This window comes from Anopheles gambiae, chromosome 2 (genome assembly GCF_943734735.2).
Source record: "Anopheles gambiae chromosome 2, idAnoGambNW_F1_1, whole genome shotgun sequence".
Lineage (NCBI taxonomy): Eukaryota > Metazoa > Arthropoda > Insecta > Diptera > Culicidae > Anopheles > Anopheles gambiae.
In genome coordinates, this window is record NC_064601.1 from 87678657 (window position 1) to 87750745 (window position 72089).

General features: G+C 42.3%; 2 protein-coding genes across 2 annotated transcripts; one reads left to right on the forward strand and one right to left on the reverse strand.

The window, feature by feature from the left end:
• Window positions 1-28429: 28429 nt before the first annotated feature.
• On the forward strand, window positions 28430-29350 carry LOC133391909 (uncharacterized). Its single transcript, XM_061648629.1, has 2 exons — window positions 28430-28963; window positions 29036-29350. The coding sequence occupies exons 1-2, from the start codon at window positions 28760-28762 to the stop codon at window positions 29210-29212; spliced, it is 381 nt and encodes a 126-aa protein (XP_061504613.1). The 5' UTR covers window positions 28430-28759; the 3' UTR covers window positions 29213-29350.
• Window positions 29351-35346: 5996 nt separating this feature from the next.
• On the reverse strand, window positions 35347-36912 carry LOC133391438 (uncharacterized). Its single transcript, XM_061645877.1, has 3 exons — window positions 36236-36912; window positions 35999-36172; window positions 35347-35930 (listed from the first exon to the last, which is right to left on the reverse strand). Exons 1-3 carry the CDS (start codon window positions 36239-36241, stop codon window positions 35418-35420), a joined length of 693 nt encoding a protein of 230 aa, XP_061501861.1. The 5' UTR covers window positions 36242-36912; the 3' UTR covers window positions 35347-35417.
• Between the last annotated feature and the right edge of the window lie 35177 nt (window positions 36913-72089).

The window sequence follows — 72089 nt, forward strand, 5'->3', positions numbered from 1 at the left end:
GCTGTTTTTTCTGATAGCTGATTTTTATGCTGAACTTTTGATAGGAATTCGATCTAGTTCGTTTTTCAAGTTCACATTAAATCCCTATCAGCTCTGACTGTGTTAACTGTTTGACTGGTGTAAACTTTGTTACAGCATTTACTGTGCTAATATATCATTAGTAATTAAAAACCTGTTACTGGACCTATCAGTCAACGTACAATAATTTGCCACTATTTTAATTAATTTTTATTAATTACTACTTTATTGGCGAATCTTCAATGGGCCTAATAAAAATGAATTGCAGTACGAAGTTCCATAGAAAAATCAAACCTTTTTTCACAATTTGCTTTGGACACTGTGGAGTCGTGTTTTGAAGCCATTGGTTGAAATATTAAAGTCAATATAATCAAAAATAGTGTTAAAATAGTGTTGACATGCCATAGGGTCGGACCGAGCAGCGCTAGAGCGGAGTTGAACAATCCGTAAAATCTCTAGGCCTAAGTGGTTGGGATGGTGCATAAAGTTGAATGATACTTACTTGTTTTTTTTTCTATAAATGTTTCTAAAGACTGGAGTAATAGAAACGTTTATTACTTTGTAAAGCTTAACTGTATGATGTGAAATTGCAACACTCTTCAATTTCGTATGTTTTTATAAGAATATTTCCACAATCGAGTTTTTTGTACTGTTGCACACAGTAGTAGATTCCTGAGTGTTTTATGTTCCACGCTTAAAACATTCTTCTACAGCTTGTGTGTGGTGCATAGACTTAAAACCCTAAATAAAAAGTGTCTATGGCATTTGAAAAAGTCGTCTATTCTGTGAGCAATGAGCAGTAACTGCGAGGATTAAAAAAGGCCAACACACATATACAGACACCTCCACGCCCGTAGCGTACCTGAGCAGCAGCAGCATGCATTAACCATAAGTGTAAATTACAAATTCTTCGCCAGAGCTCGAATGAATCGGTAAAAAACCCCTCGGAGCAGAGCTGTTTGAGCTGAGCAAGGGCAACTAAAATGCAAATAAAAAGAAATATTCCTTAGAAAATATTCTGGCTGGAAAAATTGCGCTGCCAGCGAAGCAAACCGGTGAGCATCCACTCGCAATCACTCACGGTCTTGGCTGGCTAGCTGGTTGGCCGTGCTACAGTACAGCGGAGAGAGGGGTGCGCTTCATTTTCCTTCCTAGGTTGGCCGTTTTGCAGAGTGCTAGAAGTAGTTATGCTGCAGCGTCGCCATTTTTTTTTTTGCATTTTACCACTGTACTTCTCTTTCTCCCTGTTTCGCACTTGCCAATTTGTGAAACGTTGTGAGGGTAAAACCCTCCTCTCCGAACAGGGAAACATATCCTTTGTGCTGGGCCTTCCCAGTTGGGAGGTTAAACTGCACTGCACGAATGCATCGACCATGTGAGTGAATGTGTGTGTGCGCGCTCGTGTGTGTGTGTGTGCACGTTTGCAGAAAACAGCCTCAAGAGTCACTCTTGCGTGAAGTGCAAGGAAACCCCGTTCGTCAAAAATCCGTTGGACGTGGCCCTGTACCTTTGCTGCTCAAGATCCCTCCCGACCGTTCCCTGCACGTTGCGGATTGCAGCAGACGCACGCAGAAAAGCAGCAAACGTGTGGTTTTTCGGGGTGAGGAAAGAAATGTTTGCTACTGGCCCGATCGGTGATCGGTGGACGCGCCAGCACCCGGGACAGATAAGCAGGGGTGGCCAAGGGGGTGTTGTGCCTTGACGTGGCTAGAGCTCGGGTAAACGATGGGAGGGCGCAATGCATGTTTGTTCACGCGCTACCACTTGAGTGTTGAGGCGACGAATGGATGAACCGATTTTTTTACAGTTCTCTCCTCTCTACCCTTTCTTTCTACCGCCTGCCTGGCACGATTGAACAGCGGGAGCGGGGCAAAAAAATAAAATGGCAGCAAAGATGCACTGACGTGTGACCTAGCGTACGTGCGCGGAGGGTTACGGTGCGTTTTTGCGGCCCCGGTTTATCTTTACAATCGATGGTATTGCTTTGTCGAACGGCGTAAACAAACGGTGCGATAAAAAGTGGAAAAAGTGTATATATCGAGCAATATAATAAAACAAAAATATTACACCAATTACTTCGTCGCTCTAGCAATATCATAAACGAATTCTTGGAGGTTTTTTTTTATGTTGAGGTGGTTTTTCTGTGGTAAATTGCATTCAGCTGCAAACAGATCATTAAGCCTGTGAGCGTTTAATTAGCCGCAGTAAGGGTAAAGGGTGTACAACAAATCGTCAATTTTAGCTACAGCTGTAAAATGAGTATTATTGATAATTTAATGGTAAAAAACAATTTTTGAAAAACGGCTGTTGATATTTATTAGCTTGAAATATTTTTCACCTTTCGTAACATATTTGGGAATGTGATTATTATTTGCAAATTGATGCGAGACGATAACAAACAAAAAAAACAATTATATTATATATTTAATTTGTGTGTGATACGCAGCTAACGTAGTGCTTTAGAATGTGTTGAGTACGACAACCCACACATACAAACGTATGGCACTCTATGGAGGTGCCTAAATCAAACTTGTCAATTATAGTGTAACATGTATCGGAAAATAAATCAATATACCATCTATACACCTCATAAATCATGTTGTTGGCATACCTTCCACAAATGCCTCTTGCTTTAAAACATGCCATATATGCTGCAACCCATGACACACGATATTATGAAAACTAGCCAAAATGTGATCGCATTACCATTTTCGAGCGCCAAGCAATTTCTATTTGTGCTTATAATAAATGTATTTTAGGTTTTATTCAAGATTTGGGGTTTGTTGGTGCGTCTCGAAAGCTACGTAAGAATATAAACTAAAAATGTTGGACGACATATTCTAGAGCACTCCCTTACTGAGAGTATAAATGAAATCTAACACCAGTAAGACCAGTTTTACCGAACTCCAAAATATGATGACAAAAAAGATAAATTATATTTAATCAAACTTTTATTTATCAAAATCAAAATTATTTAAAGCTTCAAGAAAAGATTGTACTAAAAGTACTTTAAACAGCCAAAGGTTCTAAATTAGTTAAACCCTTAGTTAGGGCTTAAACTATCAAATACATTTTTGATATAAGGTATTATTTTAGTTAAAATAATTAGTTTATTAGATTTTAGTTAGTTTTAATAAATATAAACAAAATGTTCTTGATTATGATGCCAGAGATATAAAGCGGATTTTATATTGTTACCATCGAACAATAGTAAAAGTAATTGCAAAAAATAGTCTCACACCTGGCTAGCTGTCTCAACCCACAAAAAAATCTTCACCACTTTACAAAAAACTGTGCATTAGTGAAGAAAACATTCTGTTCTTTAGAAATAATGACTTTCTAGAATAGAATCGTTCCCCACGCAAACCAGCCGAGGTTCAAGTGACTACTTCCTGCGTGGTTACTTCGGTTCCTTCTCCATGCTGGTATGTAAAAATTTTTCGTTCTTAAAATTTGTAAAGTTTTTCGCAAGAAGAACAAAAAAAATCAAATTCACGGCAAAAAAAGAACATGTCAAAGTCCATTAAGTTCGGGTCTGGGCAAACGGCACAGCCAAACCACTCGAGAGGAAACGAAGAGGTGCGCGTTGCGGTGTGTACGCGTTGATTTCCATTTGTGACTCTTCCCGCCCTCCAACGCCCTCCGATTCAATTCCGGCCGGTACGTCCTTCGGTCCCGTGCTAAACGCGAACGAACTTGCCGCGAGATGAGAGGACGGTTAGCAACGACCACCGTTTTCTCCTCCTGCTGCTGCTGCTGCTGCTTGCTGGGCGGGTGGGTTTGAGTCGCAAACAACCATATTGACCACCCCCGTTGGTCGTTAACGAGCCGCGCCAGGGGGTAAAAGTAAAAAAATAAAATGGATCTCGCTGAGTCGTTCATTATCGTGCTGGTTGGATGTGTGTGTGTGTGAGTGAGGGTGATTTTTTTTCTCCATGCTCTTGCTTTCATTTTCCACCGACCGAGCCATTGGAAATGGCTCCTTGTGCAGAGGAAACCATTTCCGGGCGCATTTTCCCGATGGCTTGTGGATGGGCGAACGTGAAGTGGTGACGCGAGGCAGGATTACCATTTTCCTTTTATTTCTCCTCCCCTCCCTCGTTCGAGGGGTTCTTCTTTTTTCCTGAAGGAAAACAAAATGAAGTTTAGAAGCATTTCGGGTGACTTGTGCGGATGTTTTGTTTGGTTTGGCTATAAGCACATGAAGGTAGGCGTCTTGAAGGTTTTCTTTGGCATAGGGTGTTTCTTTCCGCTTTTCCAAGAACCATTTTGATGCTTCAAACACAAGGCGAAATAATATTGGACGGTTTCTCGTTTCTCAACGGTCATTGATGTGCTGCTAATAATTGAAGATTGTGAAACGGGCATCATTTGCCATTTGGGAATGGTTTGATTAGTTTTCGTTTTCGCCTGAAAACAGGGGAAAAAGGAAATAGCTTTCAAGTGAATGTATGAACCTGATGTTTGAATAAGATGTCCTTGTAGATCATCGAATATAAACATTGTTTTTTGTTGCTACTATTTGAACAAAATATTTGAAAATCCTAAGGTCTGCTAGAAATGAACTTTTTTTAAATGGGTACGTTGAGATATAAAGTACTAAAAATACCTTTTCAAACTAAAAGTGTCTTGCATCAAGTACTATTCCTCTAAACACTGGGATATTCTAGTGAAAGAAAGAACAAGAACTTCTCTTTAACCCCCAGGTCCAGCGGCTACGTACAACCGAGCGCACAAATAAAATCCCAAATTTCAAACACTGCCCTCACCCTCTAGCCGGGAACGAAAATTAGATTTCAAATCACTAATTGAATGAAAATTTATTACGTTCCATCCACAAACCACCACTCGCCCTGCTTCTCTTTTTTTATCCACCTTACCCTGGTAATTTCTCGGGCCAAGGGGTAGGAAAACAAGCAGCAGCAGCAGCAGCACGAATCTCCGGTTTGCTTTGCGAGAAGTTTTTTGCCCACCCACTTCCGGGGCCGGGCGTTGATCGAAAAATTGTCTTCCCGCTTTTGCTGCGAGAGAGTTTCCTCGCACTCGGCCGTATTCCCGGTGACGAGACGAGAAAGTGTGGGGCACGGTGAGGTGACCCTCTGGCATGAGGTGGAAATTGATTTTCTATCCACGGGATCTTGCACAAATAATCCTCGCCAACGTAGAAAGAAAAAAACGGTTTCGTGGCGAGCAAAATGGCGCTGCAGTCGCTTCATCGCGCGGCGTAATTGGGTAGAAATGAGATTATGATTTTTATGACCAATTGCATAAAATGGCTTACCGACAAACCGCCCTCGGTGATGATAAAGCGAAGGTATAAGACAGGAAAAAAAAACACAGAAACATGCTCTGATCGATAGTGGGTTGACTTTCCTGTTGGAACCTGTTCCTTTCAAACCGAAAGCAACCGTTGGGCTTGGGCGGTTTTATCTACCACGGACCACACAGGGCTTTCCTTCGCCGTTCCGTTCTTGTTAAGGGAATTGATGGTACACATAAACATAAATGAACCCACGACATTCCATGCAAATTGGTCTCGGTGCAACCTTCCTCCCGGTTCGATTAATCACCGCATCGCCCGCATCAGTTAGTTCAATAACTTAATCAGTGTTTCAATATTGGAACAATTAAATACGCTCTTCGATCGCGGTACCAGGCCGGATCGAACGCGTTTGCAATCGATCCGCGGTTGTCGATACAACCTTTGCCATGGAATCTGTAACGCTCGCCCTGCAGATGCAACCGACCGCGGCCAAGAAGTAGCGAGCCAATTATGGGATCGATTCGGTAAAGGCTTCCGAATCGGAAACTCCTTCACCTTGCGGTCCTGTCCTTGAAGACGTCGTGGCGACACACACACACGCGCGCGGCAAACGATTGCTTGTTAGCTACCGGTGTGCTGAGCTGAGATTTTCTTACACCGAACCGGGCGTGGAGCGTAGCGCGCATTAATCAATCCATTAAACGGTGCCATTTATCAGCCGGAGCAGAGGTAATTTCATGTGCAATTTAACTAAATTGATTTATGATGCCTCCGCCTTTTCTGCGCCGAGCAGCTGCAGGCCTACAGGTACACTCACACACGGCACACGATGGCCAGCTATTTTTCCTCAATTTTCCACCGCGTGAGTCGGTGTTTTTTTTGGGTTAATCGTGTGGGTCTTGTGTGGTTGTGAAGGTGTAAGCTAATCGGTGAAATCTAATACACTTGCACGATGTGGAGAGATGAGTGTGGGTAAATGGCGTAAACAAATTGCTCGATATTATTGCTAGCGTCTCGTAGTGGAAATTGGCTTGGCAATTGGTTTTTGTGGCAGAACCAGGAGTACATTTTCGCTCGTGGGAAGCTTGTTAGGTAACTAGACAGTGGGAGGTAATTAATTTCAATCTTGTAATTAGCTTTTCATGGTGGAAAGTTTATGTGATCATTATCGAAGGTTTTTATTGAAATTCCCTGTTTGCTTTCAAAACCAAATAATATAATCAAATTTTGAAATACCTAAGCAGATGTTTATGGCAATACAACAAGTTATTTTACCAACATTTTAAGAGAGAAAACAAATAGCCTAAGTTATAGGATTTTGTATTACCTTTGGATGATTTTCACAATGTTTAACTGTTTTTGATTGTTTGTTTAAGCTAAAGCCGGAATCATAAATCTTTCAGAGCTGTGGGTCACATCTGAATAAAAAAAATATATTTATTGAAAGATCGCATGATAATTATTCTCAACACGATATACACGTGAACTTTCACCATAGGTATTATTTGTATATTCGGACACTATGTTCACTATGACACTATGTATGTTTATACGAACGCAAAAGCTTTTACTGTTTGAAACCATCAATAGTGAAAATCTTGTGCGAATGTTGAGTAATGACGTTCACATTAGAAACTGACCCGGAAAACATTGTAAATGACTTTAGCCTTTATGCCAAATAATAATTATGGGAATAATATTTCTTTTCTACGTTTTTTTGTTAGTCTTAATTCTACAACAAACTTGTTCCAAGTAGTTTGGAAGTACATATTTCACCACTACTTTAGTTGCGTTGAATAAGAAAGGAAATATCTTATCCAAAACCATAATTTAACAACAACTTACGTCAAATTAACGTGAATTAACGTTTTGTCACAGTTTTAAGCAGAGTGATATGGCAGAGTGATTTATGAGTGCACTTGCTCTAGAGAATATTTTCTCCAAACAGCAAAATTATGATTTTTTCACTAGTTTGCTCAATTTGTTTCACATATTCACAATTTGTATTGCACTTCATCAAGGAGAATATGAGCCTGTTCTTGTACTCTTGACTGTGTTTGTGTCGAATTTAATCGCATTAAGTTGTTGTTGTGTAGAATTATAGAAGATGTGGACCTCATAGGTCTCTATCGCCTCTTTAAAGGGCATTGAGGAAAGGGAAGCTCGGAAAAAGGGTAGGACATTGTGAAAGAGATTTTAAGGTATCCCACACCTTTTTACCTCCGATGTAACATTCTATTTGACATAGTTAATCTACAGCTCAGTGGATATCATTGAGGGATTATCTAGGAAACTTAAGTAACTTTTTACTTAATACACTCTTTGTAATCACATTTTCAATTCTCCTATTTAAAATGTATTTACAGCACTTTCTATATCAGTTGTGTGTTTTTGAATTCCATTATTTCCCGATGGGCTCAGGATACTCATGTCTGTGTTAAAGCACGACATCATTAGTTACAAAATCTTCTTAAACTACACTCTAAAACACTTCGAAATTATTTTTATTTCAATGATCGTTTTAATTTTTCATCAGGAAGATTATTGAAATTATCATGCAAAAAATAAAGCTCCTTTTCAAAGTAGAGGCATTTTTCATACAACAATGTTTTTTTTCAGGTGTACATGAGAGACAGGTCGTTGTTTGGACTCAACGAGACATTTGAAAAGGCTTGAAATTACAACTCTTCACCATCCCCAGCCTCGACGCAACGGTTTCACATTTTCATAAAACACCTCAAATCGACAAATCGAAACGGGAACAAGACGTACACAATCCCACTTCCCTCCACTTTCGCCCCTTTATGCTGCGGATAATAATTATGGTGCAAATTACACCACTTTTGAATACCAGCTCGCTCAACTCAAACCCCAACCGGCCAGCCAAAGAGCCGCCAAAACGTTGACGTCCTGTAGATGCAACCACATACACACTTGCACACATGTTAGCTAGCACAACCGAATGCAGCCGTTTTGATCGAAACCACTAGAGAGCGCTAGAGTGTGTTGTGTTCTCTGTTTCAGTTGTTTTTTTTTTGCTGCTGGGAGTTTTTGTTTTTGTGGGCGTGAAATGGTTGGAAAATTACTTACTCTCCCCCCCCCCCCACCCCCTTTCACTCTCCCATTGCTAGTACAAATGTGTTCTGACAAAACAATGGGTTTTCCGGTGACAACATGTTAACAATGAAGGTAACACGAGTGGGTGCACCGGCTGTCGAATGCTAGAAAATATGGCTAGAGCTTTGTGCGCTTTGTTTTATGTGAGCAAGTGTGTAAAATGCAGCGATGCATTATTTTTCAAGAGAGAAAGAGAGAGATAGAGAGAGAGAGAGAGAGAGAGAGAGAGAGAGAGAGAGAGAGAGAGAGAGAGAGAGAGAGAGAGAGAGAGAGAGAGAGAACAAAATAGAATGAGGAAAAATCCCGTTCGCCGGAAAATCGTGCTTTCTGATGGGTCTTAAGCCAGCGTTATCGCAATTAGCATTTGTATGCAATTTTTGCACTACACTTCAGCACTCGGGCCAAACCCTTTCCAACCCCGTTTTTTCCCTAGGTGAATTACATAGCATTTCAAACACACATACACACATATGACATGCGAATTCACGAGAATAAAGCAACCGTTACGACGCGAAAGCAGCACCATCCGGCAGCACTCCAGCCGGAAGTGTTTCCAGCCGAGTGACGAACCCGGCTGGAGCCTCCAGCAAAGCGCAATTGAAAAATCTTTTGAATTTATGCCACCCGCACCCGGCCACCCTTCCGCTGGCACCGTCTTCCTGTCCCCCGATGATGATGGTCCTTCCCTTCATTAGGGCGTCTTGGTTGCCGCGCGGTTTGATGAAAGTGTGCACTGGTCCACCCTATTGATGGTGCTGCTGCTGCTGCTGCTCGTCAAAAAACCGTCAACCGGCATCTTCAGGAGCCTCATTAGCAGACGAGATCCACTCCACACTCTTTGCCGCTGGGACCGAACACACACACACACACACACGTTGAGCTTGCCGGTGCAGACATCAAGCCTACAGCAGGATGGGCATCCTCTTGGACAACCTTGGCTGTGTGGGGCCCTGTCCTTGGGGAGGATAATGCTGGCAAAGGATTTACGGCAGCACCGACTGGGATTTCCTTTTTTTTTTGGTTTCATCCTTCTTTAGCAGTTTTTCTTTTCTTTTTCTTTTGCTTCTCGACGACTTGTGCATAGACTGACTGGAGGGGGGGGGGGGGGGGGCTTTCCATTGAAGAGCATTCGTTTAGACAAAAGCAAATGCTTTGACTTACGTCACAGTTGCATGCTTGGACTTTGGAGACAAGTACATACAAATATTGTTTAAAATATATAAAATGCATTGTGCTAAATTAAAGTTTCGATTTTTTAGTTATCTCATGTAATTTTCATTATTTAGTTTAGTAAGCCTAATACATCTTTATTTTCATGCCATTTCATTGCATTAGCAGATGTAGATTACTGGATTTAAGAATCTTTGTTATTTACTTGACACTTTAATGTTTTATTTTAGAAAAAGATCACTTCAACTTCATACTTCATACTCATTATATGGTTGAGTTTTTTTTATTCTTTTTGTAACAAGTTGGAGCTCAATGTCGATTTTTCTCGATACATTAAAGTTTTTACGTAAGTTCAACTTATTTTAAATGGTTTTGTAATTCTTTCGAAAGCATGAAATAATAAGCAGACGCTTCGAAATACATTTGCCAGTACCATTTCCAAGAAAGCCATTTCCGTCGCCCTTAATCCAATTTAGCTATTTTGCGCTAGCACTTTTAGCGAAAAACTGTTTCTACGACTTTACGGACACGATTTTTCCTTTCGCATACGCACATTCCATCTTTGGCTGCAGATTATTGCGTGCGTACTAATAAATAACAGGAAAAGACACTCCATACCGAAGCCATGCTCGATAGGGCAGGAGCGTAACGAAGCGAAGAAGCGGGAGAAACAAACACGCCACACAGAAACGCCTCAATTTTGAAGAAACCTCACAGGAAACCTTAGCACTGGACGGGAGAATCGTGCTTTATTACTTTTTTTTTCTTTGCACTCTCCCACCTATCCCAGCACAATTTTCCCTCATTTTAGCAGGACGGCTGGTGCTGCATGCCCACATCGGCCAACTCGCATGTCGTCGTAAACAGATACAGACCTGAGCATTCCAGCCTTGTTCTAGGTGCTGGTTTTTTTCTCTATATTGTGTGTTTGCTATTATTTGCTGTTAGTTCCTTAGACATTTACGATCATGATGATAGCGATGATAATGATGATGCATCCGATGATGATGATGATGCTGGTGGTGATGGGCAGAGGGAGGGTGGAGTTTTCCCCTCGCTTTTTTTCGTACTCTTGTTTCTGCTAATTAATGTACATGTTTCGAGTGCGAAACATTGCTCGACGCAAGCGCGAAACTGATGGGCAAAGACTTTCATTTCAGAAAAAAAAAACTCCATGGCAAAAGGTAAGTGGTTGGACGCAAGTGATGGAGCAAAGCTAAAAAAAGGGAAAAAACAGAATACTGCATCCAGCTCTAGTATCATTCCATCTGGAGCCTGAATGTCATTATGTATGCATAGAAACGCTGGAACGAGCTTCAGATGGAAATAAAGTATCACCCGAAAAAAAGATGCCGAAGCAAACCAACCCCGACAGGGCGTGCAACTCATTATCAGTAATTATGCCGTCGGGAAACGAGACCGGGGCGGAGGTGAGGCTCATCGAGCGCATAATTCAACGTGGTGTAATGATAAAAGAAATATGTGAACTGCATACACGAACACTTGGGAAAAGGGAAAAGACAGAACCGTTCTCGATCTTGAGTTATTTTCAGGAAGAGAGTAGAGCAGCAGCAGCAGCCAGTGGACAAGCTGTTGGCAACAGTTTCTTGTTCGCACAGGCTTTCACACTATTCCGTCTGCCTATTTAGCTTCCGGATCCGTTCCGTTCGCCGTTCGAATGACACCTTCCGGACTTTGCTTCCCGTGTTGGGGCCCACCGACACGTAACGGCAAGCCTTATACGTGTCTGTGTTTGTCTGCCTCCCTGTACCTGTACCAAATTTGTAATAAACAAACTTCTGGCGTTGTAATATCGTTAAGAAAACTAATTAAAATTATGAAAAATATGTAAATTTAATTATGCCCTCCCAGGCCGTCCCCAGCCAACCGGAGGGAGAATTCAATTTCACCCCTTGGATGGGGGCGGGGGAGAAGCAGGTGGGCAAAGTGATGGAGAAGAGGCAAACTTCTTCCTCTTTCTAGGTACAACACGATAAAGACACGATACCGAAGCCGGTGCGCACAGCGCGATGCGATGGCTTGGCGCTGATGTTGCGCTGATGTTGCGGCTGCTGTTGTTGATAATGATGATTTATGTTGTACATTGATTGAGCTGCATGGGCAGCGGAAAACAAAAAACCAAAAAATAGGAAAACAGCCGGCCGGTGCTGCCTTCACGGATGAGTTGCGGCGTGCCGGTGCAGACACACACATGAGCGTGTTTGTACCGGGCGCCAGGGAAAGGTGTTGGAAATGGCTCCCCTTCCCTTCCACACTTGCACGGTACACGGTGTTGCTACATGCAAAACCGCTCCGGACACGCGGTTCGCGGTCTTTTAATCGGGTTAAATGAGTTTAAATTGTTTGCTGATGGTGGATAATGGGAGCGATCTTCGGCGGCCAGCATGTGCAACGGGAAAATGGGAAAGCGGGTGGGCTTTGTCGTGTGGAGAAAAGTGCGATCGTCGAGTTTCCTTTCTACGTACACCCCGGTGGTCGTGACTTTGTTGGTGTTTGGACTGATTGGACGTGATGCTACCTGCTGTTATTGAATGTGATAGCCGAACATCTTCTTATTTAGCACAAACAAGCTTTACCATGTGAACGATCTGTGAAAGTTATTTATACACATACACAGCAGGATAGTCAGTGCATCCTGCGCATGAGAGGCAGGACTGGAGGGATAATGGCATCATCAGGAGTATGAATAGCATTCGTTAATCATAGAAGAAGCTCAGTAAAAAACGGTAAACATCTAGATTTCTTTTCAATATATTTGTGAGTTTATTATGCTTTATATTAAAGTTTGAATAAAACTGCATGAATAAAAGTAACATCCTGAAACCATAAAAAATTAAGGATGTAATTAAGTAACTTTGTTTCAACTGAACTATTGTCTTCAATGAGTTTGCTTTAAAGTATGTAATTTTTGGTAAAACTGCGAGTAATACAAATTCAATGCAGCCATTATTTGCCCTGGATTGACAGCCATTCTATAAAGAACGATTAAATGCAGGAGGATGGTACGTTTCACAAAGGCTACTTTGGATTGATAGAAATCAGCTGCCACCGTACTAGTGCTAGTGCCACCGTACTTCGATAAAACTCCCATAATTTCGGAACCGTCTAGAGCGGTCCGGAGTCACCCGAAGTTTCCTGTCAACTCCGGCCGATTCCTGATGACGCCAACTCCGAACGACTCCGGGTGACTCCGGACGACTTCGGACGATTCCAATTCCTAAAGACTCCGGACGACTCTGAACGTCTCGTAGCGACTTCGAACGATTCCGGGTAGAACTACTAGTTCCGTTTTTAGCGGAGTCGGAATCGGTTATAGCCGATATAGGTATATCGGTTATATTGTTATAGCCGGAGTCGGATCGGAGTCATGGGTACGATGATCCTTAAAAGGTTGGAGAGCACTCGTTAAAGAGATTTTCACCAATAATAATACCTTGCACCAATAACTCTTGCATAAACAAATATTTTCGAGCATCTATTTTCTAAGCAATACGCGATATGGAGAACATGAACTCATCGGAGCGTTGTGTACAAGTTATAATATGATCGCCGGGTGCTTCTACTTTGATTGCTCTTTAAATACTTTTAGGGAACTTCTGAGTTTTATGTAATTTACGTAGTTCTATGTCAGTTTGTATTTGAACAATGTGTATACGTCTTTATTTATGCATGCAGTGGCATCATGTTAAAATAGTCTTTTGAACTAAATGAGGCTTTTTATAGTCGGATGAATAAATTTTGAAGATATATACAAATAAATGAAACTAGTTTTCTATAAAAAAATAAATATGTTCGGATATTTCCTTTTTAAGATGTTTAAATAAAATAATTTCGCATTTTTCATCATAAGGCTGCCAATAGTAAAAAGTGATATTTTTGTAAAAGTTTAAATCTAAATTCATTACTTTTTTATGGTTTAATTCTTGAACATTACTAACATCTGAAAAACAGTTGGTCATTCGTACTATTCTCCTGCATCAGTCCAGCAAGGACAGATTCCAGTTATGTTACTTAAAATAAATCTTAGGACCCTAAGTGATTACTTATTTCGCTGTATGGATGATCAACTCTGCTTATAGTTGAAATATACTTCGATTAAAGTGTGTTGAAGTATAAACTTGTTTGTACACCTTTTTGTCATAACAATTAAATTAAAGACATCATTATTTTAATTTAATTTTAATTTTTGCTAGTTATGGGTATAAGTTTTTTTTAAGGCTACTTAGTATTACTTCAATTAGATTCGAATTAGATTTGAAGCGTTCCTTGCGTAGATCGTTTCGAGTCTGCAGTTGTATCAGTTAGATTAGGGGAAATTGAAATTAATTTTTATCGAAGAGATGAAATTGAACTTGAAAAAATACACAAAAAAATCACTTAAGATTGTATGTATCGCGAGATGAAATGAATGTAAAACTTTTCATCATTAAGACCCGTCCCGATTGTTTAACTCGTTTCGATAAGAAACATTGAAAAAAAAAAACCAGGATAGTTTTTCTAGCCAACCAGCTCATACCAAACCTTAAAAGCATTCCGTCCAACCAGTCAACCGTCTACTTGCACAACTTTTAATCCAAAAAGAAACCTTTTCCATTGCACGTAAAAGTGCTACTCAAACAATAGACGCTCAACGAGGTGAATCCGGTCGCCCTTCTGCCAAAAGGAACAAAGGGTGCAAAAAAAAAAATGGGGAAAAAATGAAACCAATTTCATCACTTTGCTCAACATCTTACAACAAAGACAAATTGAAAGAAAAGCTATCAAAGAAGATTACGGATCAGTTCATCAGTGGCCGTGAAGCAGCAAAAGTAATATTTGAGACGAACAAACTAACCCAGAATCGCACATTTGGACCAGCACGTGGCTCGTTCCTGCCAACTCTTCTAACTGCGTGCGTGGCAAAAGCGTCCCTATGATTTCCCTGCCAACAAAAACAAAAAACGAACATTTACCATCGTCTAGCGAAACAGCAAACAGATCGTGTTTTCCCCTTTTTTCCTTCCACCAACATGTGTAAGGCACAGAGAGCAACAGCAAACAACGGAAGAAGCAAAAAAATATGAAGCGAATTTATCGATTTTTTCTCACCTTCTTCTCTTCCTGAATGGAATGTCCAGCCGAACCCTTTGCTTTATAGTTGTTGTTTTTTTCTGCGCGCTTCTTCATCCAATCCCTCCACTTCCCCCCGTTGACCGCAACCCAAAACAGTCACTCTCGTCGGCTCGTTCAGCTGTGAAAATCGCTCCGGACACTTCATCGTTTTTGCCGTCCGTATCCCTGTCGCGTTGGGATGGTGGATGGAGGAGGTCCACCGGAGAGGGAGGCGCGGTTTGCTATCGTTATCGCGCCAACCGACCGAACCAGACCGACGTCCAGAGACCGCTCTCTCGAGGGTCAATGTCACTCCGGTGACCTGAGCGACTGCGAAGGAAAACAAAGGCGTGCATTGCGGGTTGGAAGGAAGATAGGTGGCCTCGGCTTGTCTAGGGCACTTTAGCGACGAGAGGCGTCTATTCGATTTACCAGCCAATTCCCGGGAAGCGTTGGTACTACCCGCAAGTGCGATTTTTTGTTACGTTTGTTCGCATGGTTGGCATGTACGACGTATCAAGTGGAGAGATGTTGTGGGAAGCCTTTCATAAGCGGATCGTTTCCTAGATTCGGATGTTGTAGAGAGAGTGAGAAGCTCTGTGACGCGTGTGTTTTGCTATAGAAATCCCCCTAATAAGTAAATCCCGATGCTCTTGAAGGGGTTTGCATAAAAGGGTGATGGAATATCGCTAAAAACAAAACAAAAAATAGAGAACAATGTTACACATTTTTTACCCCATTTTTCAGCATTACAAACTGTTTCATTTTGCATTCATGTCGAGCGTTGCGGATTGGTACCAAACGTCCTGCCAAAGTATCCAATTTCCAGTTCGGTCAGCTTGTGTTTGTTTCTGCCGGTTGTTTGTGTGCTGCTACACTTCTTGAAACTTCGGCAAATGTTCAAACATCAATCACTCACAGGGGTTTAATCACATCTTCCGGCATGTTTTGTCCTCTCTTTCCACGCGCCGGCGAAATATTCCTTAAAACTTGTCCACTTAATTTGAATTCTTTGTCTCCACAAAGAGAAAAAAAGTACCAAAAAGGAAGTGAACCATCGCGAATAAAAAGTGCAAGATTAGTAAAAATCCAGCCACTCTTATCGGCAATGAGCCTGTTTTTATGCGCACGAAGGGCGACAAATGGCACGTCGAGTGGAATCTCCGGTTAAAAGGGTTAAAAGGAAATGGTGCTCGGAAGTAGGGTTAGAAAAAAAGGCAAAGCATCATGCACCATTGCTAAAAAAAATCGATACCAAAGTTGTGTCGTTTTCCATCACTGTGAATCGCGTTTCTTTTTTCTTTTTTTGTTGAAGACAGCGGGTGAGCATTTCACGATGAGTTTGCGTAAGTTTTTCTATTTGCTCGAAGAGAGAGAAAGAAAAAAAGAATAAGGTAAAAGGTTCGTCGTCCGCGCCCACTGCTTTCACTCAACCAGGCCTCAACGGTTACGGCTTTTGTTTTCCATTTTCACCCGGAAAATGATAAATGGGGAATGGAAAGTAGACATTCATAAAAACACGGATTGAAATGGTGCTCCGTAATCCAGCCGAAAGTCCGGTGATTTTTTTTTTGCGTTCTTCTGCGAAAGTTTTGAACCTCTGCAATCCTTTCGCTGTTACAGAAAAGGGTAGCTACAAACAACTGGGAAGAATACAACCCTTTGGCCGTGTCCTTTCATTCAAGGGGTTACTGGTTAATGTGAATCTCTCTGTTTTTTTGGAGAAAGAAAAAAGACGTCCTCATTTCTCATCTGTCACGTCAAGACAGGCCTGTGAGTTCTGTGTGTGCACCGATTTCCTTCCACGCCATGGTGTGGTTCCTTCGCGTTGCCAGTGTCCAACTCAACTCTCCAGTAGGTATTATCTTACCTGAACCTGCTGAAGGTGCGGTAATTTCGTTCTGGCCCACACCTTGCGCGAGCCATGCAGCACCCAATTTTAATTAGACTTTCGCTACTTTCACCAAGAACCGGAGCGCACTTACCGGTTCATGGCCTGAAATTCGATCTGAAGACCCTCCCCCCCCTATGGAGTGCGATCCTTTCACTTCGATTTTGTACCAAAGATTGGGTGTGTGTATGTCTGTTCCGGTGACAGGTGAAATGCTGCTGCACGCAGCAATAGCAAGGTTCTTGGTGTTTCGTGCGATTTTGTTGTATTATTTTACTACTTTCATGTGCGTAAAGGAGCTGACTGTGCGTGCGGCTGACTGTCGTAAGTATTTGTGCGTGACATGGGATTGGATGTCTTGTAGAACGTTGTAAGCCAAAGCTCACATTTCATTGCATGAAAAGCAAAATCTTTCGTTGATTTTCATTCGGTGTAATGACGAACGCTGCAAGAAAAGAAATGCTTTCTATAGTACTAGGGTGCGTTCATAAAACTTAATTTTTTAGTTCGCTAAACGGCCGTTATTGTGACACGTTTTTGCGTTAAAAAAGGACACCATTGGGATTTTAAACTTCACTTCCAAGCAGCCCTTTCGATGCTCTACTCATCCCGGGAAACTCTGCTTAAAGTTTTAATTACATCCACCAACCCTTTTCTTACAAAATTTACCACTCATCTTGGCCGGTCATGAAATGAAAAATCGATATGCTTGAGGATAAAATCTCCCAGCCCGGGTTTTTACTTTAATTATAAAAAAAAAAGAAGAACCGACCAATGCTTGATGCCACCACCGGCTGATGCTTCTTCGCTGGAGGAAAATCTTATTTCAAAGATATTTCACTGTCAACACCCTTTTCCCAGCGCGTTACGGTCTGAGAGCAGGGCAAATAAAAGATCCTCCCCAGCCCACCGCGGTTCAGTGCTGGCAAGGATTAACCCATTCATTAAAGTGAGCCAGTTTTTGGTGGCAGTGTTTCAACTCGAGCTCGACGCTTGACGACGAAAATGCGGAGTGCTAGAGTTGGGAGTAGTTTTTGGTGGAGTAAAATTTAAAATTCATTCAAGCGTGTACCGGTTTTGCTGGCTCGGCAGTTTCATTTCGCTAATGAATATTCTCAGTAGTTTATGGTTTGTTTTTTTTCGGTCACTCGGTGAGAAATTGTTGCCCAGAACACGAACTCGTAGTTAGTAAAAGTGGTGGTAGTAATTAGTGTGAGTGGTTGTGGATCAAAGTTGCTGACGATGGAGGAGATTTTTCCTTTGATGATTTTTTCTTTTTTAAAAAGTGTAGTTAAAGTGACACAAGCGTTTAAAATTATGTAGAATTGATGCGTGCAACTTTTGCACCTTTCAGTAGTAATTCAGTAGTAAAAAAAAAGAAATTATAAAGGGGAACTACAAATGCTCGTACCAGCCCGATGAAGATGTCAGCCTGTAATCAGATTGATTCTGACATTTTTTGACATCTCCAAACGAACATCATACTAACTGAAAGCGAAACAGCATGCAAAGAAAAGCGACTAAAAAGTTTAATGCACACCAAAAAAAAGCCCGACACACACCGCGCGTTACAGTTGGATTCTGTTCCAATTTATCGTACAGAGTCACGTGATCCTATTGTTGAAAGAGGAAGCAACAAAAAAGTATCCTTGTTCACTTAAAAAAACGGACAAACCCAAATGCCACCAGAGGGTTGAACTATAAACCATTGAGAAGAAGAAAAAAAAGCATTCCCATTTTTACATTGACATGGGTTGTTCATTCGTTGATGGTTAAAATTGATAAAATTCAAAGTGAAGCTTTCGTTAAAATTGTTAAAATACCACCCAGCGCCGGAGCAACTGTGCAGGACCCGGCAAAAAGAAGCTACAAAAAATGGAAACAGAAGTATAAAACTAAACTAGCATGCAAAAAAAATCCGTCTCCTTTTCATTAAAATTTATTACAATTAACCAGGATTTTTTTTCTTCACTTGGTGTTATTCGCTTTACCAGCGAGTGCTCTCGTTGCACCGAAAACTAGTTGACTTCCGCCCGGGGTCACCCAGAGGGATGGCGGCATATTCTGCCGTTTGCGCCAATTCGCGTTCCACTGAACACCGGAACGCCATCAAAGTTAGACACGGAGTGAAAAGTGTAGCTTTTTTGTATATTTCGGTGCTAGATCCGTTTAACTCTCCGTTTCGTGCCGTTTGCGCCATCATTATCGGGATGGTTGCGTTATAGTTGGTGTGTTTTCGGGGGGAGAGAAAGCAAAAAATAGGAACACACACGATGTCACACGGAGGAAAAGGGCTGGCCGGGGTCTCTGTGTGTGATAGAAATATGTGCGCGCGCGCAAAAAAAAGCGAAACGAGTGAAATGAAATAAACCGTACGATTGCAATAATAACTCTATGATTCTAATGAGAAAAACTGGCAAATGGGAAGAGAAAAAAAAAACAGGACACACACAATTTAAATTGATAGGACGGCTTGTGTCGCTAGCGCCAGGCAGCGTGCTGATGGGCGGCGAAGTAATAAAAATGCTGGCCGCTGCTCGAAAGATGTTTGACATTTGCTGTTGATATGAAATATGAATATAATTAAATTTGCTTCGCGTTAGTGTCGTGCGACCATTGCGCGAGCAGGACTGTGAAAAGTGAAGAAGGAAATGATGATTTCATTTTAGGTCGTTTTTTTTCGTTGAGAGGTTGTGTCGCTGTGTCGAATAAATATCGCGAGTCGACATTTTGAAGAATACAGTCAAAAGAAGGAAAGATCTATGAACATGGCAGCTTGAACAAGCATGAACAAGCAGCAATAATTTGATTTTGTTTAGGTATGCACATGTAGCATCAACTTAGCTTGAAAGATCGTCTTCTCTTTGGCGTAGCTTCCTACGGGGCCTTTGGGCCTTCAACCAGGCATTCTAGATTTATCCAGTACAACACAGCCGGATATTCAAGTTCTTTGCTACAGTTCTTCTTTGCCATAAGAGGCTCGAACCAATGATGTTCATGTTGATAAGTCGTACGAGTTGTCGACTGTATTACGGGACCGCCACCGAGGATATGCCACTGTGTGGTATAAATATCTCGAGACGTCTTTTTGAAGAATAAAGACAAAAGAAACAAAGATCTATCAGTCCGACAAACAAACTTATAATTGGATTTTGTTTAGATGCATAGCTTCGAAGATCAAAGATTTATATTTGTGTTATCAAACAAGAAATATACAGAGACTATTATTAGGATTTGATCTTGACGGACTTACTATTGGTCAGTCTAACATACACTAATTGACGAATGATTACAGTTACTGTGGACACAACACACAGCTCTTCAATTACTTAAACCGTTAAAGAGTTTATTCATCTTGATATTGATCACAAGCTTGAAAACTGTCTTGCACTGTTTTCCTTTGCTTGCTTTATGTTGCGGTAATATTATTGAATAAATGATTTATTGTTGTGCTCCAAAGGTAGATCAGGCTCTGTGCCTTAGAAAAACAAAACCAAAGAAAATCATAAAATAAAGCGACGTTAAAAGCGTCCAATCGTGCTCCAGTGCATACCAGATGGCATTCCTGCGATCGAGCCGATCTTGACGTTTCACCCTGCTGGGCTATCATGTTACCGACGGTGCTGTCCAAAGCTATCAGCAAACCTATCATCGCTTGGAGATCGGACCATGCAAAACCCGCTTCCCGTAGCCAGTCTCCTTGTTCCCTTGCTCCTGATGTGCATATTAAGAAAATTGCACCCAAAAGCGGCAGCAGCAGCAGCTCCTTTGCACGTTGAAAGATGCACTTTGGACGCATGCAGAAGAGTTTGTTGCCTCCGCTACCAACTGTTGCTTTTGGCTTTTGGACCTGCTCAAATTCGTTGCCGAAATTATATCATCACCTCAAACGTTACCCTGTGTGTGTGTGTGTGCTTGAGTGACGATTAGAGCGAACCGGGTGGATTAGCTTCAACCGTGCGTGCGTTCATCATTTCATCAAAACCAGATCGGGCATGCAATCGACCCCAAATGAGGTGCGGTCGTGTTTTTTTTCGGTCCTTCCTTCCACAACCGATCGTCACGGTCTATCACTTACCAGAGTTTCGATACCTATTTTGCATTATTTATTAGCCTCTTGACTGGCGCGCACCCTCGAGCTGCATTGATTTCATCAATAGAGTGAGTTTTATGCACACGGTAAAAGGAAAAAAAAGCCTCCACTCATCGGCACACGATCAGCACGATCAGCATAACAAAGATCGGTCCCCCTAAGCAGGGATTGTATTAGCTGGGCAGAGCAGCACAAATCCTGAATCAGGGTCTGGCCTGGATCAATATATTTAGTGCCCGGGCGATCAGTTTACAGTGCTGCTCTGTGGTGCTAATGAGAATTGATTGATCGGAACTCTCGGAGGTTTGCCGCCCAGGGGTGTCGGTTTTTTTTCTCTCTCTCTCTCTCTCTTATGATTTACAAACGCTATGATTTTTTGCTATCAGTTTATGCTGGCTGTCTGGGCAACGGACTGGGGGAAGCTTTTATTTACTCACCTGACAACGGTTGGTGAGTGATGCGTATTAAATTGTGATGCTGGCAAAAAGGTTGGTGCACCTGAAATTGGCGTGCAAAGGGAAGAAGTTATTAATGGGATTAAAATTGTTTATGAAGTGTCTTCTCCTTCTCCTGTCCGATGGTCACAGGGTTTTGGTTGATTGCAAGGGAAACCTAAGATTGAAACATTACAAAGGTAGCTCAAAATATGGCTTCTGTTATTTGGAAAATGATTGTGTTTTTTTGTTGTTGGCAGAATCTCTTTTTAACATTCTACAGCCATTTGCTCATCTTGTTGCTTTAATTAATTATACGAACTTTAGAAGAAAAAAACACTCCTCCTCATCGTACCATTTGAAACGTTTGCTGGTGAACCGTAACCGTCCTTAATGAAATCATTCCACGCTTACCATTTTGTGCCTGATAATCCTGACAGATTTCTATTTAAACTAGTTCACGAGTGGAAATAGTGGGCTAGAGAGCAAAAAAACAACATCCAACCAGCAACAATTGCTTCACAGCAGGGAATAATGAAATGTATTTACAAAAAAGATCGTTTAAAATAAAACAGGTAGTAAGGAAGAAAAAAAAATCGGACGCACATCTCCCAATACAAAAACCAGTATCTGTTTCCTTTCCCGTTAAAAAAACGTAATTGATGGAGGTTGTGATGGTCTAGGTTTTGGGTGAAAACAACCCTACGAGATAACTATTCCCTGTGCTGTGAGCGCGCTGATGATAAAAGGGATGAAAATGGTCTGTGCGAAATGTGTGGACAAAAACAAAAACCAAAAAAACGATCTTACATAAATTCAAGTCAAGGATTACTTTAGGGGTGTCAAACGGTGGTCCCATTTGCATTTGCCGTTCGTGTATGCCACTGGTTCTGCTCTTTTATTTTCTCTCTCTGCTGACTGATACTGATAACAATGAGACCTTGACGCACCGAGGGAACATAAAGCATTGGTCACATGTTTTGTGAAATGAAAAAATAACAATTGTGGGCAAAAACAAAAAAACTTCAAATCGTAAAAATCGTACTATTCCACTTTGTATGCGTTTCCTTTTCGCGGGAAGCTGGCAATCTTATTTGAATAATAATAGAGAAATAAAAATTCTAGCCTGCATGGGTAGTGAAAAATTTAAATTATTTCTTGGCGAACTTTCGGGTGGCCAGCGATGTCCACGGGGGCGCGGCAAAGGAAGCAAATTGAAAGAATATTAATGGCGCTGTATCTACTCGAACGAGCGGTTGGCGATTCCTGTTCCTGTCTATCTTCCTTCCTGTCTATTTTCCAATTAGTGCAAAAGTCCATCCAAGTAGGACGCTTTGGGATGGGGATGGGATGGGAGTTGGGAAGGGCAGGCACAAAATGGACAGGACAAAATTAACATTTCGCGAACAGACGACGTGGAGGGGACAGAGTTCGGGGACAGAGGGCCTAAATTACATTTCTGATGGAAAAGTAAGTTCCTTCCGTCGTCCGATACTTTTCAAAGTACGTGATGATTCGTTTTAGTAGTGGCATTGGGAAAAACAGACAAAAAAAGGCAAGATGAAACATTTTCAGAGAAAAAAAAACAACCACCAACCATGAATATTTGAGCCGTAGCCGAAATTGTTTTATGTCCTTTCGAGCGCAATCGGGGCGTATACACACTCTGGGCATGGCAGGAAGATGTCTCTCCTATAAGCCCGAACGCTTACCCTTAGCCTGCTCAGTTCGTTCACTTTGATACAAGGAGGGCTTGTGTGTGTGTGTTTTTTTCTTAAAAAACTTTTTATTGTTGCTATTACTTTTATCATCCTCCTTATCGTCGTCATCATGGCCATCATCGTTGCAATTCCGTTTCGGGCCAAAACCAACAGAAGGAAGCAAAAATATCGTACTGCAATCGTAATTTCGCTCGAATGGAAATTGTCCCCGAAGGAACGTACAGCATTATCAGGAAGGTGAAAAGGGAAGGAGTGTTTGGTAAGAGCAGAGAGGGTGGTAGTAAACGACATAATCAGTGGTGGTGTGCGGGGCAATATCGTCGAAGCGCGGGACTGCTGCGAGCTGTACAGCCATCAAAGTGGAAGGTGCTAGAAATGGACGCCTAACGAGGTCCTATGGGCGAAATAAGGGGAATGGTTATGGGAAGGGGTAGAAATGGAGGGTTTTTTTTGGGTTTTCCATGCTACAGTGCGTCACAATTTTAGGAAACACTTTGCGCTAGCGTAGGGTTTATATAGCTTTGGTAGTGACTTATGACTTTTATATTTAAAGGTTTTTGCTAATTCCATTATTGAGTAAATGTTTAGTCTGTTCAGATATTCAAAGCACACAAAAAATGTCAAACTTGAATAAACAGTTACATTTTGCAGTAGTAAAGATGATAAAACTTAAAAAAAATTGTTAATCACGAGTAAAACACCAACGAACTGTGCCGCGTTCCAACGGCTACATGTATTGGTAATATGTTTCGAATTTTTCCATCATTTTTTCCACCTTCTTGACCACCGTCTCAGTCTCCCACACTACCGTCGTTTCAACCACCCAACCCCCGCCTCTCTTACACTTCGTTTTACATTTTTTGACTTAATTTTCCCACACCCCCAGCGAAACGATTTCCCACTCTGCGTGTGGCTCACTTCTTTCTAAATGTGTGTACCGCTGTGCGCGTGTAGTTGTATGTGCGCTGGTGAGGGAGGAGTTTTCCACGAATGATGGCCGCGGCGAAAGAAAGGCGGCGAAACTGGGAAAATCGCTAAAACGCACAACGGGAGAGAAAAAAAAGTAAGGCGTACTTTTCCGGCCATACTTTTCCGCGCTGGTTCGCCCGCTGCTTCGTTCGGCTAGTTCGATGTGCGCAGGGAAAGATTTTTCCATTTTTCTGTGGTGTGTGTGTGTGTTTTTTTTGTTAGCTTCATTTGAGGGAGGGGCCTGAGACGTGGGTGGTTGCCCCGGGTGCTCGGACGATGTCGATCGATCGATATTTTTCCTCGCTTGCGCGTGGTTTGCGTGGACCATTGCGGACGTTTGTTAGCCCAAGGGGAGCAGAACAAGGGGGGAGGGGGGGGGGTTCTTCTTCACTTCTCGTCTTTTTATACATCCCGTCTCCCGTTTCATACCTCCTTCACACCATGGGCCCCTTTTTTCTTGTAGCTGCCGGCGCTGTCTTCCGTTTATCGGTGGGGCTGGGACGAGAAATACTAACACGCCGACGCCAACACCGCCTTGTGGGGATGGAGTGGTATGAAGTAGTGTGTGTAGGATTGGGGATTTGTTCTAAAAGATTCATTCGTTTTTTTTTCGCTCGAGTAGGAGGGGGTCAAAGCAGGACGACCGGACATTTGAAGCGAAAACTTTTTTCACTTGTGCAAGTAATGAAGGAAAACAAATGGAAGATTGTGTCGTGTGTCAGGTCAATCTGCTGGTAAAAGGAGGAAGAGAGGAACTTTTTTCAATCAAGAAGCGTTTAATTTTAGCTATAAATAATGAGTAACAAGAAATAAAACGATTATTTCAAAAGAGAAAATATGACTTAAACCTGCAATCTTTGATAATTTGACCATCATGTCATAATTATTATAAGTTTCTTTAGAAAATTAGTTTTAGAAAAAAAATCTTTTTACTAAAGTTTATTTTTTATTAAACAGGGTATGTGGAAATTCCCGTTTGGTTTAACTTATTGGTTGAAGTTAGCATTAGTAGTAGATTTATTAGTAATAGTAGTAGCAGTAATAGTAGTCTAAAAGGAGATATTCTCGCATGCAGCAATAGATATTTAAGAATATTATTATCATCATCTTAAATGTTTTCCATGATTTTTTTTTTAGTTGAAATTCTCGGTAGTTTATGAAATGAAAATACCGAGAATGAACATTTTAGGGATACCAGTACGTTTAGATGTCATTAGAGATTCTTGGTCACTACTAGCCACTGTAGAAAAATTAAACAGGTTTTAGCTCCTTAACTATGACTTTTATATTGTTTCAACGAACATACTAGTAATGATGCACACATTTAACGAGCTCTTCATTGTTACGTTACAAATGCGAATGGTTGTTTCTTTTGGCTAGATGAAGTTCGTAAGGTGTCTTTTAAACACCGTGTTAAACGCATATAACAAATAACAAAAAGGGCGATACAGTAGATACAACATTGGTTTGTAGATGCTCCTAACATGGTTTTATCATGAAAAGTGTGTTTTTGCGGGAAGATCTGTTTTATTATTGTCCTTATGGAGAAAACTTCTCGGCCTGAAAGCTAACATCAAAGTATAGACTCTTTTTTTATGACCTAAAAATATGGTAGATCTCTGATATCGAGACAACAAGTGCTACTGATGATGAAGCTAATAAGCATTGGAGCAAGTCTTTATTAAAAAAGAGCTAGAATACGTCTACCGTAAGTCTAACACACCTGTATTACTTTATTGGAAGTTTATGGTAGCTTTATAGAGCTCAAACTGAAGCAACTTGTGGGAAGTAGTGGGTAAGGTTTAACAGTGGTAGCTTTTGTAAAGAAGGTGAAAAACGTTCTGGTGTAAAGAAAATAAGAGGAAAGACAACTACAGGTTGAGATGAAAAACTGCAACCAACTGCAAGACTGCCCGTCTGAAAGTTGTCCGATTTATACTAGTGACAGCTCAGTATGTTGTTTACTAGCACCCAAGAGCATTTTAGCATTCAAAAGAGTTGCTTTCGGCCAAGCGAAGTGTAGTGATGAACTGCCGAATTTGATTTTCTCCCATGAGAAATCATTAGTTACCCAGTAGTTTGTGAACAATAACATGATTTTGTTTAATTGCCAGAGTGAATACAAATTGCAACTTCGGTTGGCCACCAGAACCTAAAAGCCGGTCAGGGTGATGGTGTGGGCCGCCATAACCGCCGATAGTCGCTTACCTCTCGCATTAATCGTTTGTAGGTTCAAAATAAAGCGCACTCTACCGCGAAAATATTTTATGGAAAGCTTTGAAGCCGTGGACACATTTTGACCGCAAACCTTGGAAAATCCTACTGAACTCAGCACCGACGCGCCACTCCACGAATGGCAACGAAACGAGGTTCCTCGATTCATTTCAACCGCACATGGGCCATCAATACGACCAGATGCGAATCCGTTGGTCTATTATGCGCTTAGTTTTTTTTGGATAACGAGGATGGCTCCAAAAAAATAGCGAAAGTGTCAAACAATTTAAGCCAAAATCGGGCCGTAGAAGCCACTTTCGGGCAGCGTGCGATGGTTTCATCGGCCATCTGAAGGCCATAATTCGTGCTAAAGGTGACCAAGTTTCGGACAAACATAAATTTATTCTGATATTTGATTATATTTCCAACACTTTTTGCTTTCAATTAATAACATAGAAAAATGAAATTTTACTTTGTTGCAGTTTTTTTTCATTTCGCCCTGTAGAGGCGTTACAAGAGGAAGGTCTTGTTAAAACACACACATCCTGAAGACAGCTGGGATATATCAGCAAGTCATTTACCACTATTGAAAGGAATGCAAATGTACTGAAAGAAAGGTAATTGGCTTCGATGGAAAATTATGCCAAGAGAAGACGAATAGCACTTATTTGCATGTAACCAGCTAGTCCTACATCAATAATATCTACCAGGTGTATAGCCCAGACATTGTTTCTTGGGTTTACTGTCTGTTCAGGTTGATGAAGCATGATCTAGCTGACCAAAACTTCTACAATTAGGGTAAAAGTAGTGCCCTTGCTTAGACACCAGAACTCTTAGATACTTGTTAAATGTTTGCTTCGATACTAGAAAATTTACACTGTTATAACAGACGAAATGCATTGTGTTACGTTGAAAGTTGTCCCGAGGGGTAATCATGGATATTTTCATTTACCTCGCACAGAATGTTTTACTTTTTCTTTCATATTTTTGAGTGACATGTGTTCTTCACGCATGGGAACCAAATCATGTTTGCCTTGCTTACAAACCTTACAAGGGCACTGATATTGTAATAAAATGATATCCAAAGAAGGAAACAATTCCCACCAGACTGCTCAATTGCCACTTTCTTCCTGTTTTGTTTTTTTTTTTTTTTTTCGTTGAATGAGATGTTGGACATTAAGTAGTGGAAAACAGACCCCTGTTTCTCACAGCTACGAAAATCCTGTCGTCCTGTACGAGGACGAGCACGAGAAAGCGCGAAGAAAGCAAATAAGAAATTCGCCCCGTGCTCACGGGCAGGTATACCTTTCACTCACCTTTTGTGACCCGCTAGAACATCCAAAGGGCAGACCGATTGTGTAACCCTTTACCATGGTTCAGCGCGACAAAAGAAAGAAAGCAAAAAACACCTCAACATCATTTGCATAAGAAGATGAGAGATGCTGCCGTGAGACCGCTTCCGTGTTACCGTGTGTGTGTGTGTGGTCTTGGACTTCGACCAGGTTCCTGCTTGGAATAAGAAAAAAGGATCACACACGCCACCCCGTCAAGACAATTCGTTCCGCACCCGTTCGTTCCATCTGGCCTCGGCCGGCATGTTGTTTTAATGTTGTCCGCGCGCGCGCTTGCCTTTTTTTCATATTACTCGTTTCACCGAAACACAATTACTACTGTTATAATTATTATTGTTGCAAAGGCGGGCGCGCACACACACACACCGGTACAGAACCGGTTTGACGCGACGACGACACGCGGAACGATAAAAACGACGACGTGGCAGAGAGACCCTGGCGTTAATCGGAAGGATAATAAGGATGCTGATGAATATCACTGCAGCAACTTCCGGCCAGTGTGTGAAAGAGTTTGGGTCTGAAATGTTGTTTTTTTTTTTCGTTTCTGTTCCTGAAACGGTTACAAAATTGTGTTTCACTCTCTATCGGCAGGCGACAGGCGACCCGGAAACAATCGTCCTTTTGCTACGGACAATCTGTGTGAATTTGTTCTTTCTTCACTACCATTCTGTGAACAATGCAATAGTAACCGGTTTTTGGGCTGCCTTTTTTTTGTAATCACAAATTTAGACAAAGAAAAAGGTCACAAAAAACAGGTTGTGCTGACAACTGTTTGATAACGCAGTTAGGATTTCTCACCTAACTAAAAATTGTGATCAGCGTGAGATTTGGTGCGGTTTAGGGACGGTTGGCAACCGAACGTTGTGGGTATGGATGGGGAATAAAAGCTCACATTGGTTCACACTGTGACATTGTTAAAACATTAACATGATTTTGCGTAGCCGAACTACTTCTTGAACTGGTTTTTGGGTAATTTCAATTTTTAGCGGAATTGTGATAGAAACAATTCAGGTTTTTAATGTGCAATGAATACATCAAAGTCCTTCTTCAATTTTCTATCTGCCAAAGTATTTCAATGAGGTCACACGCGAGGGCAACTCACTGAGCAAAAACAATCCGTTAATCCTGCTTGGAATGTGTCGTGCCATTCGTGTGTTTGTTTTTGATTTCACTTCCTTCAACTACACACACGCAATGTTCCTTTTATGGTTTCAACAGCCTGCTTCAGGTCCAACTGCTCGAGAAAAGAAAGAAAAATACAACACCATGCATGTGCGTATAAAACGTGGTCCCCATTTTCGCACGATCACTCACGATCGTACAGACTGACCTCCCGCAGCCGCTTTGGGAACAAAAAGCGAACCTTCAAGGCAACAACGAGGAAATAAGGAAGAAGAAAAAAAGGATGCATCTTGGCAGCTTTCGCACTGCCGTCCTAGGGCTGACCGGCCTGCTGCTGCTGCTGCTGCTGCTGACCGGCCGGCAGGTGGCTAGCAATGGTGACTTTAGCTATTTCTACGGCACCATCGCCCCGTCCGACCGGCTTTGCGCGAAGAAGGTCGTCGGCATCGGTACCAAGACGCCCGTACAGGTGGATTACAGCAGCACGGTAAGTGACGGTGGATCCCCAAAACCCCCCAACCCATTAATAATAGTAATCATGTCCGTGCGTGCGTGACAGCGCCCGATAACAGCTGTCAGTCTCGATGCGTCGAACGTGGCGTACCAGGGCTTCAACGCGCTCATCACCCGCGGTGCGATCGGCCAGCAGGGCATCACGTTCAGCCTGGCCGGGCCGTGGGTGCTGCCGTACTACATCGAGCTGGACTACTACTGCCGGGCGCCGGACCAACCCTGACCGGCCTCAACCGGTGCTGCTGCAAAAAGGGTCAAATGCAGCGCTGCCGACTAGCAGTGGCGGTGTGTTTCCATTGCTGTGTGGATTTTATTTATTCCCCCCGGCTTGTTTTTCCTCGCAGTTAAAACCGACACACACACAAACCTACACGCACACACAATAAAAAGGATGCAATAAATAAATCGCTCAACTGCAGATGCAATTGTTATTTAAAGGTTCCGTTGCCGAACGGCCGTTGCCGCTGCTGTACGCCGTTCAGGATTTTTGCACCGTGCCACCGGTCACCATTGTTCGTCCCTTCAGCGCCAGACACCGGCAGCAGCAACCGCGATGAGCCGCTATCTGGGGCAGCAGGATGTTTGGTCCCATGGTCCGTTTTTTGCCACCCTTGCATCTCTTGCACGTATGCAGATGCACAATTTCCTTTAAGATTTTTTTTGTTTGTTTCCCTATTTGCTTCCCGGCCCTTTGTTAGTCCTTGGTTGGTCATGGCCGTGCACGACATGCTGCACGTTATGTAATGCCTTTTTAATGCCACACGATCCACTCCTTCCTGTCCACTTTGACCCACCCGGTGTATCGGGACGGGACGTTGGTCAGATCTAATTGAATTGTGGCTTCCCACAAGCGCTGGCAATACGTTTCGTCGCGCTCTCTCTCTGGTTGTGTCGCAGGGAAATGGCTGATTGATCATCGTAATTAGAGGAATTAATCTAGTTTGCGTATAGGTGGATTGGATATTAATTGACCCGGGCGACGGATGGCGATGGATCGCGTTGAGCACTGCTGGCGCAAATTGAATGAGACAATGTTTCACTAGTTGTGGGCACTGGTGAAGATGGATTTCGTTGGAGGTTTGTGGAGATGTTTTGGGATGGTGGTGAAAGCATGTATGGTGTAAGAAGATATTTTTTTAAAAAATCTTTACTTGTTTGAGTTGATATTGCTATAAATAAATAATATTATTGAGTGTTATGTTATGTTTGCCGATGAGTTAGTCCAAAAATGGAGACAAAAGTTTGAGAAAAAAGGAATTTCTAATATATATTAGAATTAGATTATGCAAATATTTTTGTTATCTGTGGATATGTCTATTTTATGATTCAAATTTGTTTGACTTAAACAATGCTGATCTTATGCACATTTTCTTATATCCTTTTTGATATCTAGAAATAAAATAAATGCATCAATCATCTATTTATTTGGATGATTTTTTTCTATCTATGCTTATTAATTCGACTAGAAGGTTAAATTACATCGTTAAAATCTATAGTATTTTAATAATGAATATTAAAATAAATAACAAGTTTAAAATTGTATTTTAAGAAAATTTAAATTTATGAAGCAATAATAAGGCTTTTCAAAAAAGGGTGCAGTAGAAAAAACATTTTTTTCTGTCCACAAGTAGCTGTGTTTTCCAATAAACCGGTATTTTACTGTAAAAATAAAATTACCACATTTTTTATAATTATTTACATCCGTGCATTAAGCGCAATTTTATCATCAATGTTTTTTTTTATATAATGAGTTATGAAGTATGAAGGAGTATGAAGGATTAGGATATGCTTTATGATTAAATTCATTAAGCTATGGTGATGGTGATGATGCTAGTTGGAGAGCCAAATTAAATAACGATTTAAAATATAATTATTATTTCAATTATGATAAATTTTTTAAAAACTTTTTTTATGCTTATGTTTAGCATGTTTGGTCCAATTTTTAATCCAAAAATTTTAAAAATAGAAACCAGACCTTGTTGTTGTTTTGCACGCCAGTTGCAACCACAATCCTTTCACGTTTTCTTTGCAAACTTTTGCAAACGTGAAATGTGCAGCGTAATTCTGGCGTAAAAGTAAACCCGGCAGCGAATAAAAATAAATAAAGAAGAAGTCTGTAAGTGGTTTGCGTGTGTGCGTGAGTGAGAGTAATTAAGGGGAAAGTGCTGTTTCCCCTTTTCAATGGCGGCGTGAGGGATGATTTTTCGAAATAGGGTAGAATCGGAAGCAGCCCTGCTTTCAGTAGCTAAGGAGGGGAAAACGGAGAGCTCAGGGCTGAGTGCCCTGCGGTGTGCGTCTTAGATATTGTACTGAATATTGTACCCAACGATAGATGTCGCTAGCAGTTGGTGGAAACTCGAACGCACAGTGGTTGAACGTTTCATTTGCTGGACAAAGATGATTGAGATATTCTTCGTGCTTCGTTTTTCTTTTATTTAAAATATGCAAAACTACTAAACATTGAGGATCGCGCAATGGAAAATATACATAGATAGGTCTCCTTTGAAAACCAGGACGCTTTGCAGCAAGCTCGGCAGAAGCGTTCATCACTGGGTCCACACGGCGACAAGTGTTCTTTTGACACTCGCGCGCATACCCTACCATGTGGTTACAGCATCGTAAAAGTTGGCATACATTAGCATTAAAACATACTTTGTGGACTGACGGCCGGTGGTGCATAAAAATAAATTATAAATTAATCCCGGTTTTCGGTGTCGGAGCGGTCCCAAAACACACACGGCCACTGCACGCTGCACCGAAGTGAACGACTCGTCACGACCCCGCAGACGAGTCACTATCGTTAAAAAAGCATTAATACACCGATCGTCATCGTATTGCTTCGCGTTTTATGTCTTCATTTATAAGCGCACTAATTGAAAGCGCATATCCCACGGCTGGCGTGTCCCGCATGCGTGTGCGTGCCGTGCGTGGGGAAATGACTGCACCGTGGTGGCGGTTTAAAGTGCATCGTGAAACACCGTTTCGCGCTCCCCGGCTGCACCTTGCACACAAATCGCGCACTCCCATTTCGGGGCTGGTTTTAATCGTGCTAATCTGGTTTTAATGGAGTGATCTTTCTCACTCTCTTTCTCTCTCTCTCTCTCTCTCTCTCTCTCTCAGTATCTTTTGCATCATTTGCTCGACGTTGTCACATGGTACTGGTATCGACTGCAAGGGTCAGATCATAAATCGGACGGGAAGATAAGCGATCGATGAGTGTGTGTGTATGTGTGGCGATAGTTAAAAGGTATTAATGAGTGGCCACCGCTTGTGCAATGCATTTTAAGGCTGCAACCGCAATGGGGCAGGTTAATGAATATGGTGAATCCTATAAAATGGTGCATAAAAGTGAGCTGGACAAGATCGTTTATTTTTGCCTTTATTCCAAATGTAAATTGCATCCGTTTATGACGCAAACTCCAGAGTGTAAGTTAAACACCTGTTTTAATTTCGTTTGTGGTAGATGTAAGTGAGTAAATAATTATAAAGCAAAATTCAAGGGAATTTAGTACACAACGGTAAGTCAACATGCAAGTGTGTGTGTGCATTAAACGCATTGATAATTCTCATCCAACCTGTCAGCTGACAAAACATTCTGAAAAGCACTCCCAAGAGCGTGTTTCATCCACCCAACCAGAACCGTAATAAACAACCCTCCCCTTCCACTAGGCCACAAGCTCAGGGTGAGAAAAAGACATAATTGATTCATAAACCACATCCGAGGACCATGGCAGTACATTCACAGCTTTGTTCAGCTTTGCAGCTCATCAAAAAGACACGTTGCACGTTGACAATCTCCGCCAGTACCGTGCTAGCCCGTGGGGGGTGCAAAATACTGGAACGACTGCTTCTTTCCGTTCCACAATCCATCCATTGAAATGAGTGTCATAATTTGCACTGCTAAAGACCACGCAAAATTTGTAATCATTAATTAGTGTGAAATTGCTCGTAGCATTCGGGCTGGCGGACGCAACAGGAGGACGTTGTTCTTCGTCAGCTTCGGAAGGGTAGCGGAAGATTTAAAGACCTGTTTTGACTAATATATGTAACACTCTTTTGGTAATACATTTAAATACATATTAACAGCAAAATGAAACATGTTTGCGTCATTTTTCTCTTCTTTGCATGAATCCATCATCCACAATCGCACCCTAATGTGGACGCCATTCGTTGCTAAGAACTCCAAAAAGTGTATTTGTGTGTGTGTATGTGTGTGATATTATTTATCTCTCATGTACATGTTAAACCCTTCCCGCCCCCTGAAACAGCTTAAAAGAAATATCTCTCGCGACCCAAAACCTAACGTTGTAAGAGGAAAATTTTTAGCACAAAAAAGTGGAAGAAAAAAGGCGCTGTAACGAGCGAACGCAGCGAGAAAACAATTTTCCTTTCAAATTCCCTACCCTATCCCCTCTTCCCCCCCCCCTTTCCCCTCCCCCCTCACCGACCTCATATAGGGTTGCAATTTTGGTTCGTTCCAAGAAAATGCGCCCAAGCGTGCCATGAAAAAAAGGGGACGTGAGCAGCACCAACATACGCGCATAAGCATGCCGTGTGTGAGCGAGTGTGTGTGAGTCTGTGTGCATTTGCTTTCTTTCTCTTTTTCTTGCTCGCTGCAAACTTTCTTCGGTGAGTTGCAAAACTTTACCCACCCCTAAACGGCACCACCCTCCCCCGGTTCCGACGCGTGCGAAGGGGAAAGCATGAAAATTCCATCCAATTTTTCATATGCTTCAGTGAGTTTGCAATATTCATCGCAAACATCGTGTATGGTGGTTGGTGTTCCCCTTTGCGTTTGCATGTTCTGTTTCCCACTCCTTCCCAAACCAACGCCTCCTTGCGACGGAAAGGGATGTACCTTTTTTTTCCTTCTCTACCTTCTCTTTCACGCACCGCGTTGCTGGGGGTGAGATGGGTTTTATGCTATTTTTTTTCGCGAGCATTTTTTTCTTTTTCCCTTTTGACTATGCATGTGTGCGTATACGAAGTTACGGTAGTGTGCGCGTGTGTGTGTGTGGGAAAGGTGTACATTTTCCCGAAAAAAAACCCAACCACCGCTTCACACACATACGTACCGCGTGCTGCGTATGTGAAGGGCGAATGTGTCGTCGTGAGGTGGAAGAAGGACACACCACCTTACAAGCCCGCCCTTATCCGCGTTCTGAGCAGCGCAAAAGAGGAAAAAGAAAACACACAAAGGAAGAAGCATAAAGTATGGAAACGGACAAAAAAACGTCGCAAAAAAGTTAATGCAAACGTACAGAAAGCAGGACACAAAGGACACGAATGTTGTGTGCGCTTAATGTACGGATGTAAAGATCATCCACGGGGTTATTTTCCTTAGCGTGTTTATGGCAAGCAAGGAGAGGGGGGGGGGGGGGGATGAAACGCATTCAATCGTTGTGAAAGGACAGATAATGCCATGCAAAGTCTTTCTGTGCGGCCTAAGCGGCCTAAGACGCAGGAAGAAACGAACCGAACGGAAGAAGACAAGCAACGAACCTTCTTTAAAAGCAAAACCTTCCCTATTTTACGGTGAAAAACTGAAGCAATTGCACTGAATGGAGGAGCGAAGGTTGTTTGGGGTGAAAAAGTAAACGAGACTCCCGCGAACTTGGGTGGTTTGGGTAAAGATTTGCGTTACTATTTTCCGAACTGGAGTCTTGTTATTCCCCCTTTTTGTACAGAAAATATCCCTTTTTTGTACTGAAAAGAGGCTTGTAGCAGAGTCTATGGCCGGCAGGACGACACAAGATCGTAGAAAATCGATAGTAATTTGACGCATTCGGTGCGGAATGGGGTTTTTCATATGGAAATATGCTGTCTGCCAGACGAAAAGAGAAAGAGCATGTAAAGAAGACACACACAAGCATAAAAAAGAAGCATCAAAGGATGCGTTGCTCGTGTGGCACTTTCTTTGACTTTTCGATGTTTTTCTGTGTGTATGTGTGTGTGTGTATGTTTTTATAGTATCGGTGCTTTTTGCCAAGGGAGCGTCATGAAAATTTTACGCCCGTAATATGAGATAAGGGAAGGATGGTGGCGACCGGCAGACGACGACGACGATGGCCTGCGTACTGTTACTGATTGTTTGTTTGGTTTGCTGCCGTTTAATGACTGTTGTTCGATTGTTTTTAATCGCCGGTGTCCATTACCGGTGTGTGCAAACAGTGCACGGTAAATAAATATAAATGACAATCAATGCCCGTTTGGGGAGTTTAGCGCCGATTCTGGGTGGGATGATAGGGACTAACACGCATTGCTACAACGAAGAACACTACAGGAAACGTTATTTTTGTGATATTTCAACTTCAAGCAAAGTAAAGCAGCATGTTTATTCTAGCAAAGGGATTTAAAGTTCAACTTTATTCAGTTCATCGTTGTTTCTTTCGTCCGATATATTTCTTTTACTTAGTTTTAGTCACTTGTTACAGTCCTGCCATTTCCCTGTCCCATTCTAGACGCTTTTGAGCAATTTCAATATCCATCTTGAGTCGTTCCTTCATCAAAAACAACTGTTTGTTTTTCACCTTCAACTCTTTCTGCTTCAAAAGGCACAGTTTTCTATTCACCTTTGTTAATTTCCTTAACTCCAGCAACTGAAGCTCCGCTAAACTTCGATACCTGTGACGACGATTTCTAACACAGCCGACAGTTGTCTTCGTTTCCGGCTGAGGTTGAGGTTCTGGCGGTACAGGCTCTTGAGATGGTTGTGGCTGTACCTCGTAGCTTACAAACTTGACAGGAGACATATGTGGCAAACCCAAAGCCCTTGTGTTCGGTATAGGCTGCAAAGATTTCACCATACACATCATGTCGATGACACCCTTCTCCAATGGCGTAAAGTTGGTCAAATCCCATGGATATTTTCCCGCATCTTTGTTCTTCACATAGTTGTCGACCAATTGGTCTTTCAGGGTGTCGCAGTAGTCGTACCAGATCTGCAGATGAGATTGTACAAGAAGAATGCTAAAATAGTACACCTACATAGCTGAAAAGGAACAAATACCTCTTTCCATTCATTTCGATTGTTTATCGGTGGACCTAGTGCGTTGAGCTCATTGGCAACGGCGTTCCAGTACTTGGCAGTTCCTAGACTCCGACTGGTGACAATCTGTTTGTTGCTCGCAATAAGTGAAATAAGCTTTTCGATTTGTTCGCTGGTTGCGTTTTGACGGTTTTCCTGTAACAAATAGAGAGTTGTTATGAAGAAGTAGGAGTGTGTTTTCCTTCATGCTACACTTACAGCCATTGTGGATTGCTAACAACTCGCTTGGTGCTGTTTGAATTTGGAAGGACCTTTGTTTTACGATGTACTGCAAACGCTTTCGATGGCTGGCAAACTTAAACTGGATTTGAACTTACTCTTCGTTTGTTGTTTTAAATGAAAATGTTGTCCCGTTTAGCTTTACCCAGTTGTGTTGGTTCTCCATACACTGGTCGCTTTACCTGGTTGCCCTGGTGGCTTGAGATTGACTCAACGAAATAACACTTGCTTTGGTACCTGTTGAAGAGCAGCTTTTATGCTTTTCCATTTGGTATACAAAAAAAATCTACCCCGAAATTATCTGGGCTTTGCTTTTACACCTTATTTAGTGCATTAGCCTCTTATTTAGTGGAGTTTTAGTTGGTCTTGTGAAAGTGAACCTGTTCGTGAATGTCCAGAGCGAGTGATGTTGTAAACAACAAACCGTTCGGTACTGTACTGTCAGACCAGAAGCAGGCTGTGTAGCAAGGGGTATATTTATAGAAGGTGAAGTCATTCATAACAAATTGACAATTCGCGACTTGTCCTCAAGGTGTGTTTATTAAGAAGGTAAATTATTAGTCCGTTTTCCGGGCGCCATCAATGAGTATTGTTATGTCAAATTGCATACAAATTTCTATCCCCCCCTCCAGCCCTTCACGATTTTAATACCGGAGCTCCCACCCAATTGACATTTTCGAGCACGAATAACCGGAAATTCGAGCAAATTCCCTTAAACTGGAGCCTTAAACTTCCCTTAAACTGCACCAGTTTAAGGGAATTTAGAAAAAGTCCTGTAAAATCAACTGTGATGCAACTTTTTCGTTGCTTTCTTCCAAATTCGATCGGAAATGATGTTTCCTATCGTTATAGTGGGTCATGTTGCCATTTTACACTTAAATAATATCGATTTTTTATAAAATAACGTCACACAAAATTCAATTTTATTTTTCATGAAAAAACAAAGCTACGAATCTAAAATGAGCTCGACGGCATAGTTCATCGATAGAAGAAAGTCTAATTTACGAACACGCCAAATCTTAGAGCTTTCAACACACTTGATCACACACAAATCCACAATTTCAGGCGTATCGAGTACTAATCGAGCAGATATGGAAAAGCATTATCGAGCAAATGTCACTTGGGCAGTATTGTTATGTCAAGTCGTGAAATGTCAATTTGCTCTGAAGCACTTCACCTCCTAATATCCATACACCTTGCTTGTCCTAACAATATTGGGGGTTCTGGCAAGGTGTATGTATTCAGAAGATGAAGTCTTGTAGCGTTTACCTGATTTCCATCCTGATTCTGATCCTGATCTCTAGTACAAAAATCGCTGAGGGCTGGAGGGGGATATGGGAAATTGTATACGTTTTGACAGAACAATTCTCAATCATGGAGATCAGGCAAACGCTACAAGACTTCACCTTCTTAATAAATACACCTTGGTTGTGTAGGTCGAAAAGTCCAGTTGCCGCCATTATCCGGGATAATTCACGGATAATCGAGAAAACCGGATTAGCGCAATCGCGGGAGCGCAAGTAGTTTAGCGAGTAACGGAAAAACAAAGCAAATTATTATTCTTTTGCAAAATAGACAATAATGCTGATCGAAGTGCTTCAGGAGTATTTTTTTGCTACTCAAGCTACACCCGTAACACCTGCCATAATAAATTTTTTATTTTCTGAAATATTTGTTTCCTTTACAAAAGTGAACCTATTCGTGATTTCAGCGCGCTGAGTGTTTACCACAAAACGATTTTCTTTTCCTTGTTGTTCTTATTTTTTTGCATAATTATCTACTTACGGTAGAGCCTAGACTTTCGGCTGTCCTGGACTTAAGTACCACACAATCGTATTAGTTCAAGTCAGTCCTTTGCAACGGCAGGATGATCCAGATGAGAACAAATCAAGTTTAGTCGTGAAGGATCCAGCAGTTTGATGGAATACACCACTGAGTATTTTTACCTCAACATGTTAATACTTGTTTTTAAACACCACAATCATGAGGCATTATTAGGCAAGAATTAACATGAACCAAAATCCAGTTCATATTATTCGTAAGTTCTTCTTCTTCTTTGGCTCAACAACCGATGTTGGTCAAGGCCTGCCTGTACCCACTTGTAGGCTTGGCTTTCAGTGACTAATTGATTCCCCCCCCCCCCCCCCCATAGCAGGATAGTCAGTCCTACGTATGGCGGCGCGGTCTATTTGGGGATTGAACCCATGACGGGCATGTTGTTAAGTCGTGCGAGTTGACGACTGTACTACGAGACCGGCCATCGTAAGTTCTATTAAGTTCAAAATATAACTATTTTTGTTTGGTGATCAGTTTACCTCTGTCGTAGGTTATTTGCCAAAAAACTAGTCAGCAATGCCACCGATGTACTTCATAGCAGCATAACCTCTTATGTTAGAATTAGCACTGTACCTGCATTGAATTTGATCCAATAGTTCCACTAAGTCTTTCAAACTAGTTTTATGATAATCCTTCGCAAACACGCATGGATAATTCGGTGGGATGAATAGCCCATCACACAGCGAGTTCCAAAAACTCCACACCACTTACGTAATAGGATTGCCAAACCAGACTCTCACACCCTCTATTGCCAAGTCAAACCTCCCACGCACGAGCAAATATTGATTCAAGTTCAATCTTGCGTTTGCCACGATGGCAATCGAATGAAAAATTGATGAGTTATAACAATGTGAAAACCCCTGGCGGGAAAGGGGAATTGAGAGCAGATTCGCTCGCGCGGATATTATTTCCAGCTACGGGAGTTTCCCGAAATGCCTTCCTGATCGTGCTGGGGAGGCCGAAAAGTAGAAGTAGCAGAAGAAAAAAGGAAACATCAGAAAACATTGTCGGCGAGTAAATTGAAGAGGGAATCACTTCTGATTTGATTTCTACTACCATCCTTTCCTTTTTTTGTTGGTGCTTCACAGGTCGGTTTCGATTCGGTAGTTGATTTTTTGGATATATTTTTTTGAGTCCAATTTCTTGTTTTTGGAGGCATGGAATTTGCAAAAAACCCCGACAAAGATAGAGAGAGAGAGAGTTTGGAATTTTTATTTTCCTCCAAAACGCGCACAGCATCGGATGCAGCCGGGCAGGGCTTAATCGAAAAGCGGGGGAAGGTTTTTATTTGAAATATTTTCGGGAATTTCAACGACCGGGGCTGTGTGTTTTATACTTTTTTACGTCGCCCGGGTGTATGAAACCGCGTTCCACCGCCACTCGAATTGTCACGCCAATAATCCTTTCGGCTGGCCAGCGTGTTGCGATGCCGGGAGTGGTTGAAGCCGTTCCCTGCGTGTCCTGTGCTGCCGCGGTTCAATCAAATTTTATCGATCGTGAAATTTCAATCATACCAGGTCCAGGTGTGTGGGGGTTGGCAAAGGGTATCAATGTGTATGTGTTCGTCCGTCTGTCTATCGTTTTTTTGCCCCATTCGTCCACCCGATGAGTGGGCAGTTTGGGGTCAACATGTGGTGATATGATGTTTTAATCTGATTCTGCCGACGGTTGATATTTTCCCTCCTTTTTTGTTCTACCATTGATTTTGCTGCCCCAAGTCCCTCCAAACCAGCCCCCCCAAACAGTGTGGAGTGATATTTTTTTTCGCGGTTGCCCGTTATGATAGGCGGAAGTAGTTTCACCGGAGGGGGGGTCTTTTGGCTCCGACGCCGCGGCACGGAAAATAAATAGCACACCGTCGCCGGCCACATCTGTCTGGCAGTGCTTTATATGCGACCCGCTCCCTGCTGCCCTTTGATGGAACAAAAGGGAACGCGATTGATTCCGACTCAGTTTCAATTTGATTTAATGAATATTTCAGCTCGCTTATGACAAATAAAACCTTCCCAGCGGCAGTGGCCGTAGTGCACGTAGACCCATCATCCAGGTAATTGATAGCACTCGCCTTTTCTCTCTCTCTCTCTCTTGCTCTTGTCCGATTCGATTTGCGAGGCAAAAACGCATTCCGAGTCACAAGTCGGCTCGGGCTGCTGTGACTGATTGGGTCAATATTTAACGATACGGCGCATGTGGCGCAGAACGGACGGAAATCCCCACAAACCCTTTTTGCGCCCTTAATGGTGTGTGCTCCTTCCTTTTTTCGTGTGTGTGTGCCGTGTTTTGTGGTACAACCTCGGGGCCATGTTGACAACCTCGGGAGCCATGTGTGTGTGTGTGTGTATGTGTGGCAATTGGTAATTACGCTCGCCCGAGATGCCCAACCGAACGGCCGATAAGATGGAACGTGCTGATTATACAGCAAAGGATAACGGCGACTGGACCCGGTGTGCTTGTACACACTTCTCGCAATTGCTCGGGTAATTGGGCGCGTGTATTATTTGCCTGGACGGGACATTTGCTTGGTGACGTTATCGTGCGGTGTCTGTTTGCATTTTTTGGTGTGCCGTTTTTTTGTTTGTTTGCGTGGCTGTCTCAGGCACTGTAAGGTGTGTTGATTTCGTCTGATAGGAGAATCCTTTGCTGGTGAATGTTTGATACAACAGGAAAAGGTATCAAATCAGTGTTAATGTGGAGCTTGAACAGGCTTTGAGGAATTGAAAACACTATCAATTGACGAAGCTGTGTAATTGCTCGAGTTTATTAAATTTATTTGTTGAAATATCGGATCTGGAATCGGAATCAGTTTCGGAGTCAGAATCAGCTAAAGAGAATCAGCATCGATTGTCAACATCTCCGTGAGAATTGTCATTTGAGACGTATGCAACAACGATTGTAACGATAGCTGCAAATGATCCAAATGTACTTATAAACGATCCATTCTCATGGATATTCCGGAACTGACTCTGTAACTTCTGATTTCTGTTCTGTTCTGCAGACTTGCGCCCCTTACCACAAATTTCGTCGTCAGCTACCAAGCTGGGTTTGTTGGAGGTAACTCCACCACTTACTATTTTTTTACTCTACGGCAGATCCTCCAGAAGTGCCGAGAGCGCCCAATCGCTACGCACCACCTGTTCATCGACTTGAAGGCGGCCTACGACACTAACGGGGTGCAGTGCATGGTAAGTGTATCGAACTTTACGTCGGAATCGTTCGAATCTCACAGGGGTCTTAGGCAAGATGACAGACTCTCCTGTCTGCTCTTCAACATCGCTCTGGATGTTGTCGTTCAAAGCGCGGGTCTAGATAACGACATCCGTGGCACGATCCTCTACCGGTATCTCCAATTTATTGGCTTCGAGGATGACTTCGTCAGCATCGGCAGGACAACAGCGAAGGTATGTGAGGCGTACACCCGACTCAAACACGAAGCAGCAAGAATTGGATTGAGAGCCAATGTTACGAAGACGAAGTACCTGTTTGCCGGAGACTCAGACCATCTGGGAAGCAGTGTATTCGTTGATGGCGGCAATCTCGAGGTACTAGAAGAGTTCTGCTATTTTGGAACAGTCTTTACTTTGTACAACGACATCAGAGCCAAATGTAGAGCAGCCAAATGTAGAGCCTATTCCGGAACCTATTACGAACCTGACTCCGCTTCGGCAGTCGGAATCAAAATTGAAATCAGCAGTTCTCTCTCTCTCTCTTTCTCTCTCTCTCTCTCTCTCTATCTCTTTTTCTCTCTCTCTCTCTTATATTGTTGGCCTGCTCACGATAGAGCACGTCAGTGTGACATGGCCCGGTCAACAATCATGCTGGAATAGCAAATGGCTCTTCAATCGTTTGTGAACACGGACTCGGAATCTAAGTCAAAACTGAGGATCATTTATTATTTCGATGAAAGACCCTTAAATGCTTAAATGCTACAACAAGGTTAAATGTTCCTGCTTATTGTTTTAAATTGCATTAGCTGATAAAATAAAACCAAAACTGCAAAAAAATCGTACATCTTCTTCAAAACACAAACAAGACTCCGCACACTCCTCCACAGCAAAGCATCACTCCATCGTCTAAATCTTCACACTATCTCGCGTGCGACGGAGAAACAAACTTTATGCGCCCGCGTGAAGGCAAGGGATATTTAAAATTCATTTATCATATCGAAAATTTGTTTGCTGACATTTTCCACATCACAAGCTTTGCTCTTTCGCCGATCAGTCTTTTATTCTTTCTTTCTTTGTTGCTGTAGTTCAGACACAACAGTCTGCTCAAGCCACTGCAGTGGCAGGGAAATATTGTGCACAGCCGAAAGATGCTTTATCCAATACGACGGGAAGAGGGTTTCAAGATGCACGGCAAAAAAAATCAAAGAAAGATCGCCGTTGTCCGGAGTGGGCAGGGAAATAGCAGACCCAAACCCGCCCGCCCGGATTGTGCCTGGAGCGTAAAATGAATGATGAGAAATATGTCTGATGAAAAACAAACATTTTCCTTTCCCATCCACTTTCCTGCCAGCGCTCCGCTGTTGATGGCTGTACGACGGCTGGAAGAAGCTCGGGAACGCTCCGGTGCTTCCGATGATGATGTACGACGTAAATATCGGAACGGAGGCCAAGGATCCTGTCCAGCGCGGAGCATTCACATCCTTATCAAGCCGTCCCGCGCTCAGCAGCCCTCAGTGCGTCAGTTTTGGAATGGAAAGCCATGCCTTTATGAGGAAATATGATGCAGGTTTTCGTTGAATTTTGGCACAGCGCAGACAAAATCCATTTTGCTTTTCTGTGCCGAAGGACCGGATCGAACATCGGGCGCATATTTGTTGCGTACCGAGAGTTGGGTTATGTGTGTGTGTGTGTGTGTGGTCGTCCTACGCGCTTTTCTATTTTTCCTGCTTGCAAAACCCTCCCACTTTCCCAACCCAACCCACGGCACTAATCTGGTGTGGTATAATCCAGTTCCACCCCGCTCCCTGTTGGGCCGGTGGAAAAACTTTATAATCTTGTATATTCATTTCGTTTCATTTTTTCGACAGTTATTAATGACTTTCATCTACGGTTGAATGGTGCACCGTCGTCGACGATGTCGTCGCTTTCCCATTCGCCGTATGGTGCCGCTTCCCATTCGGCGCTGTCGTCTTGTGAAAACGCAAACAAATCTTCATATTTTTCTTTCACAAATCTGCCCGGGAGTGAGGGAGCGATGGGACAGAAAATGGTCAAATGCTTGCCAAACTCATTGCAGCAGGGAGGTTTGCTCCTTGACGGGACGGGCGTCCCCGTGCGGGCGATTGTTTTCGAGTGCCGAGCCTTCGGGGAGATAGTAATGCTTTGTTTTTCTACTTCTCTCCTTGGGATTCGCGCCATGTTGCACACGGCATGTAAGGATGATTTACGCTTTCGGTTGGCGGCGAATATTTATGCTCATTTTGTTTCACTTACAATAGGATGAGGTGTGATTGGTGCGGGTTGAGTCGTGCTGGGAGGAAATGGATGTGTTTTTGGTGGGTACTACTTTCAGGGAAAAGATTAAACCTCATTTGGAGCGTTTCAAATGCGGATTTTGCAATTGATACAAATGACTGTTTTACACTGAGTTCACTATATTTGAGCAACAACGCACAACGCACAGTGAGCTGTAAATAAGGAATAGTAAGAAGGATTTTAAGGAGGACTTTAAAGTGAAAAACAATACCAAATATCATCAATCAAGGCAATGATATGTCAAAGATGTGGTTAAGAAATATTCGGTAAAATTAATGAAATTCTGGAGGACCTGAACATTTCCCAAAAATAATGTAAAAACATATTAACATGACTTAACGACAATGTCGTCTCTGATGGCATTTTCTGTGGAGTTGATTTATCCTTTATATTAAGGAAAGGAAAGGATTTTCCAGGCAACAAACATCAAAGAGCAGAAATCATGAAAGGTAAGATGGTTGTTTTAACACCGAATTAAGCCGTGTAAAATTCAATTTTAGAGAACAAATATTATCCTTAAAGTATTGCAATAAATTATTCTACCCCGAACGAACCGAAATTATTCTGCCTGGTAATATTGACGTTTATATGAGCTCATTGCCCTTTCAGAAAGACTATCATCTTTCTGATCAACAGACGTTCTGCAGCAAACATTCCAACATATTGCAACATTATGCATATCTTAACCTTTTGCGCCCTTCTTTAGAGCGCCTTTCTTTCTCTCTTTCTTTTGGAGAATCGCAGAGTCCTCTCATAAGCAGCAATGTTTGATCAAAGGTTCAATACCAAACCTTTCCCTACGAATGGTTCATTTCTTTTGCCTATTTACCCTGTTGAACCAGCACCAGGTAAACCAAACCCCGTACCGGGTAAACCATGGGAACGTGTACCGAAAAAAAGTGAACAATCCTTCTTTTTTGCTCCGCATCAAGTCGTTCGATTTATTGATGCACATTGTAATGCAAAGCGTGTGCACGGCCAAAGAGCAAAACACTATAAGCAAAAAAAAAAAGGCAACGCACAGAATGGCATTATTGCAAAACACTCGATTTGTTACGCCTAAACGATTGCCTAAAGTGAAAAGTCATCGATAAGTATGACCCACCGCGAGACCCTTTTGGGCACTGGTTTGGCAAAAAAAAGGGTCCTTCTCATTTGGCCGTGCCGCATCGTGGTGTGCGATCGATTGTCATTATTATTGGGCTGGGTGAGGAGAGAAGAAAGAAGATTCGCATGTTTTGGGATTGCGGAAAATGCAAAACACAGGCAAGCTCATGCGAAACGAAGGTGCAAAATATTGACTCTACCTTTGCGCAGCGCATACCTTCCAAAGGGATTGTGTTTGTTTTTCACGGATGAAATTTGCATAATTTCTGTGTGCCATGTATGTGCGTGTGTGTGTGTGTGCTTTTATCTATTTATGATTTAAAAACCGATGTATGCAAAAAACGGATGGTGGCGCCCTTTTTTTTTTCTTTATTTACGAGACGTGCTTTTTATGACGTGAGAATGTTAGGTTATTATTGTGTCTCTCTGTCCCTCTTTTTCTCTTTCTCTCACTTGATTTGCTGGCTAACGATGTGGATGGACATCCTTAAGGATGCTGATGGTGTTTTTATATGCTGCTGTTTACTTTCGGAAGCCGATCAACCCAGTGACTATGGGAAAATTTGATTAGTTCCAATGCGCCAACAAAAAACACATTTCCAGCTGGAACGGTTTTGTAATTTGCATACTAATATTACGTTTTTTTTGCTCACTCTTCTTGGCGGATTTAAGCAGCGGAATCGAACAGGACGTGACGGTGCGGTTGATAGGAACATATGGTCGGGTTTGCTGAACCGTTACAGCATGCTGAGCGCCATCAGGTCGGGTTCATTGTGAGTTCGAAACGTTTGTCAACTTAAAGTAGTCGCTTTCAATCCTTGCTTGAAAGTCAACTCAACTGTTCTTATCGATTTTGTAGAAGTGTTTGTGAAGTTTGCTGAATTTTTCAGGAACAATATGCTCAATCATCAAACGCTGGCGTTAGCTACCAGGAAGCGGAATTGGACTTTGGCATAAGACCTCCGGTAAGATTGCGATTCACGGATGAGATTGACGGTTCCGGCAAGCGTTTGATTGGATAGATTTCCTTCCTTCCGACGGAAGCCCGCTTGATATTGCAGATTGAGTCTTACGATGTCGTGCCTGGACTACATTGAAGATATAGAAAATAGATGAAAATTTCAAAATATAAACCTTTGTGAATAGTGTTAGAAAAAAGCGTTAAAGAAAAGATAACTAAAGTAGCTACGCTATGAAAGCGTTTGATATTCTAATGATCATAGAAAAGCACAGAACCCAAGGCGCATAGCTTGGGGTACTCTTCTCACAACGTCTGCCAAAGATAGATAACAATCGATTCCTTTTATCACGACAAATCGCATCTTCCACCTTGAGATTTTGGGCCACACCGACATACCGGAAGAGCCGGAATAGCGTAGCAAAGGTGAGATGATCCCAGCGCGCCACAATCCCAATAAATAATCTCATCTTCATATGCAAATGCACCAAAAACGGGGCAAAGGGTACTTGCAGCTCCCTGGGCCCTGTGAAGATGCTGTATTTTCCGATCCGATCGCGGAAGCATAATTTAGTTCCTTTGCCTTTCTTGAAGCGCTTCCTGGTCGGTCCTTTGACAACCCGTTCCACAACACTTTCCCATGGATTTCTGACGTTTTTTTACCCTTTCATTGTGCTTCGTAACGGAATGTACAATCACGGTGAGAAAAGATGCAAAGGTGTTTGGTAACAACGAATGGTTCGGGTATGAAGGATGCTGTCGTATGGTCGAAGATTTGCATAATCAGTATGCAAATTAGCAGCATGCAGTGGCATTCAACGAGAAGCGGCACTTGGGAAGCGCAAGAAAAAAAAGGGGTGAATGAAAGATGTCTTGCAGGATTTTATCGGGAGCAGGATCTGTACCGAAGAAGGGGAAGAACATTTTAGAAAGATGTTCCTAAGGTTGGGCTTTAAAGGTACAGAACAGAAGATGTTTTGATGCGAGAGGTGCCGTTTTGATTGTGGTTCGGGGAAGAATTGCAGAATGCGAATTGGCTAGGAGTGGTTTATTGCATTGAAGGCTGTGGTTATGATTGTGCCAAATAGTAAAGGTTTTGTACAATATCTCAAAACAAACCATAATTTTAAGCTGTAATTCCATCTATTCTTGCTTTGCAGCGTCACTACAATACATGAGTTTGATCAAAAAGCCGCATCCTCTAGCTAGTACATCTGGCCGGTACATCCACTTTAAAACGGGCTAATGAAACGAAAGAAGCAATTTAAAAATCCACCCGAAACAAAACGCGTCCCTCAACCCGAACCGACCGCCCCGGCTCCCCGCCTATCCTTGTAAAACTTTCCTTAATCTCACACCTTATTAACCTACTTTCAGCGTCCAAGGCTACGCCCGATGTGCATGTCCGTGGAAACTTTTCTCACCGCCAAGCGCTCGGCTCGGCGGGCAAGGGGAAGCTAATTTAAATTTTAACATTGACCTTGTTCCCAAGCTCCTCGAAAGAGAGCTCATTTTACAGTGTCTGTCCCGTCCCGCGGCCTTCGCTTCACCAACCAGCGCCGCCGCGGCTGCTGCGGCTCCTTCTTCTCGGAAAACTTTCTCTTTTAAATACTACGAATTAAAAGCGTAGCGCAGAAACAATTTCACTCTCATTTGCTGTGAATGAGTCGTCCTCCGATGGGCGAGCAAATGCTCCTCACGGCACAGGCTTCCCTTGTTCCCTTTTCCCGCACCACCTCTGCCTGCGAAAGTTCATTATATGGCGCAAAAACCGTCCTTCGATGCTCTATGGCTGGCCTCGATTTCCGTACAACTCCGTACAACTTAATTAATTCCATCCCGGGCTTGCCGTGCACTTCCTTTCCTCCCTGTTCGTCCGCTTTTCCACTTCTGTGGATGGTTTTTACGAAGAAATTTTCCATTTTCTTCACCCCCCCCCCCCCCACCCTCCTGGTGCTGTACGTGTGGTAGTGGTGGTGGTATATCCTCTGTGCGCATACTATTTTGCGCAGCAGCAATAGACAGTATGCAAGAGGAAGCGCTTCCGTTTTTGGTCGATTTTACCAACACACCAGCACGCAAGAAGCACGCAATAAGAAAACCGTCCCATTGCGCACCGTAAAGATGTGCCTTCCTGCTACTAAGATCCATTCCACTACAACCTTACACTCTGCAGGGTTGGCTCTGTAGTGGTGTGCCGTGTATTATAAATCCCCATAAAAGGGCCCCTGGTTTTGCTGGTGTTTGTGCGGGCCGATAGCAGAAGGAAACACCCCTGGAAAAACGTTATTAAATCAACCGTACCAGGGGGGTTGCCACCAGCACTAATAACAACCACTGCCACCGCACAGCATCCTTCGTGTTTCGGGCCAAATTTTGTAACGTTAATTTTAAATGGAAATTAAAACAGCTGAGCGCTAATCAGTGGACCGGGTCAAGCGACCGCGTGTGGAGGAATGAGCGGGTAATGGAAAAGGGAAGCCGTTGTCTGGAGCCGTTGTGGAACGCTGGTGGTTTTGCGGAGGAGGAACAAAAAAACAGTCAGGCGGAAGTCGACTCATTTACATACTTTTTTGTTTTGCTTTATAATTTTCACGCCAGACGCCCGGCTCTCCCCGTCGCCAACCTCTCTGTCGCTCTGCCTCCACTGCCCTCCTCGGAGAGTAGATGAGTTTGTTTTAGCGTGCCTTTTTTGCTTGCCTTTTTCCCGCTGCCAGACATAATATTAAGGTCGTCAGCTGGTTCGGGCGAGCAATCGCGATGGGTGTGTTTGGAGGGAAAAACTTTTTTTAAGATTGTATAATTAAAAGACCTTGGCCGTTTGGTCTGGAGGAGGGCCTGTTACGATGGCGGTGGGTTTTTTGCTCCAGTTAGCGGGACTTGGTGCTGACCTGCCCCAAGGATGCGATTTGAGCGGGATCAATTGTGGTGCAGAGGTTTTGTTTTGTATCGTTTTTCATTAGAAATTGGAAGGCTTGTGGTGAGGTAGGATGTAAATTAGTACATTTTATGGAATTTATGATGGTAAGAGAGTTTCAATTGATTAAGACAATGAAGTTAACATCACCACAATTTTTTTGTTAAAACATGATCATAAGTTTCACGTTTAAGGAATATAAAACAACGTTAAATATAAAAAAAATGTTTCAAGAAAAGTTCAAACTTTTGTAAAGATCCCCTAAAACATAGAAAACATATAAAAGTTGAAAATAGATATAGAAAAAAGGGAAAACTAATCAACTAACCAATTCATAAATAAGAATATATACATAAAGTGAAAAAACGTAGATATTATAAAACGGAGTAAAATAACTTATTGGAAATTATCTAACGAAAACATTGGTTAAAGAAACGACAAAAGATAAGTAATTCAAAGTAAAACCAAGCAATAACTAAAAGAAATTAATCGTACAAAAATGAGGAAACTTGATTGTTAAAGAATCAAATGATAATTTAATTAAAATAAAAGTATAAGCTAGTGAAATCAATCAGCTCTTAATTGATTACGAAGACGTAATGGCAACGTAAGTAAAGCTTAGAAGCGATTTATCTGTTCATTAGCCTGTCCGAAACATAATCTATTTATTGATTTACTAGCTATGCCCTAAAGTTGTCTGCATATTTCATTAGTTCTCTATTATTTTCATTAACCTGACCAGCTTACTATCATATACAACAAAACACATTGTCACAAATGCATCGCCAACTCCATGCAAGCATACAACCTGTGCCCTGTCCATTGCCTGTTGGTAGGGAAATTAGAACGAAAATTTGATAATTTCCTCCACGTGAGCTCGTTGCATTCGATGGTAATTGTTTGTTTGCGTGTGGTTTGTGCGGTTTTGTGTGTACGTGGTGTGTAAAACGCAGCACAGGCCGGTAGCAGTTGGCCCGGTTGATCCATCTCGCCACTTGTATCGCCTCTCGGCCGCTTTAATCGATCGAACGGGAAGCCTCGAGATGGGTATCTGGGTGTGGAAATGGAGCAAACCAGGCAAAGAGGTAATCCTAAATACCGTTCCCATTTGGCCCGGTCGGTCGGGGAAAAAAACGAACCAAAAACAAAATGCCTATTAATCATCGGTCGGTAATTGGATTTCGTGTGCACAATTTATCAGCTGTGGCTCGAACCGTGTGGGCTGCCGGGCAGTGAGCCGTGCGTTCTGAGTAGAATTTAATGTGCGCGATAATCAACCTGTTTATTTATTATTAAAAGCCCTGTCAGTGGCATGGGAAGAGCAATAAATGGGAGCCAACGGAGGCAAACCGTATCATTTGGAATTGGTTTCGTCAATGGTTAGAGGTTGATTGTGTTGCTGTTGCATTGGTGAAGCATTCTGTGGAAGGTTTTGTGTTACAAATGAAGCAAAACGCATCGCCATCGCACGGCTTTCTATGGAAAGGAAAAAGATCTGTTTATTCAAAGTGTATCACCTGTTTTTCTTTAAGAAAGATGTATTTTTTTGGCTTGCTGCCGAAACGAACATCACAACAGCTTGTGGGGTTTCGGTGCAAACAACCTTACAACATCGTTTGTTTGCAGTTTGCGAATGAAAATAAATATCCAACAGAATCGAGCAACATGTTTTTCCTGACTCGGGGTACTATTATTTTCAAATCACAAACAAACACAAACAACCGGCTTCGTTCGTGCGATGGGGAGGAGTTGAGCCTAAACCGAGAGACGCAAATTATGCGTCACCATGTCAGCCATATTTTCATCTTCATCATCATCATTTTCCCGGGCACAAGTTCGTCCTAGTTGCCGACGCCGTTGTCGTTTGTCGGGGGGCCATCGTTAATGGGATTCTGGTGAATAAATTTAAAATTCATTGCAATACCAACGCACAAACAAACAGGCAACCGTAAACCGACTGCTCGTTTGCCCTCCACTCCACTTTCCTCCCTGTTGGGAAAAATGGCGAGGAAAACTCTCGAAGCCCCCAGAAGCCGCCGTTGGCCGGCGCAACAAGATTGCCAAACCATGAAGAACACATTTCTTGCCACATTCGTGTATCTGTGGGTGTGTGTGAGGGTGTGTGTGTGGGTTGTATAAGCTATCTCCCTCGAGGGTTGGAAAACGGCCATTGCTTCCCAAAGAAAAGGCAAAAAAAAAACACATAAAAACCCCGCGATCGAGTCGCACCGAAGATGAAACTTTATTTTATTTGGCGTTTTTTCCAGCGTTTCCACGCCACTGGCTGCGGCTGTTTATCCACTCACACGCAACCTGCCCTCGCGTACAAAAGTCCCTCGAAGGCTCGTTACCGGGGACACACTGCTGTCCGCACCGAAGGGGCCTAGGCCGATGGTGTAATGCCTTATTGCAGTGAGAAATTACTTTCCTAAATCATCTTAAAAGCTTTTCTTCCCACAAAACTGTGCTTGGGTGCGTCCTTATTTTGTGCGGTTTTTTTGTTGGTTTTGTTTCGGTCAACTTTGGGCGGCTTTTTTCCCTTCACTCACTGGCAGATTGTGGCCCAACAAGCAACCCACTGGGAACCAATTCCTGTGAATGTTTCGTGAAGTGCTCCTGGTTCCTGGGCAATTGGCAAACCGTAGCAACCGACCGCCGGCACATAAAACAAAGCAATCCTCTCTAGCCATCCCTATGCTTTGTGTCTGTAAGTATTTGTATCCACAGCTGTGTGTGTGCGTGTGTGCGGTTTATCCCATAGCGACGAGGCTTTAACGGCCGCTTTTCACCATCGCCTAGGATATATTTAGAAAAGTAAGTACACATTATTTCGCAAATAATAAATATCTCTTATGCGGTGGATTTATGCCACGCGAACCACCGAAACCATCGGACCAACGACCACTAGGCGATGCACTGCGGGCCCCATTTGTCTTCGGGAGGAGATGTGGTTAGGCTCGGCCAAGAATGGACGAACCGGGGACAGGTCGGCGCTGCGACGCTTGTCTGCTTGGAAGAAAGCCCGAAGTGGAACAAACAAGAATTTATGATTAAATTTCATATGCACATAAATTCTGCTTACTTTCTTCTGCGCGAATGTTGTTGCGCTCCTGTTGCCGCTTAATATGCGGGGCGAAGAACAGCGTGTGGGGAGTGTGTGTGTCTGTACAGCTTTAGGCTTTTCCGATGATGCGAGGTAAGGTTAAAATGTGTTGTTTGGAGGTAAAAAAAGGATATTAAAGCATGTTGGTATAGTAGGAAGGAGTACTTCGAACGTTAACTTGCTGAATAACGAGGAATTAAACTATTGGATTTAGACGCATGAATAGGCTTAAAAGGATCCTTAGGTAGCCAATAGAATTTAAGGTCCAAAAGGCATGTCTAGTTTACTCGTTTGATTCATAAACAAACTAGGTATCGTTCATTGTTTTTCTAGAGAAATTCCTCATGATTGTACTCTCAAATGAAGAAGTTCTCGTTTTATCAACATACAAGACTACACAGCTTTGCTATACGCTTCAATGTTTATCGAAACGCGACTTTAAGACTTCATATAGAACACAATATTCTTGAATATGGTAGTACACGTCTCCTACGACAGTGTTCAGCCCCTCGACACGAACAATGTGAAACATCGGCTCCGGCCCGGTTGTTGCCTGCAGGAAGCTTTTTTGGAAGTTGTGACGAAAGCCCTCACAGACACCTGCAAAACACGAGGACGCTCGCCAATTTTCTTTGGGATAAGCTGAAAACAGACCAAAAAAGAATCGCATCAACCATCTTTCATCCCCAGCCCCGGTGGTGGTGCACGTCCGTGATGATCTTTTCCATATGAGAGCTTTAGGGCAGGGGTGGCAAAAAGGGAGAGGAAAGCACCATTGTTATTATCCTGGGTGGCAGGGATACCACCGAGAGATATCACCATCGAATTGTACGGTTTCCTTTTTTTTCGTTGCGTGGTACAAACCGCCCAAAACCCACAACTTAGTCACAAGCTGGTGAGCGGGAGGATGAGGCACAAAAAGCAATCTTCTTTCATGCTCCAGGATGTGGGGAAAATGGTGCAATCTAGCGCTCGCAGCAGCAGCAGCAGCAGTAGCACGCATATCCTTAACACACAAAAGCCTTCGACAGATGCGTTCATGCCTCCGGCAGTATACCGGGACGTCTCTTTGTCCGTGGCATGTGCCGTTCGTTCCGTTCCGGGTTTCTGGTACAGCTTTCCGTAAGAGGCGCCGTTTCGTCTCCCCCCCCCCCCCCCCTGGGGGCACCGATCCGTGGAATATACTCTCCCGTCTTCTCTTCTGATCCACATCGGTTCTACGACGGTTCGCCTTTTTTTTTACTCGCGTTGCAATGGTGGGTGGCGTTTTGTATATATGTACCGGAAAAGGTACATAAAATACATGCATAGCAATAATGGATTTATTTTTCATACATTATGAAATTGCTTTTTCGCCATAAAATGGGAAGGCGAAGGAGCAGAACATGCGGAAAGAATCCAGCCCCAAACTGCCTTGGCAACCGGGAAAAAGGCAGGCAGGAAGGTAGCCATATTTTCTCCCCAGCGCGCAAGCACGAAACCGTAACGAACTTCGAGCGTTCAAGTTAGTCCAAGACATCCGCAAGGGAAGTCCCTTACCGAAGGGCTCCCGGGCAAGCAGACAGGCAGGCAGGGAATAATCAGGCATGGGGTTGCTAGCCGTGGGTAAGAAAAGGATAAAGATTGGCGGAAAAATCGCACGTTTGCTAGTAGTTCGTGGTGGTGGTGGTGGTGGTGAACCTTTTTTCCGCGTTGCCTCCTTTTTTGTTCGCGGTGCAACTCGCCCTGGGAAAATGATTCGGTTCATGGTTGCGGATTTGCTTTTCTTTTTTTGTGGCAGGCAGAGTTTGAGTTTCAATCTGATTGGTTTCATTCGAATGAAGTAAAAGTGCTGCAGTTGCTCTTTGCAGAAGGAACAATTTAGTTCGCTGTGAATGGAATTTTTTAAAGAAAAAAAAATCATTGATGATGCAATAGATTTAAATAGTTTCCTGAGTTTAAAGACTAAAAAGGCTATTTTGCAGTAGTTTTCACAGTATTCACATACGAGTAGCTCAAATTAATTTTGTTGTTGTATGGTTGATGTCATTGTTCTGCAGCTTTGTGTATGCTCCGCTATAACAAACCACAAAAAAGCCGGGAATAATAATTAAACCATTCTTTATAGCACACAAACTATGTGACAACTAATCGGCGAACAACATTGGCCAACAATTATTGCTGCTGTTACACATAGCGGCACCAAACACTCGCCCGTAAAAGAGGTGTTCAAAAGCCAAAAGTTAGTCGGTGTTGCGAGCGAGCTGAACACAAATTCCTTCCGCTTTGTCGAGCGAATTAAAACAGAAAAATGTTTACACTTCTCACCTGCAGTGCAGGGTAAAGGCGCGAGGCAAGCTTGAACTATTTTTTTGGGTTGTCTTGTGTTGGAAATGGAAGCTTTCCCGTTGTATCGCGAGGAAGATGCACCAGCAGCAAGTGTGGGGCTGCAGACGGGAAAAGACATATTCGAAACATCAGCCAAGGCGAGCAGAAAAGGCGTTCCATGGTGGCTGGTAATTGAATTTCATACATCACTTTCTCCCTGCCCAGTTGCGCCTTGTTGGCAATTTGTTAATTAATTATCAGCAACCATCCGCAACAGTAGCGCCTAACATGCGAGTTGGCATGGGAAGATGTGGGTTACAGCGAGCAAAAAAAAAACATATAAAAATGCTGCCTTCTTTACGGTGTTGAACCTGTAAGTGAATAAATTCGATCGTTCCATCACCTTCGGGTATGGGCTCGCGAACCGGTTAAACGATCGGGATGACCCACGGGATCGCGCCAAAGTATTGTCACGGTATGGTGCGACAAGGGGCTGTTCAAATAAATGGGCTTTTAAATTGAAATATGTCAAGTGTAATTAAATTAACATAAAGAATTGATAACCAATCGAGCCCTGTTTCGTGCATAACGTTCGATCGTGTGTTGGAGAAGTATTGTTTGAGTTGTTGTGAGCCGGTGCTATTTTTTGAGCGCCTGTTTCTGTTTCCCATTGTGCTTCAACACGGAACAAACGGAAATCTCACATTTGGAAGTCAACGGTGTAAATGATGCCCAAGGCTCCAGTGCTTTCAAAGGAAGGTAAGAACCTCAAACTGGTGCAACACATATTAATGTAAATTACAGCCAAATTGCAGCACGACGACAAACTGCACATTAGGCTCGAGGTGCAAAGACAACAGCAGCCGTTAGGAACCAAACATAAAATACAGTGTTTTTGGGGCAGAAGCCTTGGAGCGATTCACGAGCGAAGCAGAGTCGAAGCCAGATGCAGAAAGTGTACTTCCTTAATGATGTGAAAAGGAACCGTTTGTCGTGTGGAAGGAATGATAAAAGTGTTTAAAAGAAGGCATAGTTCCATTCAAAGAAAGACTTATCAATAAATTTACAAAAATGGTTTTCAATAAAAAATGAAGTAAAAAAAACTAGAACACCTTTTCCCATCCAATATATTCTATAGCAAAAACAAAAACAAAATAATAATAATAATAAATATTCCACTTCGCTTGGTTCACCTGTTTGCTTTTAATTATTGCAAAAATTATAACCTTGTCCGAACGGTTTGCTCACAACCCGGGCTGAGTTATTGCTCAACCCAAGGTGAGTGTAAAATATGGCCCTGCGAAAAAAAAAACTGCAATAGGGCGATCCTCAAACTGATGCCCCTTCGCGTATGATGAATGGGAGCGATAATTGTACGCCCGGCGGGGATTTGGTAGACAACGTTTTCTGGGCGTTGGATTTGGGGAGCTTTCCATCAATCTAGCCTTTTTGCAGGTTGGAAGTAGCAACCAGGTTTTGGAGGGCCAGGCTCGTGCAAAAGTTGATGTTTTCGATGCCTCTAAGAACGACTGCCTGCACAGGTCATAGCCGGAAGCTACATCCACTGCTCGGGTGATAAATGTTTACTAATGAAGACAAGAAGTATGTCACCTGTCAGTGTGCGGTGGGGGAAACGAACGGGGCAACTGACTCTTGTGTGTGTGAGAGAGAGAGTGTGTGCTGGACGTGAACTGGAGAAAACGCGGCCTAAAATAAACATCCCAATTTTTCGGTTGACGGGGCTGTAAAAATGCATAAAATGCTGCAGTTTGCTGTCCGATGCACCGCAGTCTGATGCAGTGAGTGAGATGAATTAGGATGGGTTTTTTTGTCCTGCTCGTCCGACTGCTTCCGTCCATCATTTCGGGCTGCATTTTTGGTGTGTTGATGCAGCTCGGCCACCGTTGCGCTTAAGATGCACCAGCTTTATGGGATCTGTCGGGTGTTTCTTGTGTTTTTTGTGTGTTTGCAAACGTGAACAATTTTGAGCACAGGAATGTGTTGCTCGCCATCGCGCGGGTTTGGTGATGAATATGCGATGAGGACGGACGCACTTAACTGCACATACCGGCAGACTTGCTGGAGCTGGATCCCGTAGTAAACCGGCAGAACACCCCTTTTGCCTGCCCACCCCATCGGAGGTGTGCTGCCAGTTTTGGTGGTAGCTCGTAAAACACTAAAATGATTGCTTTCATCCTACATTAAACAAGACACTTTATGGTAAAGCGCAAACAGCATTTTATTATGCCTTGGGTCGGGCGTTTTTTTGTTTTCCTCTTTTTCGTTGGTTTGTTTTTAGTCTCTAACACAAGAAAGCCTACGTTTCGCATGCTCAGGTTGGTCTGGCAACTGTCGCGGGGCTTGTTCCCGCGTATCACGGGATGCGCAGTATAGTGATATTTCAGTACAAGTGTTCAACTACTTGCTCCAAAGGTTATTGGACGCTGTGCTGGAAGGTGTTTGCATACACGTATCGTTTAATGGATCTGTTGCTGCTGTTTGATCGTTCACGACACAGGTTTTATGGTACATCTGTCGGTCCTATGGTTATGTTTATGTGACTTTGCATGCGAGTAATTTTATGTGTGTTTTCAGTCAACGTTGATTTTTAAAGCAATTTGTAGAATTATTTATGTACACAAATATGAGCGAAGGAGTTTATTTGAATAACAAACAAACAACGTTCAAGAATCACTATAAAACTATAAAACTCAAAACAGTGCTTTGTAATGCGCAATGATATTTCTTACTTTTTATTTAGTTTGTATCTAGTCAATTCTGACACAGAAATATGACATAGATAGGCTAGAATCGAACAACAAAGTGCGTGTAATTTTGATTAAAACCACTGCAACATGACATCAATCCAGGTAAGTTGAACTTTCAGTCCTTCTATTTAACACTGGCCACTGTTTAACACTGATATTAGATCTATTAATGCAATAATGATCTCAAATAAATGTTTACAATTCTATAGGTTATACTGTTTGAATTGAAAACTAAGCAACTTAACGAGGTTTTTACACAATACAGTTTAATGTGTTTCACAGTCAAGTTAGTTGATCATTTATTTTTCTATTGAGAGTCTATTATGATGGAAACACTCATAACGTTACATATTGTGTTCTGGTTCATAGTTTTGTGGTTATTTAAGTTAAAAAAAGATTATGGTCAATTTATGGCTTTTTGTATGGAAAAATGGTGTATATATTGAAACAACCGAAGGGATAGATGTCCAATCCAAGTATAATTATACAAAAAACCTTGAGAAAGCTTTTTTTTTATTTCTCGTAAGAAGGACCCAGGTGAACGTATCGTTAAAAAGAATATGTATATACTCACTCAAGTTTTCAGAAAACTATCATACTCCCTCTTTTTGAACGTAGACAATCAACAAGTTTTTAGCCAAAATGGTCTTACATTTACAACAAAATAGTACACTAATTATTTGTGAAAAAATAAGAACGGTCCGTTATAAAATAGTCTCCACATGTATAAAGAATCAGAGATTTAACTAAAACCAATAAAAACTAATCATAAATAGCGGGCCTAATATCGTGTTAAGGAATTAAAAAAAATAAATACAAAACCAATATAAAAATAACGATGAATAACGATAAAATGTGGCTTTGAAAGCAACAGTGCGTGTACAAATGGTACCATAAAAGTGAGAAACAATCATTGCAAGCGTACTTTAACTCTTACTTTATCATAAATTTATTTACTTGCAGGTGAAAATAATCAACTCGCTCCTTGAACAACTTTCCCACAACAACTCCCTTAAACGTATCGTAATGACCCGACTCTGCCATCCAAGTCGTGAAAAATAATCAACTACCAACTTATCCCACCCGCACGACCACCCCCACGAAAAGGTAGGCAAAGCAAAAATATTATAAAATATTCCAAATAAACTCATCGCAGCGTAATCAATTCGACATTCGTAGCAAAATAGAGCGCACACACAAAAAAGCAAGCAAAATGGTTACTTGTTCCGTGTTTTGGAGCAACTGTATCAACCAGGCACTGTTACACTAGAAACTACGGCAGAGAAATTTATGAGAAAAAAAGATTTTGAAGGAAAGGGCAAACAGAAAAAATTATAAAAATGTATGAAAAACACATTTCGCTACAGTACAACACAACCGGTGTACGGCGGTAAAAATCCAAAAACCGCCAGGATCAGGTTCTTCGATAGGCTCCGGACGGTGTGGCCTCGTTTGTTGGCTGCCCCTCTATCCGACCCTTGCCATTCCGAGCTGCCCAAAAGGGAACGGGAACTCTGGCAAAACTCCGGTACAATATCGCCATCATTATCAACAATAATTCACCAACCTCGAATACGCGGAGAGTGCGCCCCCGTGCCCCGTGGAAGGTTTTTCCAATGGATGGAAAACTTATTCGTCCACCCAATGTGAGGGTTGAAGGTGGAGCTTGTGGAACTTTTCACCATGGATGTGGCCCTCCCCTTCCACCCCCCCCCAAGCGATGTTTTCTGCGAGGCAATGCGAGGAAGGCCTTCGAGCGTGAGTGGTTGAATTTGAGCCCGCCGGCTTGGAGCTGCCATGTTTCTTTTTTAACACCCTCTTGCTCGACTAACCCGAAACCGCTGCCTTTTCGCCCTCCCGCATACATAACCCAACAAAATTGGTGGAGTTTCGAGTGCCCAAGTTTTGCATACTACGGGCACACAAACCACCGTGGCGTAGTTCGTACCGGTTCTTTCGCTGGATTTCAATTTAAATAAGGCCGTTTTGGCTTCTGGAAGGTGCAAAACTTTGGCACATGGACACGGACCATAGGGAAGCTAAGTATTGGGTTTGTTGGCGTGGTTGGCAGGTTGGTGGGCAAGGGGAAACAAAAAAAAAAAAAAGAAACGCGGAATCCATTCTCCCTTGACATCTTCCCCCCGTAGTGTTTCCCCTGTTCAGTCATGAATGTCGGCTACAGTGGCACCGGTAATGACATCAGGATACGACGCGCGCACCCACCAGGATACACCCAAACAGCCTAGACGTGTTCGGGGCAGACGGGAGAAGGAGAAGCAGACCAAAAGAAGTGATAATAAAAAATTGGAACCTTCGCTCCAAAGGCCCCCGGAACGCTTTTCGCCACGGTCGCTGACAGGAAATATTCTCTCCAGATTCAATCCGATCCAATCCAATTTCTTCCAACCTACCGGAGGCCGGATTCGGGCATGAAGGATGTACCTTTTGCCCAGCTTTTTTCATTCTCTCTCTCCCACTCTCTCTCTCACTGGCACTCTATTCTGCGACACGGGCAAAGCCTTTTGCTTCATTTGTCACACTGGCTGTAGTAGCGCCGGTGTGCCTTCGGTGTCCGTGCTGCACCTGAAGCTGGTCGGCCGCGTACAGTCGCAACGCACCGGGGAATGGAGAGCATCCAATCATCTATCTTCACCAAAGTTGGAGCTGCTGTTCGAGTTTGTGCGGCAGGAACGTGTCCGACCGGTGTCGGAAGTGTGCAAAAAAGTGTGACGGAGCCGGGAGGATGAAAAAAGTGAACTGAACTGAAAACAGCAAAATTGTACGATGTCATCATAATTTATAAGAAACGGGAATTTGAACGTGATTCGTCGGTTTTAGCTGATTTCAGGTGTTTCTTCCCAGTTTTTTTTTCGTCGACCGCCGCCGCCACTTCGGCCCATTCCGTTCCGCAGGGACGCACGTTCCGCTGTGTGTGAGTGTGTTTGGTTGTCCTCTTCCGATGATGTCCCCGCGGTGGTAAAGTGAAGTAAAACCGGAGCCGGTTCGTTAGTACGCATTCGAAAAAACCCGACGGAACAGAGCACGGGGCACGGAAGTCGGTTTGGTATTTATGGGATTTATCTGTACATATTTTCTTACCCAGCCATCGAAGATCTTGTTCGGAATAACAGAGCGAAAGGAAACATTTTTCTTGCCAAAAAAAAACCATCCTATCCAAATGTGGCAGCAAGAGGGGAAGAAAGGAAAGAGGCGCAGTTGTTAGGTTTATCAACTGATTGAATGACTCTTCATCGGTTCGTTCGAATGTGATAAATTTGGTAGCCGGGCACACGGAGCGAGTAAATGTAATCAAATTTAGTTTATTTATTGTGTTCTGCTGGAGGTGATTTTGAGTTTTTTTTAAGTTTATTAATTTACAAAGGGCCTGACAGCGTTAGTTAGGAATTTAATCTGCCGAAATGGGTAGCAAAATAAGAACATCGAACATATGAGCTATGTATCTTTCCAACCATACTTCATAGTTGTAGTTCCGCTATTAGCCCTAAACAGCATGGGTTTATGCCTGGTAGGTCTACTTCTACTAATCTCATGTCTTTTGTTACCAATATTTTCAGATCTTTTGAGGCAGGTACCCAACTTGATGCAATATACACTGACTTTCATGCTGCATTTGATAGTTTGCCCCACTCTTTACTATTAGCTAAACTATCTAAACTTGGTTTTGGTGAAGGCATTATTAGCTGGCTGTCCTCATATTTAAGTAATCGATCATGCAGGGTTAAAACCGGGTCGTACTTATCTGAGGAGTTTTTTTGTACGTCAGGTGTCCCTCAGGGTTGTGTGCTAAGTCCACTTCTGTTTTCTTTGTTCATCAATGATGTCTGTAATGTTTTACCTCCTGATGGTCATCTCCTTTATGCGGATGATATCAAAATCTTTTTACCTGTGTCCTCTTCTTCTGATTGTATGAGTCTTCAGCATTACCTTAATGCATTTGTTCATTGGTGTTCATCCAACTTACTTCGCTTGTGCCCTGATAAATGTTCTGTTATTTCTTTCTCTCACTCTCTTTCTCCTATTTCATTTAACTATACTCTCTCTAACTCGTCTCTCTCTCGTGTTTTGTCCATCCGTGACCTTGGTATTATACTCGACAGTCGTCTTAACTTTAAACTGCAGCTTGATGAGGTTCTACTAAAAGCTAATCGAACTTTTGGGTTTATTTTACGTTTTACCTCTATTTTTAGAGATCAAAGCTTCTTAAGAAACCTTTATTGTGCTCTGGTAAGGCCTCTTCTTGAATATGCTAGCATCATCTGGAATCCTCCTACTATTGATGGCTGTTCGAGAATTGAAAGCATTCAGCGCCTTTTTACCAGGGTTGCTTTTCGTCGTTTGTTCGGTGCTGCCTCACTACCTCCCTATGAAACGCGATTGCAGTTATTCAATCTTCACTCTTTAAGCTTCCGCCGCCAAGTGTCTCAGGCATGTTTTATTGGTGGCTTATTACTTTCTGATACTGATGCTCCTGATTTACTCTCGTCCATCTCGTTGTATGTTCCCTCTCGTTCCCTTCGTCCTCGTGATCCTCTGTCAATTGAAACACGTCATACTCTCTATACTTTCAATGATCCTATTCTATCCTGTTTCAGGTTGTTTAACCACTTTTACTATCTCTTTGATTTCGACTCCTCTCTCAACTCTTTCCGTAACCGTATTTTTTCTTCTAATTCTCTTTAATTATTCTTCTAAGTTTCATTAAGTTTTGATAGTCACTACGCTCTACCTTTGTTTTTTTTCTTTAATTTTTTTGCTAGGTCTAGACTAGTTTAGTTAGGCTTAGTTTTTCATGAATTTTTTGTTTATTTGTTAGGGTTTATTTAGTTTTAAGTCTGCCTTATTTAGCCTTGATGGCGGATATTGTATTAATAAATGAAATGAAATGAAATGAAATGAAAACATTTTCTGGGAGTTGATAGTTTCGTCTATCGTGATGCGTTACTTCTTTTTTTACATTACACGACAATAAGTAAGTATTTATCAGTTGCTTTAACATCTCTATAACATTCTTAAAGCTTTGAAATCATTACTAAAATAACCTGAAAAAAACCTCTATGCTACTGCCTCTTTTCTTATTAAACTTAAGTGCAATATTAGTTTATACTTTAACAAAACTGTTCGAACTATTTCTAGTGCTATTCAAATCTGTTGCAAATATTGACGAGTCTAGGCAGCTGTAGATATTAGCGACATTTTTGTATATCTATTTATATACTCAGTTTGCGTTATCTCAAAGCATAGTTCAGCTATTTTTACATTTTTTCTTGTTTACAACCATTGTGTTTTTTCTTTTATCATGTTTCATTCGTTTTATCGACGATTATTGGTTAGAGCTCAACTCTATTGACAATATAGCCTTTAAACATTCCTACAATAAATTCAATTTCGTCAATAATAACATATTTTAATTACTGTGGAACAATGATTCCTTCATATTGTTGAATTCTATGAGATTGATAACATTATTGCAATGAACTTGTGCTTAGAAATTTTGTCACTCGCTGATCACGTAATAAAAGTTACTAAAATAACACTTCAATGCCTTCATGCATGATCGGGTTCGAAGGATCACTTCCATTACAAAAATAAAAAAAATCAAAATTTACCAAAGTTCACTTCACGTGTCCATAGTAACGTTAAATTTATTTGCCTGTAAATGTAACACCAGAATCAACCTTACTTCAAGTTGCGTGCGTAGATCACTGTCATACTTGCTTTTGCTCCCTAACAACAGTCGTGACGACGAACACTAAAGACTCCATCATTAACATCCTCACCCGGTCTCCCAGCCTGTGGCCGCTAGTGAAATGATTGCGTTAAAGACGACATGATCTAATACGAGCGCTTGACCAGTCCGACCAAACCGGATCAGGGTGCGTGGGCACCCCCAAAAACCACTGGCAGTTAGTTATTTATTTAACCTAGTTAGTTAACGTCACCCGGTCGGTTGTGCTTCCTCCCCTTTCGCCCACTTTCTACTTCCTATCTGCAAGAATACTGCTATCACCCGGAGAAGAAGGATGCCCTAATTTAATTTTCGCTCACTTTTCACCATTAGCCAGTGGCCGGGCGTCGTCAGACGGGCGTCGCCGGGGCTTCGGTAAACGGTTCGGGCATGGTGAAGTTTCAATTTTCATTCCACAAGCTCGCCGGGCAGAAAGTTCCCGGCTGCAAGGCTGTAGGCAGCCGGGAATGGAAGCGACAACTGAAGCCTTCCTGAGGCGACGGGCAGCACTTGACTTTTATGTAAAGCAAACAAATTAAAACAATTTCCAAGCAGTTTTCTGCATGCTGCGTCCGTCCGTCCGTTAGGAGTGTCGTCCGTTTTCTTGATTTTTCCGTGACTGGTTTTCCTTCTTCTTACATTTTCCTTTTGATTTCTTCGTTCGTCTCTAATGCAACACTAACCTTCTTCTGGTGGTAGCGTTTTATTAGTACTGTCCAGTTCACTTTGCTCAGCCCTAACGCTTGTCGAGGGTGGCAGCAAACGAATCGCCGCCGCGAAGAAAGGAGTCAACCGTGGAAGGACTAAGAAAGAGAGTAGGAAATTCTTTTAAGTACTTTGTCCACCACTGAACCACTCGCAGTCGGGATGCGAAAGAGCTTCCGGGCAGTCAGTGACGGAGTCAGCGTTCTTTTTAACAGCTGCTCGGAAGCTGCTGACCCCACCGCAAACGATGATAATGACGACGACGAAGACGAAGATGATGATGAGGATGATGGTGATGCTCTCGACAAAAAGCAATTAATTTCTTGACCTAGGACGCAAGATCCCCGAGAAGGCCACTATCACTTTCGCTTGCTGCGGGGCACGGTCGAAGATGGTTCGGTTGGCTCATTTTCCACTTTCACTTTTGACTTTACGTCTTTCAAGCTGTGTTTTCCTTGCTTTTCTTTAACGCTTCTCTCATTCTTGGGAAACATTCATTTGTACTTTACGTCACTTTTCCACAGCTGGGTGGAACTTTACTGCCCGAGGTGGGTAGCTTCTTGCGTCCTTAAACTTAAACCATTCCCAGTTTCTTCGATTGCTCAAGCCTGTGATGCAAAGTGCGGGACAGCTTTCAAGGACAGTAAAACGGTAGAATGGATGGACATTAAACACTGGGCGAACGGATGGGTTTAATGAACGAGCTGGATGCAATACCGATTAGAGCACTTTAATGGGAGACGTTTTCCAGTTTGCTTGTATCGATTTTGAATTAATAAAGGAAAAATAAATACATTTCCAGGTGCAAAGTTTAATAATTTTTGCTGATATGTACGGCAAGACACATGAATGCTTCGATTTATTAGATGGTGAAGGTTTTTGTTGAAAGTCAATGAAAGTATAAACAAATGTTCAGTAACTGATGTATAAAAGATTCTTCAAATGATAAAGAACATCAATAGAAAACATTTAGGTCCATTTGGAATGGTGTTGTATTAACTTACGTAATTTTATTAATATATTGTCTTGCTAAGCTTTAAATAAAAAAGTTTTGAAGAACATAGAAGGTTTTCATACGGTTTTTGATACACTTAAGCCATTGCCAATACTTTATGGTATATAAAATCCGGAATATTTTATCCTGCTTTTGAGCTCCTTTCAATTCAATGGTTACTTTATGAAGGTAAATCCCTCCCTCTGCGTCCTTACCAGGATAATAATCATCGCCTTCGTCCGCCTCATGCTTCACTTTTCACCATCAGCAGCAGCAGAAGCGTCTTACGTTGAACAAAAGTTTCCAATCGCGCCCGTACGTATCCAAGAAAATCCATAGAATCCATTCGTTATCCCGAAAATGGAAATTTTCCCAAACCATCGTACCATCCCTCCTTCCGGCCTTCATCAACCACCGTTCCACCGGCAGCACGTGAACCGGGACGGAAGGAACACGCCTCGAGACGCCCAACGCGTCCAATGGAAATCCGTATGCTCGTTAGTTCTTGCCACGCCATGCAACGCACGCTTCCGGCGGGGTTTGCCAGGATGGCGGGGCAGCAGTTTTCCATAAGATTTCCACGCCAGATAACGAGCACATACTTTCGCAGGGTGAAGATGGTTGTGTGCGGGGACTAACACCATCACAGTGTGCACCAACACAACGAACGGCTTCAATGTTCACACTCACACGCGCGATTTTTCCGTTCGCCTAGCCAGCAGCTGCGTTGGTGTTGGTGTACAAAGTCTTAGTGTAAGAAAACTCACAAAAGGAAAATGCGGGGTTTTTTTTGCTCGATTCACCGACTACGTGAGTGTTGGTGAACCACCCTCTTTTAGGCAGCCAGGGCTTACACCAACACTTGCACGCAAACTTCCCCTCCTGAGACGAAGTAGCGCACATTTCTTAACCACCGTTTGGTAGTGTTTGTACGGCGCTGGGGAAAAAATGTGCGAGGGAAAAATGTGTCTGTATGTGCAAAGAAGAAAATCCCCTATGGCATCGCTGTTTGTGTGTCTGTGTGTCTGTGTGCGTGACTGCCTGTCGGGGTCGGTGTAGGGGTGCGTAGCGTAGGGTGAAACGAATCGAGTGCTCGGGCGGAAAATCGGGCGGCGTTGGCTTTCGTGCACGAAATGGCCGAAGCATGGAATGGAAGCGTCGTTACACCTCCTCACCAAGCCCATCTCCCAGCAGTATCCTCGCTACACACTAATGAACTGCGCCGGGGCCAGGGCGAAACATGGCCACTTGTCTTCGGGCACGATTTTCCACCCAAAAACAGACAACAACATAATTAACGGGCGATTCGGTAAATAATTTTCACTTTCTACGGTCACCTAGACGACCGGGCGAACCAGGAAGACGCATCCTGACCTCGACCCGAGCACACATCTCACACCATCACATTCGCACCCGGTTAATGACTTTTCCTCTGCGCTTTGGGTGTAACGTTTCTCTGCTCCAGTTTTACCATTTTCGCAGACGCCGCCACTGCTGCTGCTGGTTCATTTCAGACAAATGATGTTTTATGTTAATTAGCGTCTGGCGAGTTTGCTGTTTGGCGGCGGTGGTGGGTGTGGTAATTAAAGCGTAAACTTGACCTAGTTCAATCTACGCACCGTCGCGGAACAAAACGTTTCGGGAAGCCAATGAGATGAAATTAATTTTACATTAAAGCGGATGCTTTCATCAGTTCAGTTCATCACTGGTGTAGATGACGGAGGAGCTGTTCGACGGTGGAAAGATGCAATACAGTTTGAAAGGGTACTTTTTGATTTCATCTTCACGAATTTTCCTTTTGCGAATACTTGCAACAAACATAAATTGGGATGTAAAAGTTATTATATTCTTCATAGCTGTGTTTTAACAGTTCATCAAACTTGTAGAATTTGTATCTTTGTATCTTTTATCATACTCAATTTAAGATGTGTAACAATAAATTCTGAAGTGTGTTGTATAACAAAATAACTCGTTTGTCATATAATTGGTTACATAGGAATTACTAGTATTGAACATTAAACTAACAACTTTTATTTAAAAAACGTCTGCCAAAAAACGAAACATGAAATTGGTTAACAGTTTCGACGTGAAAGACAACCATTCAAAATTCCTTTATCAATCTTTATCTATTTTACCATCCTTTGGTTTTCTTGTCATTTCTACAACAGATAAGAAACAGTTTCTTTTCAAAAAAGTGAATAAGAAATGTAGATGAGTTATAATGAGATAAGTCGTAGTGACTAACTGACACTTTGTTCACAGGAGCGATACTAAATGTACTGAACATTGCACTTGGAGTTCATTATTGAATATACCGTCGGTACCAGAAGCTTCTTTTGTAGGCAAGAGAACAGAACTTTTTGAGGGCAAGAACTGTTAAAATATTTGCTTATCTGTCCTTTATCAATGATTTTTCTACTTTAATAGCAGTTTTAGTTATTTCGTTTTTAATTGGAGAATACATTATTTTAATAAATTTGACCATTTTTTGTTCAATTAAATTTGTTTTGATTAAATATCGTATGGCTTAGAATTTATGATGATCTATTATTTAATTGATTGAAAATATGCTTATTTTCTGTATAGTTTGTTTTAAACAAAAAATATTTTAAGCGCTTTGCACAAATATAGATAGGGTATATGTTTCCAATAGATGTACAATTTCTAGTGGTACCGATATGTTTTAATACATTTTAAGTGTCAATAAAGCAGACATATGGAAATTCCAAAATAAAGTACTGTTCAACGACTGTAGACAACCCAGAACGGGTGATTGATTTTAAAGTCGATTTTTCTCTCAGCTTTATGTGTAAGTTTTGGCCTTTGTTTGGTAAATTTCTTGCAGGGACATTATTTAAAATGCCCTTTTTACTGGTAACTCTAAAGGTGTTACGATAAAAAAAAACACTTTAAAATTAGATTTTTTGTAAATCAGTTACATTTCATAGGAGATATGTGAAAAAATGATGATCACGTAATTATAAGAATGGAATTAAATTCGCTTAAACTTTTTTTAAATAAAAATCAAAGGATTTTAGAAGAAGTGACTTCACAAAATAATAGGTTTTTTAGATGCAATGTAAAATGGCAACAACTTTTAGCTTTTAAACCCTATGTAGAAAAATAAATAACATTTCAATCTAATATGAATAATAACATTATTTCTTAAATATCCTTTGGAACGAATTTTAGTTCAATAACACTATTATGGGTATTGCCACTATACCACTTCTTGCTTTTTAAATATTGTTTGTATTACGGAGTACATAGTATGTTGAACACTAGTTCTGAGAAAAAAACGAATATTTTTTTTAATTTTTGTAGAAGAAAACAGGCTTGAATACTGCATGATGGTCTGATTTGTTTTTGATAGCCAGACGTCTGCCATGGCAGTGTGGTACAGTTCGTGTAGTATGTGCATGATTTCCATTGTATTATAACGCAATTTATATGTTATTCATCAAACATGGTATCTTTTACATCCCATCTTATATCTGGTATCACATTTCACTGCCAATGTTGGACGTAGCTACAATGTTGAACGTATTTATGTAATTTTCATCATATTTTCTTTAATTCAATTTTTCTTTGCTTTCACTAAACCAATCCACTTCTTTTACATCACTGTCACACAACACCTTGCAAACCGCCAACCATGCTCCAACGATATCTTGCGTCACTGTGCAGCCCCACACTCACACTGCAAAAGTTTCCCGAAACGAAATCTCGATCCCGCGGCTGCGGCTTGATCTCAAACCATCATCCAACCAGCAAAGCCTTGCGCCGACTGAATGGTGCTACCGTTCGCGCGCACTGCGGATTCTGAGGATCTGCGGATAGTCAGTCACCGCGGCCCGTTCGACCGGCGAGTGGAAGGGTTAATTTCACTGCCGGCTACGCGCAAGCAACGCCATCCTCATTACCTCGCGCCCGACAACCAACCGTGCGTACTGCCTTGAGCCAGCTAAAACAACAATGAAAAAAAGAAGAAGAAGAAGCGGACAGGATTTGAAGGGCTGCCGGTGCTGAAGGTGCCGCGGAAAGAATGGAGATTATGCTGTGCCAGCATAAGTCCAACGGCCCGGCGTGCTGGAGCGTAGAAAATTGGAGGAAAAAATTTGATTGTAAATTAGGATTCTCACGCGCCGCAACCCAAAGGGCCAAGCTGCCGTGCTTCCGCATTGATGCCTTGAGATCGCGATCGCGCGGACGAGGAAAGGGAACGCACCGCTGCTCGGCCGGCTTTTTGCATAAATAATTATTTATTTACATCCGCTCGCTCGCAAGAACAAACCGGAAGCAGGGCAAAAGGACACTGTGTGTGTGTGCCTGACAGACACGGGGAGAGGGAAATAATAAAAGGTAAGCGGTAAGAGTGCTTATGAAACACCGAGATTGTTCGCATTGTTAGCGTATGAGTTCGTGTCGCCGTTGTTGCCGAGCGGGAAGAGTAAAAAAAAGCCAAGGACTGGCAATAGACAACGGAACAGCAGGCCAAAAAGGGACAGAAACCCGTAACCCTTTTACGTGCGGAGGGAACACTCCGGCAGGCCGACTAGAAGCACCGGCGGCGGGTTGTTCGTAGGATATATCAGAATTTATGCAAATGCGCAACGACCGTACGGCACATACACACACACATATTTTGGTGTGGCGCATTGTGCGCTGCCGCTACCGTACGGTGTTGCGTTCGCTTTTTCCCGCAGAACATAATTTCATTTTACAGCGTGTGAAAGATTCCGATCCCGGATGATAAATCGCGGAACGAAGCGTCGCATTATGACAGCAAAAACTTTCATTCGTGGCAGATGAGGTTGCGGGAAAGGAACACGCTGCTGGGGGGGATGCATAAAAGCGAAAGAAAAACAGAAGTAAGAACAAAACAATCATACCTTACTCTAATGGCAACTGGATTTCGATCGTGTATGTGTATGAGTGTTTCATTTTGGTTGTTGTATTTTTTCCATTCCTTTCGCTCAACCCGTTTTATGTGATTTATGCAAATGACGTTCCATCAATGTCGATTCCGTGTCGAAATGAGGCAACGAAAAATGCTCGCGAATCGCATGCAAGCGAGCGTGTGAGCGATGCAACGGCAATTGCAGCTAATGCTGCCTCTGAGTCACTGATGATGATGATCGAGCGATCAGCTCTTAATAATTCAGGGAACAATGAATGTCTCACGAAAGAGTTAAATGTGGATCTATTTTAGTTTCATGGCAAGCTTCAGAGGAAAAAATTGATATTTGCTGTAGTTTATTTAATTATTTGCATGAATTGATTTTCTCATTTTTTCTAATATTCAAGCTAGTACTGAGAGAAGAGCTAAATTTGCTTTATGTGTACGCTTGTTACAATATAACGATTGTTTATCAAATTTAAAACACTCCTTTTAATGCTAAAAAGCAGACATCATACTACTTTTACCTTAAACCATTATAATTTGCATCTTTTCACATTTGCTTTACTGAAGTTTGCTTTTTATGTAAATGATTAACATAGAATAAAAGTTCTCCCCACTAATAAGCTGTATTTTTCAGCATTTAAAAAGCCATCGCCTTTGTATGAACATTCAGAACGACATAATTTCCACCTTAATGAGCAATAAATATTTTCCCGAAAGAAAAAAAAAACATAAAACTACATCTCATCAATAGCTTATTCACACGTCCTTGGAGAACTCCAGTCCAGCTGGGACGATTCCCGGACAACACACACACACACACAAACAAGCCATTCTAGCCGGTAGCCGGTGGCAAATGAACAACAACATTTAAGAAACACATTGCCCTCCCATAAGAGCCATCGCCAAGCACCATTTAGGGGCTAAAAGGACACGAAATTGAACGATAAATTGAATTCGGAACGGCCGCCTCCGCCCATCCGCTTCTCCAACGCTTCCTTCTCGACCCTGCCACGTTTGCACTCACGACGCAAGAAACGATCAACGGCGAGAAGCGATCGTGTACGTACGGCCGAAGCTAATAATTACAATTACATTAATACCCGGGCCCTGTCGAGAGCTGCACGGGTATAATTTTTATCAAATTATCCAGATGAGCACACGCATGCCTTCGAGTGGGTTAGCATGTTTGCATGTGTGCGTGGATAACGTCCTTCTAAGGAGCGTAATAGCAGTGCGCTTAGGCAGTGGGAAAGACGCTCGGTCGGGGTATCTTTTCGCTGAGCATAATCTTGCACCGTCGCCGGCGCAAAGCCGTCGTCGAGTGCAATGAAATGTAGTGCAGGCAGCCGAGTATCGCTCGCGGGAGTTGGGTTGTGGTTCGCTGGGCTGATGATATATTGTTCATTGCGCTGGACGAAATGTGCAGTCTGGTCACTGTTTTCGGGTGTAGTTTCGGATGAGATCCTCTGGCTTGCGGCACCGTACAGGTGAAGTTGATCCTTTTTTTGCGTTTCATTTTTGTCTTTAAGCATTCGCAACAAACTCTGTTTTCTCTCTGTCTTTCTTTCTCTGTTACGACACTAATCGAAGCAGAATCTTGCCCTGCGGCTAATTGAACGAAGGAAGGTATGAGCAGCATCGATGCATGTTTTGTTTTGTAATTCTAATGGGAACAGATGATTTGGCAACCGAATGATGCAATAATTCATCGGGAAATAAGACACCAGAACCTCCCTTAAATCTTGTTTCAAATGTATTCCTTTAGTTATGATATAGCACTATCAATTCAGATTCATTGCTGAGAAAGAAGAGTTTTTAGGGGTAAATAAGTCCAAGATTTAAAAGAGTTTGTGCAGAAAAATATATAAAATGGCGGATATGTTGTATGTATGCAATTATAGCTTAGTATAAATTGTTTCCAAACAATAATTATCAATTAGACACAAGATAAAAATCAATGCACGGATCCGTTACCCTCGCCGAGCGATGTTGAGCACTGCAAAACATAATTAAAGTGGGACGGGAAATTGGTAATTGTTAAATAAATAATTCTATCCCACCCAGGCGACAGTAACGACGCCGAGGGAAGGTTAGGATTGCGCACCGGCGTGTCAGTGTGCAAAAAATTGCACACACCAGAAGGAAAGCCAAAAGCCGGGCCTATCAATAAACACCGTGTGAGGCGCCTGGCATCCGACCGATGCAGCAGGGGTTTGCGTTAAAATTTGCATTACAATGCAAACAAACAGCAACAACCTATAAACGCTGTAGTGTGCCTCCGTTACATCGGTGCAGGGCGATCGTTGAATGCACCCGACCACGAACAGAACAACAACAACACACATACATACACATGCTCTGGAAATATCATTAATTATGACGGGTGGTAATTTTTGCACGTCAAAAGCGGCTCGGCAGGTAGCACCGTTCTGGAGGGTTCGCTTTTCTGCTTCCGGTATCTGGAGGAAACCACCCGGAAGTGCTAGGTGGGACACCATCAAACGGTTGCTTTTGGGAGCAGGATTTACGGGGCGAGCTAGAGCCATAGAATTGGTGGAACGGAAGCATATAATTAACGTTGACGATTGTGACAATGGAATGATTGGTGGTTTTCTTCGGGAGCATGTTTTCTTTGGAAATGTGTTTAAAATGTTGAAACATTTGGAATATCTAGCTTTTGAAGATGCTTTCAGTATTAGACGGTTTGCAGATCCCTCCAGTCACCACTCTGCAAGTCAGCCAGAAGTCAGCGAATAATTACATTTCCTGTGCCGTAAGGTTTTTCCTTTAATGTGCGCGTTTCATTTACATCTTCCCACCACCTTCTACTAGCATCGCTTGTACCGTAAAATTAAGCAAAAGGTCAGCCATTGAAACGAGTCCACGAAGCGAACCAAAGTAAAAAAAGTCCCATGAAAGAAAGCAGATCATAATAAATGCTAAAGGCAATGTAGCGAATGCACAAAACATTTACCAGACATTGAACGCATCATTTTGACTTTAATT

What these genes read in the sequence shown, in the direction of transcription:
- LOC133391909 (XM_061648629.1), top strand. Translation starts at nt 28,760, where the DNA reads ATGCATCTTGGCAGCTTTCGCACTGCCGTCCTAGGGCTGACCGGCCTG. An exon ending in AGGTGGATTACAGCAGCACG is followed by an intron (nt 28,964 to 29,035) that starts GTAAGTGACGGT and finishes CGTGCGTGACAG; the next exon opens with CGCCCGATAACAGCTGTCAG.
- LOC133391438 (XM_061645877.1), bottom strand. An exon ending in ATCGAAATGAATGGAAAGAG is followed by an intron (nt 35,931 to 35,998) that starts GTATTTGTTCCT and finishes TCTCATCTGCAG; the next exon opens with ATCTGGTACGACTACTGCGA.